The sequence below is a fragment of the Notothenia rossii genome (assembly GCF_949606895.1).
Source record: "Notothenia rossii genome assembly, chromosome: 7".
Classification (NCBI taxonomy): Eukaryota; Metazoa; Chordata; class Actinopteri; order Perciformes; family Nototheniidae; genus Notothenia; species Notothenia rossii.
Window position 1 is genome coordinate 27,732,102 of NC_136905.1, and position 67,411 is coordinate 27,799,512.

Below are 67,411 nucleotides of genomic sequence, written 5' to 3' on the forward strand. Positions count from 1 at the left end.
CATACAAAATACATGAGACTCAATACTCGCTAGTTGTACTTTTGCGGACATCCAATTCGCTAGGGGGCGATGTTGCAAAACAACTAGAAGTCTGTATCTACTTGTCTGTATCTACTAGTCTGTATCTGCCGCTGCAGCTTCATACTATAGACAAGTTTACGCGCCAAACCACGGGTAGCGCCATAACCCTACACAAATGCACTTCATTTCCGCCGGAAGTCTTTTGCACAGCGTCTGTCGGTGTAAACCGGTGTAAACAGTCAGACGGGCACTGGTGTAAACACAGCGATTTCGATGCTAACAGTGATGCTAGCTTGGGAACACGATTCTACTTCTTTGACTGGAGATGGCGTTACTCTCCCCCACCCGAATTCAGTGCAAAACTGGGAGGATAACATGACGACGTGGCCCAGCATAACGTACAGCAAAATTTGCTCCTACTTCGTTCAATCCATGGCAATAGATGGAAAAGCAATGGACAGTCTGAAGGCATATCATAAGGCTGCGCACATTCTACTTTGCCCACATGCTCCCGAAAATTGTTGACGATTTTGTTGAGGGAAGGTTACAGTTCTGCAGTAAATATCTCAGCATTTTAAAACCAAAATAAACTGCCTTATTTAGGTCATGCCCACAGGAGCCAACAGTTGTCTGTTGTTTACATAATGCACAATTTACATGATCTCTTTATGCTGTGCAATATATCATATGTGCCTGTACTGTTTGAGTGAAAATAAAGTTTGATGTAATTTAATTTCATTATTGCACTGTTATTGCATTATTGCATTTCATATGTTCCTTAGAGTGCTACAATTTCTTTTAACACAGTTCATCATTCATATTAAGCTCATACTGTACATAAATAACACTGAATGAATTAATTGTTGAGAGGAAACTAAAGAAATGGCTTCAACAAGAAAGATCACATGTTTAATCCTAACAGGTATTACAAATTAAAATATAAAAGCAGCCCACACAATTACATCACTATGAAAATATTCATATATAATATTAAAAAATACAATGCATGCAGTATTTGTTGTGTTTATCTGTATTTAATGAACAACATGGCTGGGTGCTGGGTGCTGGTTTGTGGTCGTAGCACTCTCTATCTAACCACTCGTTCAGGTGCTTTCTCGAGTGATTGCAACCAACTACCGCACACGTAGTTCCCGAACCACTTTTCTTCATGTTGTAATTGTTATATCCTCTTTGTCTCTGCGATATCAGTGCTTTGTCGGCACAACGGAGCTAGCTAGCGAAACAAACCCAGTCCGCCAAAACGGAAGTGCATTGCATCGAAGGGAGGAGTTCAGGATGTAGAGCGGAAACGGCTCAATAACTTGTGTATAGAGAGGCGAAGTCCCGCCCATCTACTTCCGACCCATGGGACCCCGGAAGCGGAAAATTATACATTGACGTCAATGGAGAGAGAAAAGTCATCTTTCGATCCCGTTTGAATTGTGCCACGAATGACACATATGATGTTTGTCAAATTAAAAGAACATTTTGCAAGTCAAAAAAATAAAAATGTGTCGTAAAACTGTGAAGTTACAATTTTTTTTGTGTGAAACCGCTCAGTGAACTACAGGTCTCTGGTCTCGCACAATACGCGTCACCATCACAAAGATGGCTGTCACGTTAGTAAATTCCACCTGTTTCTTTCAGAATGAGGCGAAAAAGTATAAAAAGAGGTGAAAATCACTACAAGTCTGGGCATGTTGAGAGCTGTACATACACGAAAGGGAGCGGTTCTGTAAGAGCCAGCATGCGGGACCGGCTTTACAAGGTTTCAGTGAGTAATATGAGTGCAATGTCTAAGGTTAATGTCAGCTAGCTAACAAGGTACACTAACGTGTTTTGTTTTAGCAACTAGTTTTCTCCTTAAGAACTTTGTGGTGTCTGTGTATGCTTTGGATAACATTAGTGTTCACAAGAACAAGATACACTCCCGTGTTTTGTTTTAGTTGCTCTTCAGATTGAAGCGGCCAGTTCTATATCGACTATATGTGTGATCTCCTTTTTACATCTCGTTGTGTCATTTGAGTTTATTTGCTGTGTGTAGATTCAAGGATTTTGGTTATCTTGTCCAGGGATGCAAACTTGTCACCTTTCGGCGAAATTCTCCGTTTTGAATCCAAAATAGGTCGTTTTTATGATTCCTGTAGATCTGCAATAAAAATATTTTTGGGGTATGGGAGGGGGTCTGGGACCCGGATTAATGTGCGGCCGCGAGCTTTTTTTTATATATTATAATGAAGCGCGAGCTGTGTGCTCGAGTCTTCCTGCCTGTCGGCTCTGCTCATGATGTATAATAAGCCTCTGCTGCTCGGCGATGATGGTCTAGCTTCAGCAGCTACATTACCTACGGTGCGTTCGTTAATATTAACTGTGCGTCCGGAGTCACTGTGGCACAGACTGGACCGCTGGTGAACAGCTGTTAGAACGGGCCGTTCAGGTGTTCAGAGTAGAGCTCCCTGTCGGAGCGGCAGAGCGTGATATGCACTGAAAAGTTTTTTTTCCCCGTCGCAATATTATCGTTGAGCTAGCTAACTAGCATACATTGTCACTATCTGCTAACGTTAGCTTTAGCCTTCGTTTTCTAATCGTTTTTTTCATAGGCTATAAACAGAGGTGGTATAAGTATATATCTTGAAATTGATTAAAAGTAGAAGTACTCAGTTCTTGTACTTGAGTAAAAGTAGAAGTACCAGAGTGTAGGAATACTCTGTTACAGTAAAAGTCCTGCATTCCAAATGTTCCTCAAGTAAAAGTAGAAAATTATTATTATCAAAATATAGTGAAAGTAGCGACAGTAAAAGTAGTCATTTTGCAGATTGGTCCATTTCAGAATAATATGATATGTTTTATAATGACTGATCATTAAAGTGTTATCAAAGCTGGTAAAGGTGCAGCTAGTTTGAATGACTTTGTATACTGCAGGCAGGGTAGCTTTTGGATTTACTCCAGGTGGAACTAAAGTCTGATTTAACACTTGATTATATTTCACATCATTCATCCACATCTGTAAAGTAACTAAAGGTATTACATACATGTAGTGGAGTAAAAGTACACCATTTACCTCTGAACTGTAGTAGAGTAGAAGTACAAAGTAGCAAAACATTGAAATACTTAAGTAAAGTACAAGTATCTCAAAATTGTGCCCAAGTATAGTACTTGTTGAGTTTATGAACTTGGTTACTTTACACCAGTGGCTATAAAGATAGAAAGACTAAGCCTTGCACAGAGGCATGAAAATACATTTTCAAAATGCTCAACAGTGCTGCCAAAATTATAAACTGACTGCTACACAATTAAAATAAATGCTTTTTATATATTTCTATTAGATGTGACTCTATGGCGTTTCTGTTAATATTAACACTGCTGCTTTAGTTGTTCTGACTGCTAAAATCCTGTTATTCCTAATTTTAAAGCCGATATTCTGTGGGGTCAGGGGGCTCGGATCCTTGTCACCTTTTTCATACCTGATGAGTTTGCATCCCTGTTGTCAATTTGTTTGGTTATCTAGGCACAGCTGTGTGTGACTCCCTCTGGTACACTGGTATGTGTTTTCCTAATGTAGAGCGCATTGATTAATTAATAAACTACACACTGACTCTAGATCCTGACCAAATCTTTATTTTTTGATCAAATGTTTTTCAAAAAAATGTATTGTATATTATATAACAGCTGCACATCACAGACCGGAGTCTCTGCTGCTGTGGACCACGATGGAGGCGATCATCCTCCCCATCCCCAAAGACCCTGCATGGCATGGAAATCTCCTCCTCCTGGAACAATTCTACACCCAGCATATGCTCCCTGTGTTGGCCAGTAGAGAGGAGGACATTTAAATAAACATACTCTTAACACCCTCGGACTCTGCGTTGTGTTTCGTATGTGTGATGGGGTGTTATGCAGAGGGGAGGAAAACAGGACACAGCAGATTGGGATTGTGGTGGAGATGCTGAGCAGTTATTTAATTGTTGCGTGTAATTATTATTATACTGCGTGCTTCTTAGTTATTCCATCTTTTGCTGTAACATGGATCTGTATGTAACTCTATATTTACTTGTTATCTACCACACTTCCTTCTACATCATACACCATCATTATACATGGTGTATATAGGATATATATTTATTTGTATACATATCTGTAAATTGTATAATTTTATTTTTCGTATTTGAGATTTCTCTTTTGTCCACTCAAATACACTTGGCCCTTTCTCTTTTCCATGTGGAAAATGGCAGCTGCATATTCTGCTTTTCTCATCTGCTCCCTGTCTGCTCATCTACGATGAGAAAATTATATAATTAATTACTAATAATCATTTAAACCTGTTATTACCAATATTTCACAAATTCTTCATGTAAACTTAAGAGTACAGCTGTATGTTGAGTATGTCAACTTTGCTTGGTTCATCTTACTGGGGGGCAGCTACATGGATGTCAGTGCAGTCCACAATAATTTTGCAGCTGAAGGCAGAATGAATTTATTATTGACTCAGAATGAAGCACAACTTCATGTCATACAATACATTGACTTTATTTGTAATTGTGTAAAAAAATATGAATATTGATTAGCAAGCAGGACCTGCAGGAACAGAGAATGGTGATGGATGGAGCTGGGAAGAGAGAAGAATAAAGAAAACAGATCAACTTTATTATCGGATATTAAAAATTCAATTTCAAAACAAGTTGCCGCTCCTACAGTTTTCTAGTATGTAAAGATGATTTCACATGACCAATGCAAAATATCACACTCAATACATGTGTGTCTCTGGGGGGTGCATTGTGCCTTTGATGTATATAAATAATATACCATAACCAAATACTATTACGTACAGTGGAAATCAGGTTGCCAGAGCAGGTCAGTCCAGTGTGCTTGTTCCTCAGGGTCTCAGCAGTTACAGGTGAGGTAAAGAAAATAAGAGAAAAAGGTCAGTAACAACACTTTAAAGTAACAACACTGAATAATTATCTCTTTTAATAATTTTCTCTCAGTAATCACTCAACTACTGTCTTTCCAACAAACAGATTGACTCACTCTCACTATCATCACAATGAAACACGTCCAGAAGAATGTCATGCAAAGCTGCCTGCCTTCCTTCCTTCGACTCTCCCTGAACTGCCTGATCTTTTAATGGTCAATGTTAACCATTTGTGCAGATAGCATTAAGTAGAAAAGATCGCTGATACTAATGTGGGGTTAGCCTACCTCCCGCCCCCTTAGCACCTGGTGGAGGGGGCGATAGGCTACTCTTCAAATGTTTCACAAAATACTTACCATCATGAATACTCTTACTGTTTAACATTTCGGTTTACTTCGTGTTAAGGCTAATACAAATGACAAGGCTAAGTAATGTAATATAATGCTAACTAACATGCTCGCTACTAGCTAGGTAGCTAACTTGACTATGTTCCATGCAAAACATGTATATTACCTGATATGTTTGGTCCAACAACTCCTGGTCCTTTCATCAGACGGGAAGCGATAGAACGAGCAAGTGGTATGATCTCTTTTGTGATTACAACCTCGTACAAAGCACACAGGCATCTTGTAAAAGTGAATTTATTGGAGCAATCTCTTATATTTATTGGAGGGAATAAATCAGTCTTCTTCCTCTTTGCTTTGCGAGTCACAACCAGTCTTGGAGCATTATCGCCTATGACATCACTTACGCGACCCAGAATGCATTTGGGATTTGTAGTCTTTCTAGTTGCGTATTATTCATAGTCTTATATTTCAGCAGTTTTACGACAAACTGTGACTTTTTTTGCATGGAAATGATTGTTTAAGATTGACAAACATCATATGTGTCATTCGTGGCACAATTCAAACGGGATCAAAAGATAACTTTTCTCTCTCCATTGACTTCTATGTATAATTTTCCGCTTCCGGGGTCCCATGGAGGCTCCCGGAAGGGGAGGGACTTCGCCTCTCTATTGCTGGAAAGAGCAAATGGAGCGAAATGAGGCATGGCTAAAATACAGGATCTACTGCTACTACTACTCAAAATAGTAGCAGTGAATTCCCATCACTAGTGTGTGTGTGTCGGGAGGGGAGCCCAGCACTTCAGAAACGGAGCTAGAACGTGCAAAGCAATGCAGTGGACACTGAAACATGCACATAAATTGGATAAATAACAAAAGCCTTTAGTTTATTTAATAAAAGAGCACATGTTCAATGCAAAAAGTGACCGTAGATAGATTACTTCAGTTGCAATTTGGCATATATAACAAATTAATTTAAAAAAAGACGTTCTCTCCTCAGCTCTGTTTCTGAAGGACGGGGATCCCCTCTCGACACACACACAAGAGCACACACTGTCAACCCAAGACAATGGTAGGGGAAAAACTGAGTTATAATTCGGAAAAATACCGTCATATTCAATTTGTTCATACCGCACAGCCCTACCGTGTCCTAAAACACTAAAAACTGATATTTTACATGCAATATTTTAATAGAAGCTGCCTTATAAATGAATTAATTTAATTACAATTCAAAAACGTCCCATTTAACTACATACTGATATATATGGGCGGATTGTATATTTTCAAACATTGTAAAATAACACGAAAAAAAAACTTACAAAACATTTCCAATAAATGCTGAGTAAATTATTTCTAACATAGTTGCAGGCCTTATTTGCATTATTAGTTTGGTAAATTGTTATTCTATATTTTGTCATGGTCTGGAAATGCATGAAAATGGATTTCAGAATTTGTGTAAGAATAGTTTGAATGCAGTTTAACTTATTGTGTTTTTCTATTTTTTGAAATATTATTTGTTTATCTATTTTTTGTCTCTTCAGAGACAGAAAACATGCATTGGCAATGTAAGTACTGCCTATTTTCTTCTGAAAAGAGGGCTCAGCTATTGAAGCACTATCGCTTAAAACATGGAAGTTATGCCAGAACCACTCCAATTCCATCCCTCCACAAAGATTGTCTGTGTTCATTCAAGTCATTTAATGCCTTAAAAGTCAATTTAACAAGATATCACTCCCATGATATGCAGATGAGCGAAGCTGGTGATCTCCCTGTTATATACCATTGTCCTCTTTGCGATTTTGAAGAACCCTGTACAAAAGCCCGCCTTAACCTGCCATCAGGCCCTGGGGATGATAGTTTTTGTAGGCCCCCTATTTAAACAACAAATCAAAGTCATTTATAGCCTCGGCAGGCTCTGTGATCGCACTTCTCCACTCTGCTCTACACGCGCCTGGTCCTCTCCTCCATATGAGTGACGTATCGGGCCTCCCTCATGTATTTGTCCGGTTGCCGTTGGCTCCCCTCCACGTAGCAAGTCCTCGTCGTCCTCTCCATCTCCTCCAACAGATAATGTCCCTCCTGTCTGTTTTTCCTCTCCCGCTACTCCATCGCTATCAGAACCAGACGGCCTACTTGTCTCCGAGGCCCCGCGGCCGGCACCGCTACCGCTCGGTACAGAACTCATCTGTCCTTCCTCCTCATCCTGGCCTACAGGTTTAAAATAACCTGTAAGCGTCGGCATTTTTTGTAATAGCTGCTTGTCTCGAAACTCCTTTTCCCTCAACAATTTCCTTTTCCGAGCGCCACTCTCAAACTTTTTCTTCACTCCATCACTCGCAATTTGAATAAGTCACATGTGAAACATATTCTCATTCTGACGTGTGTGTGTGTTTGTGTATATTTGTGTTTGTGTGTATTGTGTTTGTTTCCCGGGGAAAACCCTCACGAGAAACATCGGCTGTTGTTATGCCTGCTGTGACGTCAAGTTACTCTGTTCTCCGCTTGTAATTATGCCGTTACAAGCTTCAAAGTTGTATTTATCATCTGAATTTGCCGAAACAAGTTTAATATTCTGAAAGCCAAGACTTTGTTTTTTTAAAATCAGATGAAAACAAACTGTAACGGACCTTGCTGTGTTATCTATCATTACTCTACGTCTTACAATAATAATTTCAGTGGATGGAGGGGGGCGGCGCTGTGGAACAGCAGAGTGGCGAGGGAGAGCTGTCGTCTTCCCTTTACAAGATTCAAAAATGTATTTATCGTGTGATTTTGGAAATGAAAGTTTCCTATTCTGAAAGCCAAGAATGTGTTTATTTAAAAAAAAAAAAAAACACCCGAAATAAAAAAAAAAGAATTTTTATTTTTATTTTTTAATTGGCTCATGATAGGCCCCCGATCTCCGTAGGCCCCTGGGCTTCAGCCCAGGTCAGCCCGTGCATTAAGGCGGCCCTGCCTGTACATAAGTAATTTTCTTCACCCATTTGCGCCAACATCTTAAAAAACAGGAAATCGTGAAATGTCCATTTGAAAACTGCACTTTTGAGAGCAATGTGTACTCAACATTTAATGCTCATAAATGTAAAGAACATAGTCATCCAAGACAGAAGAAGTTGAAGCCTGACATTGCTGTGACCAGTGCAGCTTACAATTCAGATCTGAATCTGTCTATCGTTTTTTTCAAGAGGAAAATGAGGAAGAGGCTCAAATTGTAAATCTGGATGATTTACAGCATCAACTGGAACACAATTTAGCCTCGGTTTTTCTAAAACTGCAGGCAATCTTGCATATATCTGACATTGCAGTACAGGAGGTAATCCAACATCTGAATCAGATTGTTCTTTTATCAGAGCCTCTTTTGCACAATGCCATTAAAAACATTCTTGGTGAACATGGTGTCACTGACAGTGATTCTGTTTTGAGGGAGATTACAAATGCTGTCAAAGAGAATAACCAGTTCCTGAAAATGAATGATGCTGGCCAGTCACTCTCCACAGCTGGTAAAAGAGCATCATATTTTGAAAAGGAATTCCCTCTAGTGATGCCAGTTCAATAGCTGCTTGGACAAGAACCAAAATGTTAAAAAAATTGTTAAACAGAGCTGATGTTTTAGAAAAACTTCTCAGTCAAGATGAATCTGTTGATGGATACAACACTTATAGAGATGGCACACACTATCGTGAGAAGGCTTTCTTTAAGACTGAGACCCTCCGGATTGTCCTTGGGCTTTACATTGATGACTTTGAGATAGCCAATCCTCTGGGCACTTCAAGAAACAAACAAACAGTTTTTTGTTTTCTATTAACAAATTATTCTTGACCACTTATGAGTAATGTGTAGGGATGGGTACCGAGAAACGGTACTAAGTCAATACCGGTACCTGATTGGACGGTATCGGTATACCGTTAAGCCGCTGGACAAACGGTGCTGCTATCGGTATATCTGTTACGTCTACTTCCTTAGTTTAACTTTAAACCATTATGGTTGGTTGGGAACCCTCATCCCGTGTGATGTATCCGGTTTGAGACCCCTCTGATTGGCCACTGTAAATACCACTCCTCATCTCTCTCGGCCCGTCTACACTACAGGCATGAAAAAATCTTGGAGCTGGGCGTGTCTGAAGCTTGGCGATTTTTTGCGAGCAACCAATCACATGAATCTCCCGCCCCCGACATACAAAGCAATAGCAATGTTAAAACGAAGTAAACTGGATATAAACTCTCCAAACAGGCGAAAAAACGACCAGTTTCACCCACTGTTTCTGCCACCTCCCTCCATGCCTGGTTCCTCCGGTTTGTATCCCGGTAAATAGTTCCGGTCGTAAAGAACCGGGTGATTTGCTACCGTCATATCTCGTTTGGAATATGAGGAAATGAACTGCGGTCTGGCTCTCCCAGCTTGCACGCGGTTTGATTGGCTGCGCTTGCACTGGCGGGATTTGCATAAACGGGATTTCATTGGCTGATGCCAAGCATCGAGCCTCAAAAGTTGAACAAAGATGCCGATAGATGCTCGTGATGCTTGCAAAGCCATGCCATGCTCCCCACAATGCAGTTCGGCGAAGATTCAAAATCTTCTACGTCACCCCATTCAAGTGAATGGGCGAAGCGTTGAAAGCATTTTTTGATGCCTGTAGTGTAGACGTGACTCCCGCAGGCATGGCGGACAGAACGAAGCGATCGAAGGTCTGGATGCACTTTAAAAAAATGTATTGGCGATAGTGCAAGGTGCAATCTATGTACTCAATTAGTTGCTTGTAAAGGGGGTAACACAAGCAACTTAATGAAGCATTTGCAAACGAGACACTCATTTAATCTTAAACGGTGCTAGCGATACTGCTAGTGCTAATAGTGCTAGCGGGCTTAAGCCGCGCCGTGTGTAAATGTGACCTGAGCGAAGGCTCGCAGGCAGGTTAGCTGCTGCGCACGGGTAATATGTTTTGTTTACCTGGGTGCAGTCTGGCAGGCACATCGTCTTGTCTTTTTTTAGTTTATTAACACCAAATTATTGAAAAGTATCGATAAGAGTATCGAAAAATACCGATACCGATAAGCAGTACCGGTACCGGTATCGATTAAAATCCTAACGATACCCATCCCTAGTAATATGTGTTTCAATATATTTCAGGGTACAGATGTTAATGACAAGCGAACAGCAGTCCTCCGAGGCCTTCCCATCATCCTGGGGGATGAAAACAATGACTTCTTCAAGACTTGCTTTGTAAGTAGTCTTTTTTCATCATTATTTAAATTCTACTCCACAGGACGCCCAATCTATTTTATCCTGTCCCTTGTGTTACATAAATATATTTTAGCTTTTGTTATGATACTGGCCAAAAGTGGGCCTTCAGCAGGCCAAGGTAAACTCTGCATTGAAAATGTTATTGTGGTTGTAATTTTACTGTTGCCTATGTTATAGGATGTTGTTGAACCAGACATCTCCAGCAGCTCCATCGGGATCCTTACAGTCATCCCTGAAGACAGCCTGGCTTCACCTGCTCACTCCACCTTGCACCGTCAGCAATCGCCATCATATTGGAAGGGAAAATGGTGATGGACGGCATCAATTCTCTCCCAGATGCCATGTGCCTACTTTTTGGACTCATCTACGCCCTCAATTTGCAATACCCTCAACAACTTAAGAACACTTTTGAATTTATTCAAAGGGTGATGCTCTCACTTGGCTATAAGTCCCTTAAACCAAAACTACAATCACTCAAAAATGCCCTGATGCAGTGAGTCAGAGCACCTCCCAATGGGACCTTTTTCTCTTTTGGAAAAGTGATTTTTCTTTGTTATTATTATCATTTGTCAAAGGCCTCGTTGCAAGAATGAGATTGTTTTTGTATAAATATGTACTTTTTTCTGATGAAAGCACAGAAGTCAGCCTAAAAAATGCAGTGAGTCAGAGCCCCTCCCACTGCATGGCAAGCCGATTTAGCTTTTATTCATTTCTGAAGGATATCAAAAAATCAATTCTTACTAGTAATTTTTATTTCTGATATCAAAAATTGAATTTTAACTCGTTAGAAAGAGAATTCTTGATATCAGAAATTAAATTGTAACTAGTTGTAATGTGTATTCTTGATATCAGAAATGCGATTTTAACTAGTGAGATTTGCTTCGTTTTTCTCATTCATTTCAATGGCAGTCGGAATTTGAACTAGTTCAAAATCCTTTTTGATATCAGGAATTCAATTGTTAATAGTTATAATTCAATTTCTATTTATAACTAGTTACAATTGAATTCCTGATATTAAAAAAACGATTTTGAACTAGTTCAAATTGTATTTTTTATATTAATAATTGGCATTTCGACTAGTTCAAATTGAATTCTTGATATCAGAAATTGGTATTTTTACTAGTTCAAATGTAATTGTAACTAGTAACAATTGAATTCCTGATATCAGAAATTGGGATTTGAACTATAGTTCAAATCCCAACTCCCCTTGAAATGAATGAGAAAAAGGAAGCAAATCTCACTAGTTAAAATCGCATTTCTGATATCAAGAATACACATTACAACTAATTACAATTTAATTTCTGATATCAAGAATTCGCTTTCTAACTAGTGAAAATTCAATTTTTGATATCAGAAATAAACATTATTACTAGTAAGAATTGCATTTTTGATATCAAGAATTATCATTCTTACTAGTATCCTTCAGAAATGAATATAAAGCTAAATCGGCTTGCCATGCAGTGGGACCGTTTCTCTTTGGAAAAGAGGATTTTTTTTTTTGTAATTATTATTCTTTTTCAAAGGGGCCGCGTTGTTAGTACACACAGAGGCACTCCGTTTGTATACCATTTTTGTATAAATGTGTAAATTTTTCTGATGAAAGCACAGAAACCAGCCTCTCAAAATATGTTTGTTAACAAGACAAATAAAATGTGAATATCATTACCATTGAAATGTCTTGTTTGTTACAACAGCTTAACATTTTTAAGTTCAGATTACTTGAAAATGTTGAGGCAATCGGTTTCCTGATATTACCCTAGTAAAGTGAATTGCTTTGACAAGTAATGTTCACTTTTTATTATGAGTTGTGCTAATTCAACATAACTCAGATATTTAAGTTGTCGAAACCAACTTTTTATAGTCATCGTAATGAATGATCTTGAGTTGGGTCTACTCAAGTTTACTGTAATGATATAAGTTGCCTGAACTCAGTACTTTTAAGTTGAACAACTTAAAAATGAATGATTAACTTTACTTGGAAATGTTGAGGCAATCGGTTTCCTGAAGTTTTCTAAGTAAAGTCAATTTATTACGATTTACAGTGTACCTAGCAGTCCTTCTTGTTATCACCAAAATTGTGCTACTTCAAGAGGATTTTACACTGTTGCTGTTTTAACAATTTAGCATGGGCACATGTTTAGTAGACTATAACTGTAATGTGAAACACCATGTGGCAGAGAAGCCAAACAGAGTGACAGATGAAGCAGTGACGTAATTGTGACCACATGATCATCACTTTAATATGTTTTGCTTCCCTCTGGTGGTGAACAACTTACATGTCAGGAACCAGACCCTAACACTCTTGTGGTGTTGCTGCCATTAATCCTGTTGCTTTTATGCAGTGATAATACATTGCACAAAGTAACACCAACTATACTCTAACTTTCATTAAAATATGTGGAGTAAATTACCCCCCCCCCCCCCCCCCCCCCCCCCCCCCATTTGTACTTAAAAACATATGCTGATCTTTACAGGGGAAACTTCACCAGGAACTCAAACATGGTTTTGCAAACACCCCAACATACCAAATATAATATCACTTATCAAACGCAGCAGCTCATTAAGACATTCTCTACTTTATATTACAATCTAATTAAATGATCACTGAATAATGTAACATGACAACTGGTATTTTTCTGCTCTTGACTGCAGTCTTCTGCATGTTGTGACACCTGATTACGAGCTAGAGACAATAGACACACTTACACACTCACACAGACACACACACAGCAGGAGAGCATTCTGCCTGGTCTTTTCGTTGAGGCGGTATGGAGCAACGTGTTGACTCAGCTGCTCAGCTACACCTCGGTTCACTCATGATAGGTTGCCTGTCAGATTCTGCTGTAGGATTCTTCATGTTCTCTATTACTGAATACGAAACCTTCATTTATCAGTTTAAAGTATGATTGGCTTCATTTGGTATTTCCCTGACAAAATGTGAGGCAATAACGAGATAGTTGGGTTAAGTCTCGAGAAAAAGGCCTATAACTTGTAAAACGTCTAGGTAAACAAATCACCCTGAGAAAGTTTCCAAATAGTACTTTTAAAAGAAGTCAATATTAAAAATGCGGTTCCCATAGAATCTTTTCAGACCTAAGCGAAGCTCTCTCTTATCTGCTGACTGACTGATGTCACCTTCTGCTATGTAAGCTAACCTGTTATAAGACCTTTAGTTTTACTGTTTATGGACAAACATTCCAAATACCACCATAACAGAGAGGCATCTGTCACCATTTGTGTGTGTGTGTGTGTGTGTGTGTGTGTGTGTGTGTGTGTGTGTGTGTGTGTGTGTGTGTGTGTGTGTGTGTGTGTGTGTGTGTGTGTGTGTGTGTGTGTGTGTGTTTGTGTGTGTGTGTGTGTCCACTGATAACCTACATTGTTCAGTGTGTGTTCTCAAGATGACCTTTAACTGACAATGAATCACTTTAACTAAGTATGTATCAATAATTGAGGACATTAAGGTTAAACTATTACAATTTAAGTTACATTTTAACAGCTGTTCATACTACGTGGATTTAGCAATAAAACGTTTACAATCTTTTTAATTGACCTACAACTAACCTCTATTCTCCACACATCCATGGAGGACCATTGAGACAGAACCAGATTACCTGATCTTGTTTCTCACTGTTGCATCGATCTGATCCTCCATTTCTGTCAAACACCAATACCAACTGGAGTTCTGTTCTGTCAACACTGCTATATTTATTCCCCTGCAAATCCCCAACAAAAAGCTAATTTGGTCAAAAGTGAACTTTAAGTTTCTTTGTAAAGCTAATATGGTTTTTACTTTTACATTCAAAGTTTTATATACTATGTAATGTTATATAAAGTCGGGGGACTTTCCCTAAAGTTGCGTTGTTCCTGATAAGGTTGCCATATTGGAAGTGATTCGTTGCTGAGGAAAATGAAATTGTACTTTACACCACCAACCTTGAAGTCTTAAATATACTGAAAGAAACACCACACGGAGTATTTCTTATGTATATTCTCTCGCTCCTCTATCAGAGCTATTGACATGGAACACAGAGGCCTTTATTTAACCTCATATTCACAATGCTAGATGCAGACAGAAACCAGAAACAACAAAGCTAAACTGTGTAGAGTTCAGTCTTTCAATTGTGCGGGATATAATAAGAAGATTTGTGCCATGCAAGTTATGCAAGCTAATGTGAAAATGTGTGAATCTTATCTCCATTCCCTCTCTCTGTATTGTCATCACCAGTTGCCACTCTATCTGCTGTCAAATGGTTGTATTATCACTTACAGGCACACACACATTCCACCATACACCATACACTGCGCCTCTGTCCACGCAGTATTGTCATATGTTGAAAGGCCGATGCATGCCTTGGTTTTGTCAGCGTGTGACAGGATAAGGTATAAATAGTCACAGATCACCACTGTGACACATGCATGCGCTCACATATTTCTGCACACATGCTTCGTTTACACTGCAGGGTTAACACCAACAAATCTTAGATGGCGTATTACGGCTTGTATGCTGTGAGGAGGTTTATCTGATCTTGCAGAGTGAAGCCATTGAAAAACACACATCTATATAATTGTTTTCTATTAACAAAACTTTTTTCCTCAGAGCATTTCAGATTTTTTCCTCAAAATGTATTAACTTTATAATTTCAGATTTTATCATATTTTGTCGTGAATTGTGTTTTTTTTCTTTTAAGATGTACCACTTTAATCTGAGAATGTATACTTTTTATTTATAACTTCCATAAGAGATATTCTGAGGGTTATTATGAATAATTAATAACCCTATCCCCTGGCTTAGTATAAAGCCAGGGGATAAGCGTGATACTGGCGTGATAGGCTACTAGGTAGTAAACCTAGTATATCACGCTTATACCTTGTACAAATTACAACCAATGTAAAATATGGGATGTGTGGTGCTTGTACATGCTATTAATTATCGTTGTACATTTTAATAATTCCTTGGTTAAGTTAAAGTGGCAATAGAAAAGTATTTAGCACTTCTTGGCTGGGCGGTGTAGTTTTACACACCGTCTTATTTGACTTTTTCAGGACTTAAAACTGTTTTTTGGGGGCAGACCCCCACAAAGAAAAAAATATATTTACACACGTAAGGTCATAATTTTAAAAGTTTTTTATGCTCATCGAGTCATCCGTGAGCAGAGCATCAAGTTGGCATTCCTATAACAGCTGAATGCGGCGATTACCATGTTGTTCAGCAAATTGCCTCACAAACGTATTAAGATCAACAGCTTTAGTGCGTTTTTATTCAAAGCTGAGTACAGCCACACTTGACAGTCTCTTCTCTGTCATTGTAGACCGCAAAGACCTCATTCCTTCCGTGTACTTGGGTTCGAATGCGCCGTCCCGTTCAAATGAAATTGCCGCAAATCACATTTCCTCGCTAGCGCCAGGGCCGGGGGAGGGGTTACAAGGCCCACGTCTTGTGCTGCATTCACTTGCACTCAGACATTAGGGATTTTCTCTCATAAATGTCCGATAAGCCACAACTTTTATTTCAAAACGAAGCTGACGTTTTCTGCCAGACGCTGTCTCCTCTTTCACTTTAAGTAACTTCACTAAAAATTGATCCATGTTGCCGCTAGCATAAAGTTAGCTGAAGTTAACCAGCTAGATTTCACTGTTTTTCGTTATTTTCTTCTCACGCTGCGCCTCCCCTGAAGCTCTCTGGTGCCCCCCAGGGGAGGCGCGCCTCACACTTTGAAAACCGCTGCTCTAACCTATCATAATGAAGTCAGTATGGAAATCCCTACTTCCTGCCAATGGTTATTAAAGAAAGAAAATGTCGGACAACCATGAGACCAACACAGCACGATCTACTCCACAGAGAGAGGAGCAATGAGATAAATAGATATCTACAGAGTCAGGGAACACATAATGCACTGTACATGCACACACACACACACACACACACACACACACACACACACACACACACACACACACACACACACACACACACACACACACACACACACACACACACACACACACACACACACTCACTCGCCTTGTTTCTGCCCCAACTCAAATGTAAGATTACACTTGAATAGGAATAAATGTATCTTTAATCTGTGCAGTTGTGATGATTTGTTCTTATTATATCATAGTTGTTGTTGTTCCTCTCTTCATATTTCCCATTAATGATATTCACTTTTAATTTCTGCTACATTTGCTATGTTGTTTAAACAAGTTGTAGTCAAGAGTTTGTGATTCATGTGATGTGTGAAGGCAATATTGCTGGTGGAACCCTGGCTACGTGGATTGGATTTAATGTTTACAGTCCCAGCTTCAGAATCAAAGTGGTGAAGCTGATTTCAGTTATCACAGGGTCCACTGTTGGAACATAATGTCAAAAATAATTCAGATTTGAATTCAGCCCATTTTTTTAAGGCATAAGACTTTTTGTTAATGTCTAACTTCTCCTTCTTCTTTATGTACAACATTAATATACATATATTTGACTTCATTAATCTCAGGCACCACAAGCTGCCTCTGTGTATGAAATATACAATGTTAATAAACTTGCCTTGTCTTGTAGAGTGTATTAAAGTAAAATGTACACTGAAACAAGTTAATAATGGCTTTCACTCCATCATGCACACGCTGATGTTTATGGAATAACATTACCGCTGGCATTTGTACAGAAACGCACCATCACACTGGACGTGCTGCACACACTAACGTTTATATCCCAAACAAAGAGGAGGAGCAGCCGCTTCATATTCAGGTAAATTAGAAAGTACACATTTTTGACCGGCCAGTGTCTTGGAACCTTCACACGCACTCCTCTGCTCCTGAACCGTCAGCTCAGGTAAGCCAAGGGATGATGGAGCAAGGCAGCATGGGAGTCAGGGTTAGGGGTGAAGGTCACCTTTTGGCATAAAAGTGTATATTAAGGGGTTCTCAAGTAATTATCAATTATCAATTTCAGTAGTTTACTGAAATTATTTGTTCAATTGCTTTAGAGATTTGAATAGAATATATTACACATTTTGTAGCGAATACTGTATGCTTGAGATTAACATGAATTGTTTATGGCTAATTGTAAATGTCATGTGGGGCTGCTGTGTGTCATATATGACATTATGCATTGCCTGTGTATAAAATGCCCTACAATGATGTATGGGTGGATTTTTTTCCAGCCTTTTTGCCATCTTTAAAGAAACAACATTTTTTTTCAAATACAATTATGATGTCTGAAAAGCTCAGAACTGCAGTGACTCTGTTAGCAAAATAGTAATGAATGCAGGGGATGTTGGCTGAACATCAATAAGAAGGCAAGGAAAAATCTTTTAAAATAACTTTAAACCAAGGTGGATAGTTTGTTACGTCGGTTGCTGCTGTGTCTTCTGAAAGTTGGACGCATTTTAAAACATGGGATCTTGAAGACAGAGGTCTGTGCATAGTTTGACCTCGGCTAATGTCATGCTAAACTGATAGCTGCAATAACATTAATAGATGGAGGCCCAAGGGCATGATAAGGAGTTTTGTGTATTGACTTCATTTTCATTTCCTGAAAATCTGGTGCAAACTTTATATATCTGCAAGAACCACATGCAAGCGTGTAAAAAGCATGAAGCATGTTTGATCTGTTGCTGAGTTTACTGTGATATAACAAACCAGGATGTTTAAAAACACATAATTTATTCAGAGAGAAAGAAAATAAGCAAACAGAGAGGAAAAGTACTGATTTCCAAAATGTGGTAAATCCAACCTCATGGGTGTCCAAGATCAGTCAAGGTTATAGTAAGGTCAATGAAAAGTCCTGTTGCACTTACAATTCAATTATTTAAATAAGGTGTCTGAACAACTTTTCCGAATAAGGAACTGACATAAAAAGGATAATACAGTAGCTCAACCTAATTCTATCTAAATATGTTTTTAATAAATAAAAAAATAAAAAAGAACAGAATGCCGGCTTTTGTTAACCTTTATGATTTGTTTAAAATATATGTCTATCAACTCTATAAAGTCATAGCTGCTCATGTGAGGTTGAAAAGTGAGAGACAGAAAAACCACAGGTTCAAATCTCCTCTGTAAAGCACATGACAGTGTTTGGCCTGATTGGATTAGCTTTTTCTGGAGTTTGATGGAAAATTGTCAGGAAACCTGCTGGGTTTCACCACACGACAAAAAATGATCCTCTGTTTACTCTCAAAACACCCAGAATGCATCCCTGCTGACGAGACACTGACCTCTCACACAACAAGGACATTCTCTTCCCGGGGAGAGGGGGAAGTGTGTGTGCGTGTGTGTGTGTGTGTGTGTGTGTGTGTGTGTGTGTGTGTGTGTGTGTGTGTGTGTGTGTGTGTGTGTGTGTGTGTGTGTGTGTGTGTGTGTGTGTGTGTGTGTGTGTGTGTGTGTGTGTGTGTGTGTGTGTGTGTGTGTGTGTGTGTGTGTGTGTGTGTGTGTGTGTGTGTGTGTGTGTTAGTCTGTGTGAGAAACAAAAGGAAAGTGTCGGGGAACATTTTTTCTTTTATTGTCTCTCACGATCATGTCCTTTTTTCTTCTCTGTGTCTTTATCTTTTTCTATCTGATTCTTAGTTGTGTTAAAGATGGGACACCTCACTATTGTGGCTGTTATAGCAGGTAAATACAATGCCAAAGTCTACGTCTCTATTCAAGGAAAAATATAAGCATTGAAAAGTTAGCTTGTTTGAAAAGCTTACCAAGGCAGTAACACCATTTATTTCTGAAAAACTTTGGAACAAGACAGGGGAACTCGCCATCGTCCAAATTAACATTTATTTTTTCCGATTTTCTTTCAGTTCTCTTCACCCTGTTTGCGGAAATCGAAGCAAGTAAGGACCAAACTCCACTTTCACCTGAGACTGGTTTGTTGAGAAACTGGTATTGGGAATAAATAAAAGACACATTCACTTGTATCTCCATAACAATGGCCACATTCAAAGCAAATGAACTGTTACCATAGCAAAATGGATGCTTAAAAACAACAACATTTAACCCTGACACATAGGCCTATGAGTTGTTGCTGCCAACTGTTACTCACTGGAATTAGGGGTGAAAATCTTGTACATCTTTTGAAGCGAGTTGAAGTATGTCCTATCACTAATGTTCCTTTCACCTTTCTTGTTTCTCCTCCTCCTCGTGTGTTTCGTCTGCAGATCCATTTGCTTACAGTAAGTACCAACATTCTTATCTCCTGCTTCTTACAATCTGCCCAATATAACCTAGACTAGTGCAGAGTATCACTTACATTATGCATACAAAACATTCTTTGGAATTGAATGCTTACCCTGTCTAACAATATTGTTTAACAGACTATCAAAGGCTACGAATTGGAGGGCTAGTCTGTGCCAGCTTGTTGTTTGCTGGAGGACTCATGGTTTTACTTTGTAAGTAACTGACACCTCACAGATAAATAAGTCTACATGTTAAACCTATCAAAGCAAAGCTATTCCAACATGAGAATCAGAGAAGTAGTGAAAGTATTGACTGTGCGTTGTGGGTGTAACCTCAGTAACACGTCTTACTTTGCCTTCACAGATACCAGGTGCACCAGGAAGAACAAGTATGTTTTTTTTCTAAATCTCTGTCTGAACTTTAACATGTGACTTGCCCCCTCTCTCATTGTCTCCCTCCCTCCCTCTCTTTTTTTCTTTCTTCCAAAACCGCCATGCTAACTGCCACTCCTGCCATCCTCTCTTACGTTGTAGAAAAGTGGAAGATGACAACAGTGAAATCTGATCGGGGGCATGACTGACAAACTGGTTCCGGCCAGGAAGAAGAGTTGAAAGGCAAGGGGCGGAGAGATGTGGCTGCATGGTGGGGGGTGTTTTTGTAAGAAAACACACAGGTTCATATGATTACACCTGTACAGACCTGTGCAATACTGTTTAAGCAAGATGTAAAAACAGTCTGTAAATGTCCCTGTTATGAGTATGATGAAATAAATGTGTTCTTGTTTTTCAAATGTATCCACTTTGCCCAAATCTGATATGTAAACTGGTATGTTTATCCCCTAAAAGCCCATAGACCTTCACAATTAACACATGCTGCTTAGTTTGGTCAATGCCATAATGATGCACACGGATATGCTGCATTATTATAAACATAAGGTGGTGTTTAGTCATTTTGGCCTGCTGTCGTTTGCATGTCTTGCTCTATAATAAAATAGTTAGATAAATCATGTTGTAAACCATTTTAACCTTGACAAAATTTGAAAAAGATTTCAGAAACATTTGGCTTGCATATCAAAATTGAAAATAAATTACTCCATGCTAAACTAAATTGTAGTATGTCAGTGATTGTCTAAGGGTAGCTATGTAGCCTAGCTTGTTTTACTCTTTGACCTTTAGTGACTTTAACTTCAGTTATTATGACTTCCCATTGAGTTACTATAACTGTTGTATGTATTATATATTACATTATATTACCATATTATTACTATCACTTGTCTTTGCTACAAATGTGTTGTTGTTTTGTTAGGCCTCTCAATATTTATAGCCCAAACATCCCATTGATAAATCAGCATAACTCGACAAACTTCGGCGCCCTCGTTCTCGACAAGCAAACATTAAAGGTTCCTCCTTCTCCCGGCGCTCGGTCTGACTGACTCTGGGTCAGCCTCCACGCCCCGCTCCTCATTAGCTTTCTGCTCTCCTGCTGCCAGCCAAAAAACTGAAACTGACCCAGGACCAGGACTCAAGGACAAAGCTCTAACGTTTCAAACTCAGCCCCCTTTTCTAAAACCCAGCCAACCTGTAGAGTGTCACCGTGTTAAGGAAGGCAGGGTGTTGGCGTGCTGTGTGGAGGAAAGTCGCTGTTTCTGACTCACATATCCGCCTTCTTGAGAGAAAATTCCTCGTTTTATCCGCTGCTAAACTCAACTCGTGGGAGGTAAGTGTTGAACAAAGAAATGTGCTAATGTTTGACAGAAGTTCCTTTATTTAAGAAAAAACATGTTTATACAGTTACAATTACCCAGATAGGCTAGTGCGCAAGCATCTTTTAGGGCAAAATAAGCAGTGTAGCTAATGTTAGGCTAAGTTTTATGAAACATTTTATGCAACTTCACATGTTTTTCTACGGTAAAAAACTTAAATTGCTTTATTTTCTTATTTACGGTTCTTTTGAGTTACTTAAAAGGGTCCAAACTAAATATATAACGCATTTTTCCAGACTAAAGTCTATTGTTGTATGGAAAGTTCTTAAATTGGCTATGTCATAACTCGTCCTAAGCTTAGGATGTTATTCGGCTGACATTTTTAGTCAATGCAGGACAATGGAACGATACGCGCCCATGGAGCAATGTGCGTATCACGGCCAGCGTGCCCTTCATACGCTATGATGCCATCGTTCATGTAAACGATTTCGAAAGTTTTGAAGTATATATGATGCCATTTGTGTACTGTGTCTTTTTTACGTTTAGTGCTTGTTTAAACCCATTAGATAAGAGAAAACTGCCGAAGTAAATCCGGTCTTAACGTTCTTATATTTTATGCTTAGCCTTATCCTCTTATACCATTTTCAAAATTATCATTAGGCTGCTAACATTATATATCGGAGTGGACCTGTAACACACGCATTATTTATTGAACACATACTAGAAGGTGTGTGTGTGTGTGTGTGTGTGTGTGTGTGTGTGTGTGTGTGTGTGTGTGTGTGTATGTGTGTGTGTGTGTGTGTGTGTGTGTGTGTGTGCGTGCGTGCGTGTGTAAAAAGGCCAGTTGATAAGAGCAGTGGTGATAAGAGCAGTGGTGATAACAGTTTGCTACTATGGGGCACAAGGACACATTGGGACATGAACAGTGAGGAATATCTGTGTTGTATAATCAAAAATACTTTTGTTGTTTTAAGTCAAAAGCCTCCACATATATATTGGTAGGAAACAAGCATATTCACACATTTTAGGAGCTTTAACCTTCAAACATTAAGTGTATTCGTTGAAGATATGATGAGTTAATTGGTTACCATCTTGTTGTCATCAATGCATTTTTTAAGCACTATTATGGTGCAGGTCTCTTCATTTTGTTTATAGGGGATGTGGGTGTGGGACAAAATACCTCAAGCAATTGTCTGAATATAAAGGGGTAGATATGTTTACGTCTGCCACAGGGTTGTTTAGTTTTACAGAATCCATGTTGGATTTTTTTACCCATGTTTACAGATACAGATTGTGTTGTTGTGGTTAAACAAGAAACCATAGATAGACGTCAGTTCTAGTGTCCATTGACCACAATGCGTTCATTTTTACAGTAAACATTGGTCCTTAATAAATCAATTGAGCAAGAGACACAAAATGACAATAGGGAAGAATGCAGGTTTTTTTGCATTGGAGGTTGCCATGACGTGCTGCGAATGTAACATACTCTTTGCAAGAGATCTACACTGTCCTGCAACAAGTAACTGAAGAACACGAATAACTAAGGTAGAACTGAACCGAAAGTGGTGGCAACAATGTACAGAAACCCAAAATACATTAACATTCTTAATCACATTCTAAATATATCATGAGTGATATTTAGCAGTGCAAGAGAAGATCCATTTAAGTTTCCTTTGCTCCATGCATTATACATTATGTGTTAATATTTTATTAAATTGTGAGTCACTTATGTGCACAAATGCCCCCATGTAGATAACTAACATTTCCAGCTAAACAAATCAATATTTCCCATGCAATCCATTAATATGCTTGCATAGTAAAGAAGACTCAATGTCAGTTACAAAAGTATTTGTGGATATGTTAGTGACACACTGAGAATTGTTTCCCTGCAATGTGATCTGTATCTGTATAGCAAACTTTAGGGATAATTTCAAACAAATGAGGGCAGACTTTTTGACAGACTTGAATGCACCGTAGTCTCCTTTGATATTAATACAGTTTTTCAGCCTAAGAGAAGTGAAGCAGCGAGAGTTACAGGGTGAGAGACAGAGATGGATGGAGGGAGGGTGAGGGACGGTGGTGACAGACTTTCTTTCTCAGGTGAAACAAACTTAGCTCACTGTGCTCACCTCTCCTCACATGACAACAATTCCTAAAAAAGAAATGAGGAATGTGAACAGTTGGAGAAGAAAAAGTGAGAGCGTTCTCAGACGAGACACTCTCCCTCCTCACCTTTCCTCACAACACTTTGGTGTCTCGCGAACACAGATTTAGAAACCTCAACAAGAAGACATTGATTTAACTGTGACCTTCCCTGTGTAACCACAGCACTTTATTCTACAGTTCAGTAACACAGCTAATCGTTTCCAATTTGTTAACCATAATTATATTATAATACAACTACATCAGACAATGACCTAAATATAACGCTTTCATACATTGAATACAAACCTGCAAGTTTCTCAATTTAGAATTGGTTTGTGTTACTTTATTGCAAAAGTAACTCTTCAATATGTGCTATATTAATATTATATGTATGTAAAATGAGAGGAAGTGTACTCCATCTTTGAATCCGCTGTATCACTGCAGTCTGTTGTTGCTATCTGCTCACTCGGAACCTTGTGGTTACCATGTGTGACTCATGGCTGCAGTATGACCCCCTCCCTCTTACCTTCTATTTGTCTGTTCCTGCTCCTCCTCTTCCTCCTCTTCCCCAACTGCACTTTCCCTCGTCCTGCTGCCTCCCTCTCTCATTCCCCCAGCCTTTGATCCCTCTTCCTCCCTGTCTCCCTCTCTTGCTCACTCTCTTTTACCAACTTCATTTTTTGTTTGTGTTATTTCTCTCTCTCTCTCTCTCTCCATCAGTAAACTGCTTCCACTGAATCCCCAACACCATCTGTCCCTTCCTTTCTATCTCTCTTGCATACTTTCCTATTACATATTATAACTATAATGACACCGGTAGAGTGCAGACCTTTGCTGGTGCATTCAATTGCATCTCGGATGTTCCCATTTCCCAAGTGAGGAAGTCGTTCTTCACCATGAGCTTTATGTTGTAATGTGGAATAATGATGGCAGGAAGCTTTGTATTTCCAGATTATGTTGACAGCACATTAATGCAGCAGAAATGCCCTTATCTCGCAATGTTAACACATGCAAAAACAAAATTGCTTACCAACTGGTAAGTTGTAACCCATCCAAAATGTTAAGGCTTTTTCCTTGCCACGTGCTACACCTTTTGGTCAAGTTTACTCAAAATCAGGCCAGTAATAGATTAACTGACAAAACAAACCAAAATCCAAACAACTAAACCTCTAAAAACATCTGTAATCATCTAGAAGAGAGAAAACATACGTTTAAATACGAAAAGTAACATTTTATTCATAAAAAAAAAAAAAAAAACCTCTGAAGTCATTGGCTTTATCAACCATATTTCCAGACATTCAATTACAGAGAAACATTATTAACTTAAGTCCAAAGTAGATTAATTGTATAGTGTATTGGTAAAGTGAAGGGCCGAACAAGTTGAAGTCAAACAGTGTCTAAATAAAAGCTGGTTCTTTCTCACAGATGGCAAAGTAGGTTCACATTGTGTTTAGTTCACAACATGTGCGTGTGTGATGCACTCTGGAATTTAGTGCTGCTAATTTAGGAATAAAAAATACCACTGAGAATAGGCAGCTGTCTTTGTAGTGCAGCACAGGCACACACGCTCACACACACACACCAGTGTTCAGTATTCAAATTGTTGGATGGGGGGAGTTTTGAAGAAAGAGGACAGTAACGCATTGATGCTATGCATACAACATTTCGTACTTTTGATTACAGAATAGAAAAAGGAATATATGTTTGTAAAAAGGGTTAATCTTTTGTAGACATGACGAATAGTGTATGTTCACGTGTTACATAGTCCTAATACATTTGCCCCGTGACCCTGATTAGGATAAGTCGTTTTAAGAATGGATGCTGTAGTAGAACGCTTCGCTACATATTTATTTTGATATGACTATAATTGTTAGTTAACCAAAGACTTGACTGTGTGTGTGTTTTTGTGTATGTCCACATAGTGGTTTCTATGTGTGTTGTCACATAACTAAGTCACAAGGAGTGAACACATGTCACAAACACAAAGCCAACTGGTAGCCTTTCTCTGTGTGTGTGCACTGGGTCCCTTTGTGTGTGTTTTTGTTGCTTTTGTCTATTGGACTTTTTTATGTCAAACCTACATATTTCATTGTAGTGAGCACTCTCAATTGTGTTGCCCTGCTGCTGGACCTAAGAAATTAGGATAGTCTACCCCGGCAGATAGTATTCATCTTATTTGATCAGATTTTGAACTAGAATGTGTCTCAAATATTTAGGCCTCCACTTCACTACAATGAAGTTGAAAAGATTAACACTGGAGATCACAACAAGTAAAAGTAGTGCGTGGGATACTGACTGAGTGGAGGATGCTGGCCACATTCCGGAGTTTGGACTATTTTGGCGACCTTGCAGCTTATTGTGTAACGTCACTGTGGGATAAGAGAGAAAGAGAAGAGTGGGATGGAAAAGAGAAGACGATAGTGTTGGAGACGGGCATAGAGTCTGGAAAGCTTGTACTCCGGGGACTTAGTTAGCAAGGAAAACATTAGTGGGGAAAAAATAACAAAGAGGAGAGGGGTAAAGGAGCAATGACACACAGAGGTGAGTCGGGAGAGGTTTAAAGAGGAATGGAGACGAGACAGCAGCTCAACAGGCAGCAGAGCAGTGTGAAACAGTGATTTGATCAAAACAGGCAATGCTTCAAGCTTTTCACACAAGTGAAAGGAGTGTCCCGCAGTATAATGGATGAAAGGAGCAGGCTAGTGATAGTAAACAATGAGACATTCCTAAAGACAGGGGGAAAAAGAGATGCAGCTGAAAACAAAACAGGCAGAGTAGCATGACCAGAACAGAAAACTCTTTATTAGCTGGAACCAGGCAGAGAGATGTGGCTCCGCAGGGCATTAGTAGGCAGGGGGAAAGAAAATACTTTACACATGATGTCTTCATCTTCAAGGTATTGAGCTGTGTTTGCCTTTTTTGGTATCAAACATTTGCTGAATATGATTGTTGTTAGTTTTTTTAAGTTGTATGTAGTGTGAAACTATAACTAAATCAAATCTGAAACAATTTACAGGTTATTGGAAAAATGTTTCTACAACTGTTTTGATCCATAGCAGCTTTCTACACCCTTAGAAAGGGGCCCCAATCTGCTGGTCCGCGCCTCTCCAGAGTGGGGGTTTACTGCATGTCTTTGTCTTATATGTTAGAATACTGAACATCTTCAGGTTTTAGGCTTTTTGTTGGACAAAACAAGCAATGTGAATGGTTGACCATGTGCTCTGGGGAATTGTGATCTCCATATTTGCTTTTGTTTTCAAATGTTTACAGTTAAAGCAAGTTGTCTGCTAATCATAAAAACAAACTGCAGATACATCAACAGTGACTGCAGGCCTTAACCAATGACATTTGATATTGTAATGTTGTGTTGTAGAAGCACTCAGCTTCCAAGGGATGTTAAATGTCCAATGTACCTATCCACCAGCAGGTTGCTCTTTTCTTTGAACCAGCCATACAAGGATTTGAATCCCCAGCCTCCCCACCTGGCTCCGCCTTACACTAACATTTACTTTAGAATATAATCTTCAAACAGGGCCAGGGAGGCGCCAACTATTCTTCACTCCCCTGCTTTATGTTCCTCACCTTATTCCGTCTCTTTAATTTTGTTCTTTTTTTCTCCCCCCTTTATAATTGTCTGAAACTCTTATCCCTACGTTGCCGCCCGTGTCTTCCCTCTCTGCTCCCTGTGTGGCTTTCTCCTGAGGTCAACCATTCTCTGGTGGCTCTTGGCCTGTTTCCCATCCTCTACATTCCCCTGACCTGGCCTTGGGTTGCTCTGGAGAGGTGCACTCATGATCCTGCTCTTTTATTTCTCTCTTCCTAACAAACTCCACGTACCAACAGTAGGCAGACACATTGTCTTCTCAAAGGTCACTTTTAATCAATGTTCGTACAGATCTTAACACAGATCTTAAAGGAGAACAATCTTTACTATAACATCTTTCAGGTTTTTTCATCCCAAAACGATTTCAGTTAGGATTAATTCAGTTTTTAAAACACTATGTTCTCTTGTGCTTTCTCTCCAATTAATAACAACCTTTGTCAAATAGAAAGCTTAAGATTAAAACTAACTGTTTACTCTGAAGGTATTTGAGCGAACTGAGAGGACAGCTGTAAAGGATAAGCTGTAGCTTTAGCAGGAATTCAGAGCAGCGCATGAGGCAAACTCATTTGACTAGATGCTCCCATAAAGCCTCAGGGCAGATCAGATAAACAGCCAGTTTGACCCCGAATGTTAACCAAATGATGATTATTTATGCTTGCATTTTTGGGCTTCACTCACCTGAATGCCAGTTTGAAATGGGCATGTGTGTTTGTTCTTCCCTGAGTGCTCTGAAAAGAAAAGTGCAGTAAGTGGAAAGTCACAGTTGTGTTACTTAAGGTGTGTCCGCTCCCAGTGCACATGTTTCCTGTGCTGATTGAACATGGCAGCTAATGCAGTGTTGACCCATCAGAGACACTCAGACAGTGCTCGGGATGTAACTGCAGCTCTCAGTAAATGTGCTTATGTGTTAATGATAATGTAGGTGGCATGATTGTAAATTCCGCCTCACTGTCAGGACAATACTCAAAATGAGAGAGTATTAAGTCAGATTTGATAAATTATTTGGGATTCCAAAAAATAAGAACATCTTTATTGACTGATGGTACTTCAAAAAGCATCTCAAAGCTAACCATCTATGGACCAATATACACTTGTAATGACATTAAAACGCCATTACAGGCAGGAATAGCTTTAGAAGGATGAGTGCACACTAACATTGTTTCCATGGATTTTCTTGTCAGCAAGTGAAAGCTATTTTAAAAAACTGGACAGTTGCCGCAGCAAGGGACCAAATGCAACTATAGTACTGTACATTATATGTGCTATATACAATGAATTGAAAAACAACAAAACAAATATGATCGAAGTTCTAGAGCTTTCACATGGCATTAGTGTAATGCATTATGCAGAGGGGTTCCAGTTTCTGTGTGAGTGTGAAAGAGTCAGAGACCACTTTGTATCTGAATGGATCTGATTCCTTTGTGTGCTTCCGAGGGAGGGGATGCATGTTCTGCAAGAGTGTCTGCGTGTTTAAGTCCTGTTGGAGCCCCTCAGAAAACACAGATATGTTGCATCAGCTCTCTGTTGACTCTGTGGGCTGGTGCTATCCAGTTTGGAGGACAGCTTACCAACATGCACACACATTTAAAATGTGACATCATGTCTGTAAACCAAAACATATCTCTGGCATCAATGTGGTACTGCCCAAAACCACCACCCTCAATGGATAATACCATCATCCGCTTTTCATGCTCTATTGTAAAGCAACTGCACAGGAGACTCAACATAGAGGGGCTCTCTTTACCATCTTGCCCCATTTGGAGTAACCCCTGTATTTCTGCAGGAGGAGGCACTTTAAGTAATAATATCTGGCAGAAGGCTGGTATTACTACAATTGGACAGATATATAGAGACCAAACCCTTCCATTTCAACAATTCAAAAATCAGTATGGTCTCTCAGGCTCATCTTTTCTATCATATGCACAACTAGCATCTATTATTAGTACAAAATGTAAGGAGGGAGCCATGCCTGCTTCATGTATGGAAGAGGACCAGCGCCTCAAGAAAGCAATCATATCATCAGGTGTGGTCTCTAACATTTATAAATTATTATCTAGGGCTGCCCCGAATACCTATTCTCCTGTCCAACTGTCCTGGGAGCATGCCTTGAATATCTCTCTGTCTGCTTTGCAATGGAACTCCATTTGGCAGTCAGCTATGTTCTCTTCTAAATGTGTAAGATTCAGGATCATACAGTTCAAAATTCTAAATAGAGCTTACATCACCCCTGTTAAAAAATCCAAGATGGACAATAAACACAGAGATTTATGCTGTCATGAATGTGGCAAGCGAGGTACATTGTTGCACCTACTCTGGGAATGCCCAGCGGTGAAAAAACTTTGGTCAGAAGTAATATCGTTATTGTCTGAATCTTTAAAAGTGAATTTCCCTACATGTCCCATTGCATGTCTACTGGGTCTCAAGCCAGATGGCAATCCTGCAAGGACTACCGATCGGCTCTGGACATTGGGCTGTTTAGCCACAAAAAGACTCATCCTATTAAACTGGAAGGAACGCAAACCAGCCTGCTTTACTAGGGACTCATGGCTGAGGGAGTATCTGGACCTACTGAACATGGAGCGTGCAGCTTCTCTGCTGGGGGATTTTGAGGGGAGACAGGAGGATTGCGGTTCACTGTCCGCAGCTCCTATCTAACCCTGTCAATATGGCATCTCCTGTGTAATGTATAATGTATTGTGTATGTAATGTCCTGTGTATGTCACAATCAGCTGTCTTAGGAAGTCATCCTTGCATCCACCACCTCCCCAGTTACGTTTTGTTTAGTTGTTTGTTGTTACATGTTTTGATGTACGGTTTGTTATCTGGAGCAATGTCTGTTAAAAAAAAAAAAAAATTAAAAACTAAAAAAAAGAAAACTAAATTTTTTTTTTGATTATCTCTGCCATTGGGACTGGAGCTAATGATAGAGCTCAGCCTTGTTCTAATGGGCCATCAATGCACCACAGTGACTGTAGTGGTGAAGGCTTTACATGGGTGTGCAAAAATAGGACTAAAGTAAAGGCACGTACTTTGTTAGTACAAGTTTTAATATCTTCATCACTGAGGGGTTACACATAAACTAACATACTGGTTATTATTTGTGTTGATATCAGTGTGTATTTATTCCTGCAGGTAAACAGACTCAAGCGTGAAGATGGCAAAGATCTGTGCTTTGGTGTTAATGACACGTGAGTATAATTTAATCACAGTATTTTTAAGAAATCTTTCTTCATTATATGATGTCCTTTATACAGCAACATCCACTTCTTAAAAAGTCAGTAAGTAAATCCATTTCAAAATCAGTGCATGAATCAGTTTTAGTCAATAAGAGAACCCGTGATTTGTTTTCCCCACTTCCTCTTTGGAGAGGAAATTCTACCCGCAGGTCTGTCTTCCATCAGCACGCTACTTTTGCGACAATATGAGACAAAAGGCAGTCTAAACGTCTGATCTGATTATGTATCCTTTAGAAATATACTGTCAGAAAGTTAATCCCAAACTTAGTGAGGGCTGAAATAAAGACTCCTGCATTAACAGTCCTGAAAAGGTGAGGGGGATAACATCAACAGATCCTAAAGGGGTTGGAAAAGATAAAACATGGGATGGATAAGCAACGAGAGATTAAACAGGCAGGGTTTTATCTATCATATTTAAACAGATCTGGATTTCCAATAAACGCAGCAGGATTTTAAAGGTGTTTCACTTATTAGATAATAAATTATTCCAGATAACATCCATGTGCCTGTCCTTCTTCACAATACTGAAATGTTTATATTAACATTAAGTGTGTGAAACCAACATGACTGAAACAATTCTGAGTATAATTACATTGTTAACGACACATTTTAATTAAAAAATGTATCCACAGCAATGGGATTGAGTTTTTTTTGTCTTTTTCAAAAACCAAATGAGATGCTAAAGGTGTGCTTCACTTTATAAACCTTGTCTCTTTCTGAACTCTTACAGTTGTGTCACTGGGGTTCGCGGAAGAACAAAAAAGTAAGTAATAATCCCTCAACAGTTAATATTCGAGTAATACCAAAAATTGGTTCCATTAAAAAAGGGATGTCTATTGTTATTTGTAAAAGTAATAATATAAGAGGACAATAAGTCTTTTTTATTTAGTTACATTTTTACATGCTTGGAACGGCACTTTTCGGTTGTAATGTATTGATTTGTCAAACTAAGCCACTGTGTTTGGTAATCTCTCCGTTTCTGTTTACTCTATCTGTAACTGTTGGGCTGCACTTGTGAAAGCTTGTTTTTCTGCTGGTCAAACTAACTGAACATATTCATTTCTGTTTCTGCAGTGGAAGAAGACCCATTTAACTTTGGTAAGTTATTATTTTCCAACGTATTATTTTCACTCTCGTTTAGAATGTGTTGAGGGTTAAGGGTTTTTTCAAATGTTTACCATGTCTCCTCTGTGTGTGCAGACTACCACCAACTGCGAGTCGGAGGTCTGATTCTTGCTGCTGTCCTCTGTCTCATTGGCATCACTATCCTGTTCAGTAAGATCCAAATTATGCACACACCACATTTCACCCTTACAGTCATTAATCAACACACACACTGCACAGATACACAGATCTGAAGAAAGTCCACTCTTCTTGTCTCTTGTTTCAGGTGGCCACTGCAGGTGCAAGTTCAACCAGGACAAGAGGTGATCCTTCAAAACATTAAATACTTGTTTAATTATTGTGGAAAATAGGGATATCAACCTTACTTTACAATCCCATAGGAATGTATTTCTTCAACCATTTTTTTTTTATAGACATGCCTGTAGTTATAGTTGTGTCCACTAGAGGGCATTACAAACTCACCAATGAATATTTAGAATGACAAAAGGCAATAGTTAGCTCCTTGTATAGGGATGTTTTATTTGGACCAGTATATTCTGAAGATTACTACATCTTTGTTTGCTGTATTTCTTTTTGTTGACAAAAATCCAGAAACATTCCACACATTTCTTTTTTTTAATGGAAGTGGCTGGTTTCTGCCAGCAAGATTTAGAAAACTTGATTGTTCATCAAATGTGTAAAAAAACAACTTTGTTTGCACTTGTCGGTAGGCCTTCATCATGTCCGTTGACATCAACCAACACATATTTAAAAAAATACACATTTGAATAGGCATTTTAGCATTAGATTGATATAATATTGTTTACTCATCTGTTTATGTTAAATTCCATGAAATGTGTTCCTCTAGCCAGAGTGGAAACTCTAAACAAAGAACCATTTAAATGTATTATAATATTGTAAAAAACAGATCATATAACAAAGTTTCAAAGAGGATTGAAGTATCTTGTTCTTCGTCTCTTACGCTCTCCTTTTTTCTCTTTGCAGAGCGAGGACAGGAAGCAATGCTCAGCAGATGCTTTCCGACCAAGGTATTGTTTGTTCAGCTGCCAGAAAAATATATATTAACCTACAAAGGAAATGTTATTTGTAGTTATAGTTGACTGTAAATGTCAACAGAGAAGATCCCCTGTGATCACAGTCACTTGACAGAAGAACATTTTTTTGATGTTACCTTCAGGTAAATGTATAAATACCTGTTTATAATAAAGAGATATAGATATAATAATAGTAATATTAAATATTAAGTTTCATGAAAATATTTAGTTTAAAATAAATAATACTCGAAATAAAGAAAAATAAGTGAAGACAATTTCAAAAAAGAAATACTGCATTTAAGGTAGGTAATTATATGCCGCATAATAAACAGGTTATTCTCCCCCCGAAGACTTCATTACCCAGTTGTCCTGTTAATTTTCTAAGGTTATATTTACTCTGTCCATCTGTTTTTCACACGCAGACTGACACAGTATGGAAGTCTCCCATGGTGATGGCCTCAGATGACATGTAGCTCGCTGTCTAACAGGTGGTGCTACTCTGGGAGTCTAGCATTCAGAAAGGGAGTGGGGGAAGTAGCGAGAGGACAGTGGATGGAGGCAGCATATCTTTTTTTTATGTAGTGGGGTAGTCATGGAAGATGCCCTCTTGAGATGCTAATTTAGAGTTTGTACATTGCTAAGCTAAAGCCAGTTTAATGCTGATAATGTCAGTTTGACTTTAACAGCTGTGATGTATATGATATGCACAGGTGGCCGGTACGGAAAAACACTGTTTGAGTGAGGGTGCGTGTTTGTCTATGCAAGCTGAAATTGCCATGGCAGTATGTCCTGGAGGCCTTTGCTGACACAAAACACACACACACACACACACACACACACACACACACACACACACACACACACACACACACACACACACACACACACACACACACACACACACACACACACACACACACACACACACACACACACACACACACACACACACACACACACACACACACACACACACACACACACACACACACACACACACACACACACACATGGACTTTTCATCCATTATTGCAATAATTTAAGCAGAGGAAGAATTGTAGTACTTGATATCTGAGAAACTAGCTGAGAAATTGTTATTGCTAACAGTACAGAGTTGGTGAAACACAACATTTGAACATGTACTGTAACTGCTTTGATTCAGTGTTTTTCTGAGTAATTCTGCTTCGAGGTAAAAGCCTTCTGAACGTCTGGATCTTACAGCTCTGGAAGAAATATATAGACCACTCCAAATATTTCTTGGCAGCAAATATGTATGGCCGCCATTCCATTCCAGTGTCTGTTGACTTCCAACACGGAGAAATGTAAATTTTAATCAAACACATATCTATAAATAATAAAACCAGAGATATTAATTATTTTGCACTGGTCTCTTAATTTTTTCCAGATCTGTATATTATCAGAAAAACAAACTGAGAAAATGTAAGTGGCCCAACGGAACATCTGTTGTCTGCCAAGAGAAAACTAAACGTAATGATATTCCTGAAGTTGAAATTAGGCTTAAATAGTAATTGAACCACAGTGTGATTCACATCGTCAGAAGTCTGTGTAACCGAGTCTTTGGGGTTAATGATCACATTTTCAAGCATTAACGTAATCATCTGAATTTGGAAACCTAACGTTCTGTCTGTAGGTCGTTCCTGCGAATGCTAGATGTCGGCCAGAACACAGCCGACTTCCCGAACCTGCAACCATCAGATAACACGGAGGAGGAGCAGCGGGATTTTACACATCCAACGAGAGGCTTTTGTTTTACTGTTAGAGAGCAACAGAGAGTAGTCTGTGTAAGGCTGTGAGGTGTGATGCTTTCTGCCTTGTAACTGAGCTACTGATCTGCAGCCTGCATCTTCACACACACACACAAACTTTACACACAATGTGTCACTTTCATTTCAATTGACAGAACACGTGATTTAGAAATAAAAAGGCTATGACACAAATAAACTGTCATTTGAATCTGTTTGCTTAAGCTGAAAGTGACCTCATACAACAGTTAACAGAAACTATTTACCAAAAAATTCCTTAAGTGTCCACATGCTGAAGTTCTCTGCCGTCTGCTCTGTGTGTAAGGTCAAACATTGATGTAGATATTAGTCGCTTATTGTGCCAAACCTAACGTTCTGTCAATGCTTTCATGTCACATATATGAAATCCACCTATCATGAGTGTTTAAAATGTTGTTGATTAATCATAATTAGAAGTGAATTCCCATGTTTAGCTTTATGGAGGAAAGTAGTGGATTGTACTGTTCAGAAATACAGAAAAACTCTGTCATGTTTCTATAAAAGAACCTTGAAACAAACAAATATGAACTATGGAGTTTTTTTGGTTTGTGTGTCCAAGATCCAATGAAATCATGATTCGATGTTTAAGGCCTGAGAATATGAGATATGAAAGTATGCAGTCGAGGCAGTGTTCAAAATACATAATTGATCATTTTTTGTTTTTAAAAGTTTAAAATGTTTTACTTATATTATTATTACGACTATAGAGAACCGCAGTGACGCGTCGTAAAACCCGGAAGTAAACTTCTTCCGGTTCCTTCGCGAAAAACCAATACAAATTCTCCATAGGATTTTGGAAAATAGCTCGAAATAAGGTCTGTGGTTGACACACATTTAAGAGAGGGATCACGTTTTGTTCAGCCGGATAATCTCCACATGTCAACCCTACTTTTATAATTTTTTAATCATAAATCTAGTCGCCAAAAGCGAAATGCTAACGTTATGCTATAAACGAACTACAAGCCAGTACAGCAGCAGGGTCGCACGACTTCAACGTCACGCCAATTTAAGATGGTTTCAACTGACTTGCACTGAAACTGCACTTTGAACACTTTAAATATATTAACATTTTAAACTGTATACCCTGGTTATCTAGGCCCGTTTTGTTTAATGTGTACCACGTTTATCTAGGCCCTTTTTGTTTTATGTATAGGCCTACATGTCACACTGTGGGAAACGATATTTCGATATTTCTGGATGTATAACACGTGTAGGATTTTTGACAATAAAGCTGAATTTGACTTTCGCGTGCTTGCATATTTTAACAAAGCTTTTCATTTTAGCCACACTGAGTTTAACTAGAAGTCATGGCTGTGTCAATTACCAGTCTGATATCGTTTTACAAAGATGACAAGAAGAATGTAGATAGAGGAGAGAACCACTACAAGTCAGGACACGTTACAGTGCAGCCTAGATGAAGGTGTGCTTACCGGTGTTGTCAGGGCTAGCATGAGGGACAAGGTTTATAGTGTCGGTGAGTAGTCGTGATAGCAAGAGTACCGTTAACCTCGAGTTAATTTATTCACCTTAATTCCCATCAACAAATCAATTGTATGTGTCACATGAAATCTTTATTAGGCAAGGCAAGGCAAGGCAAGGCAAGGCAAGTTTATTTATATAGCACTTTTCAACACAAGGCAATTCAAAGTGCTTTACAAAAAATGAAAGACATTAAGAAAATGGCATTTAAAATCAGTCATTAAAAAGAAAAGCTAATAAAATAAACATTAAAAGAAAAAATACATGGATAAAAGTTACAGTGCAGTCTAAGATATGAATAGTTCAATTAAAGGAGCGACAAAAAGAAAAGTCATCAGCCTGGATTTAAAAGTAGTAAGTTGCAGCGGACCTGCAGCTTTCTGGGAGTTTGTTCCAGATATTTGGAGCATAATAACTGAACGCTGCTTTACCATGTTTAGTTCTGACTCTGGGGACAGAAAGCTGACCAGTCCCTGAAGACCTGAGAGATCTGGATGGTTCATAATTTAGCAGGAGGTCAGAAATGCATTTTGGTCCTAAACCATTCAGTGCTTTATAAACAGCAGCAGTATTTTTGAAATCTATTCTTTGACACACAGGAAGCCAGTGTAAAGACTTCAGAACTGGAGCGATGTGATCCACTTTCTTAGTGTTGGTAAGGACTCGAGCAGCGGTGTTCTGAATCAGCTGCAGCTTTCTAATAGATTTTTTAGTGAGACCTGTGAAGACACCATTGCAGTAGTCCAGTCTACTGAAGATAAAAGCATGGACACATTTTTCCAAATCCTGCTGTGACATTAGTCGTTTAATCCTAGATATGTTCTTTAGGTGATAGTAAGCTGATTTAGTAACTGTTTTAATGTGACTGTTGAAACCAATAACTAATTTAACCCGCTGACAAGAGAGCCCACCTCCGAAGATCGTGACTGGCTGAGGGACAGACTCGGGGGCAGGTTCTCAGGAATTTATTGGCTTCTCTCCCCCGAGCCAGAAGAGGAACACTACAGCTTGGAAACACTTACTGTTCCTGAAATTATCAAATCTGTTGGGCATCAGGGACCTGAGGCAATTGTGGCAAGCATGGCATTGTCAGAAGAGCAACAGAGGGCAATTCAGGTGGCTACCACTGGTCAGCAAACCAACCCAAACTGGCATTTGTTCAGGAAAGGAAGGTTGACTGCCAGCCACTTTGGAGCTGTCCTGAGGTCAAAGCGTGTGACTGCTTCCTTTATTGCCAGGGTGCTAGGGCAACAACAGGCCCTTGATGGTGTTTTGTCTGTACAGTGGGGGACTAGGAATGAATGTGAGGGCGTCAGGGCATTCACCACTGCAACTCAGATGCAGGTCCATGAGTCAGATTTGTGGCTCTCCCTATCAGGATTGTTGGGGGCATCTCCGGATGGTCTGGTAGGGTCTTCCGCTGTGCTGGAGGTAAAGTGTCCCTACGGAGCCAGGGAAATGACAATTAGTGAAGCATTGCAAATCGAGGGCTTCTTTGTCAGTAAGCAAGGAGAAACATTCAGCCTGTGTGAGGAACATCCTTACTGGCACCAAGTGCAAGGTCAGCTTCACCTCACTGCAAGGAAGAAGAAATAAAAAAATTATGAATTGTTTTTAATTTACATTTACTCGCCTTTGCAATGTTGTGGTTGTTAGAGTGTTAGGTTTCCTGTCAGCTCGTCTGTTGGGAAGATATAAAATATAGTTTCATGGAAGTCACACCGTCACATATACTGTAAGAGCATTAAGACATACAGTACATAGGCTAAAACAAAACATCTAAAGATATAACCTTGCACTTTGATAAGTCTCGTGAACATTTTCACTATTTTGACATTTTTATAGATGAAAATTGAACTAAAGAAATAAATGGTAGATTAATCCATATTGAAAATAGGTGTCAGCTGCTACACTAATTATAATAGTTATATTTCTTTATTAATTAAGATAAGATATTACTGTATTGATCCCAATTTGGGAAATGTTTGTGTTGCAGCAGCATAACAAGAAAAACAAAATATAAGTTATTATGTATACAAAAGTATGTGAGGGATGGAATATTAAATTGAATATAAATGTAAAATGTACATGTGATTTTACGTCCAAGAGAAGCTATGGAGCAGAGAGTTCTCTGCCAGCCAGAGGTGATTTGTTATTAGTTCAATATGTCAAACTGATTTCCCTGACTACAATCTTTAGTTACATGGTGAAACGTTATGCTGCTTGTACTAATAAGACTTATCATATAAGCCACACAGGTTTTAATAGGATGTATTCATTATCTTTACTTATGTTGCAGTCTTTTCAGCAGCGCCATCTCTATAACGGCGATACAGTCACTACCCATTATTTACATTTCACCGTGACATGGACAAAAATGTAACGTCAGCTTACCTCATGGCACGAATCCAGACTCTCCTTTGGAAAACATTGGCCGGGAAACGATAGAACAAGCACGTTTCATGCGAAGACCTGTGGCTGCAACCCGGAGCAAAGCAACAAACCATTGCGTAGCTAACTAGTAGCGTTAGCTTTAGCTAACGTTAGCCAACGAAACGAACTGCCGAGTAAAATTGGAAAACACTGCTAATTAATTATTCTATAATTTGTAAAACTACGGTGTTAAAAACGACAATTTCAAAAATACAGATTCTAATGGTCAGATATAGATATACAGATACTAAAGATAGGAAGGTACTTGCTTTATAGCCAGGGGTGCACATAACTGGTACGCAGGTACGCATGCGCGGCAACAATCTGAAATGCGTACCGTCACTTGTGTCACAAAGCGCATTTGCGTACCGACGTACTTGTGAAGCTTTTCCAGAGGGCGGTTAGATCACCGGACGACAGAGTCGGTCTCCGTGTGCACAGACAGGGCTGCTGTTAACGTCGGTCTGCACAACGGTATTGTGCCGAAACTACACCAACCGGCTGCGGAGGGAGACTCCCCCCCGCCCCTTCACTGGAGAACTGCGCTAAAACAGCCGTTGACGTTCGCGATACAGAGGGCTTCATCAAATAACTTTGAGTGGAGCCAGAAGTTGGAGTACCAAACACTGACTCCAGGTACTCATCTGAGTACCTCACTGAGAAAGTTATGTGCATCCCTGTTTATAGCAGAACACAGGGGAAAACAAACTTAGCGGGAGTGTTTACGTGTTCGGCGTAATGACGTACAACGGCCTCGACCATTTCTGTAGTCCTATTCAGCCATTCGGTAACAACCATCGTTTTTCAGACACGTAAACTCTTCAAAAATCCCCAGTGGGGTCACTGCTGATGTATTTAATGTCGTAGAACAAAACGTGATTTACCTCTTAAATTTGGGTCAACCACAGACCTTATTTCGAGCTATTTTCCAAAACCCTATGGAAAAAATGCATTGCTTTTTGAGGAAGGAACCGGAAGTGCTAAAAATGCTAACTTACTTCCGGGTTTTACGACGCGTCACTGCGGTTCTCTATTGCCTCTTTTTTTTTAACCTCCTGAATATGCTATCCTTGCATGTCACTGCACATACTAAAAAGGTATAAGCATGTGACAAATAAAATCTAATCTCCTTTTTTATGTTATTGCATTTGAACTGTGTTATGTTATTCATGTTATTTAAAAAAGAGCCATAAGCACATCAGATATTAGTGATACATTTGAACATAGTAAGCTTTTACTTAAACCCGAAGAAATTTCCTTTTTCAGCAGTCATGTTCTACTAAAATATTTAAACTGTAAACAACATTTCAATTGAACTTAATTGGAAAAAAACTCAAAATAAATCACTGAATTTGACCATTAAAGGTAGGGTAGGTAATTCACTTCAGAAACACTTTTTGTTATATTCCATGGAATGCTCTTAACATCCCGATAGCAATGAGTAAATTAAATGCTTTGACAATAGATATATACAAATATTTTATCTGTGGAAGCCGTGGCGCAGTAAAAAGCAAGTCCAATTATCTGACCCGGGCCTACCTGCCTGTCAGCCTTCCTTCTCGTGCACAAACTTACGAGATGTAAGTTGGAGGAGGGGCTTTGTAAGGAGATCCCCCGGAAAGGGAGGAACTTCGCCTCGAAGTCCCTCCCGTATTTTGGAAAAATTATGTATTGAAGTCAATGGCGAGAGAAAAGTTATCTTCCGATCCGGTTTGAATTGTGCCACGAATTACACATGATGTTTGTCAATTGAAAAGATAATTTAAGTAAAAAAAAAATGTTTTTGCCGTAAAACTGTGAAGTAAGACTTTTTTGTGTGAAACCGCTCAATGAACTACATCTCTGGTCTCCCAAAACAACACAAGATGGCCGTCACTACTGTCTTGCCAAACAAGGGATTGACTACCCTCACTATCACCACAATGACACAAGTCCTTTTTTAGCTGTTCTGTTGTCATTTCCTGCGATCTTCTTCCTGCAGTCAGTCAAAAAGAATATTAATGTGGGGCGTTTCTTTGACTATTTATGGCAAATATGGGCGTTACGTGAAGTCCGCAAAAACTGCGCCGCATTTCGAGTTGATTGTGATTTATAAAGGGAAACCGGCGTAGAACGTGCCATACACAAGTCCTACGCCAGTGTTTTATGAATCGGAAAATGTCTGTGCGTATTTATTTGCTTTGTCCTACTTAAGCAACCTTCCCACGTGAATCCTACGAAAGGCTTTATAAATGAGGCCCCTGGTCCTTTCATCAGAAGGGAAGCGAAAGAACGAGCAAGACCCATTGCTGATATGATTACAACCTGGTACAAAGCACACAGGCATCTTGTTAAAGATCCTATCTTAGCTATCTCTTATATTTAGTAGAGGAAAACAATTATGACATCACTTACGCGACTCTGGGATTTGTAGTCTTTCAAGTTGAATCCCGAACCCAATAAAATACCCAATATTAACGGTGTGTGTGTCTGCCCAAGGACAATTTAAGGTAAAACCTACTGTAATAGAGGTCTCATACATAATAACCTAATAAAAGTAAATGTAACAACTACTACAGTGCAACAAAACAGGAAGATTAAATGTGGTCTCTTAAACATAAGATCTCTAGCATCTAAAGCAATATTGGTAAATGATTTAATATCAGATTATAATATTGATATATGCTGTCTCACTGAAACTTGGTTGAGACATGAAGAATATGTCAGCATAAATGAGGCCACTCCACCCAGCCATATCAATACTCATATTGCCCGAGGCACGGGCCGAGGAGGTGGAGTTGCAGCAATATTTGACTCAAGTTTACTTATCAATACTAAACAAAAATAAAATTATACCTCCTTTGAAAGCCTCGTTTTTAGTCTTACGCATCCGACCTGGAAAACTTTGCAGCCAATCTTATTTGTTACAGTTTACCGTGCACCAGGTCCTTATTCAGAATTCTTATCAGAATTCTCTGAGTTTTTATCAACTTTGGTCCTTAAAACAGATAAAGTAATTATGCGGCAGAAACCTATCTGTTAGTGCTATAGCCAAATTTAAGGAAGAGATTCCACCAATACTTAACTCGATAGCATGTCTGCATGTAAGGGAGGAAACTTATACAAAATGTACACCACCCCAAATTGATCATGTTGTTGATAGTGCTACAGATGCGCTGCGAATAAAATTAGACTCTGTTGCTCCTTTGAAAAAGAAGAAAATAAAACAACATAGATTAGCTCCATGGCATAACGCCGAAACCCGCAAAATAAAGCAAAAGTCGAGACAACTTGAAAGGATATGGCGTTCCACCAAACTTGAAGAATCTCGTTTAATTTGGCATATCACTCTCAATGAATATAAGAAAGCACTGCGTAAAGCGAGAGCAGCCTACTATACTCTTCATTAATAGATGAGAATAAGAATAATGCAAGATTTCTTTTCAGCACTGTAGCCAGGCTGACAGAGAGCCACAGCTCGACTGAGCCTTCTATTCCCATAGCACTCAGTAGTAATGATTGTATGTGCTTTTTTAACGATAAAATTGTTACTCTTAGAAACAAAATCAATGACCTCTTGCCTTTGACCAGTATAGTGTTATCAACAGCTCCCGGAAACGTAAGTTCTAATATTACACTAGAATGCTTTTCAGCCATAAACCTTGAACAATTAAATTCAATGATTCTCTCTTCTAAACCATCAACGTGTATCTTAGACCCGATTCCAACTAAGCTGTTAAAATAAGTTTTTCCATTAATTAGCACTTCTTTATTAAATATTATGAATATGTCTTTATTATCAGGCAATGTTCCACAATCATTCAAAGTAGCAGTGATAAAACCGCTTCTTAAAAAGCACAACCTCGATCCAGAGGTTTTAGCCAACTATAGACCTATTTCTAATCTTCTGTTCCTCTCAAAAATTCTTGAGAAAGCAGTCGCAAAACAGCTGTGTGATTACTTAAAAAACTATGATTTATTTGAAGATTTTCAGTCTGGCTTTAGAACACAACATAGCACAGAGACAGCTCTGGTTAAAGTCACAAATGACATTCTAATAGCCTCAGACAAGGGACTTGTCTCTATTCTTGTCTTGCTCGATCTTAGTGCTGCATTTGATACTATCGACCATGATATCCTATTGCAAAGACTAGAGCACTTAGTTGGCATACAGGGAACTGCTTTAGGCTGGTTTAGGTCCTATCTATCTGAACGCTCTCAGTTTGTACGTGTCAACGATGAATCTTCCATGCAAACCAAAGTTAGCCATGGAGTGCCACAGGGCTCAGTACTTGGACCTATTTTGTTCACACTATATATGCTTCCGTTCGGCAATATTATAAGGAATCATTCTGTAAACTTTCATTGTTATGCGGATGATACTCAACTATATTTATCAATCAAGCCTGATGAAATTAATCATCTAAATAAAATTCAAGACTGCCTCAAGGACTTAAAAACGTGGATGACCTTACATTTTTTGATGTTAAACACGACCAAAACTGAAGTTATTGTACTTGGCCCAAAGAATCTACGAAACAAATTATCTAAAGATATACTAACTATGGATGGCATTAATTTGGCCTCCAGTGAGACTGTAAGGAATCTTGGTGTTATATTTGATCAGGATTGATCCTTTAATACCCACATAAAATCTATTTCAAGGACCGCCTACTTCCATCTACGTAACATTGCAAAAATCAGGCATATCTTGCCTCAAAACGATGCAGAGAAACTAGTCCATGCATTTGTTACTTCAAGGCTGGAGTTTTGTAACTCCTTATTAGCAGGGTGTACCAAGAAGTCAGTCAAGTCACTTCAGCTGATTCAAAATGCTGCAGCTCGTGTACTAACCAGAGTTAGGAAAAGGGACCACATTAATCCTGTTCTGGCTGCCTTACACTGGCTCCCTATAGAACACAGGATATGAATTTAAAATTCTTCTTCTCGCCTACAAAGCCCTTAATGGGCAGGCGCCATCTTACCTTAAAGAACTCATTATACACTACTGTCCTACTAGGGCATTGCGTTCCAAGAATGCAGGGTTGTTGGTTGTTTCTAGAGTCTCTAAAAGTACAATGGGAGCCAGAGCCTTTTCTTATCAAGCTCCACTTTTGTGGAATCAGCTTCCAGTTTGTGTTCGGGCGGCAGACACCCTATCCGTTTTTAAGAGTGCGCTTAAGACCTTCCTTTTTGATAAAGCTTATAGTTAGGGCTGATTAGATTCAGCCCCTAGTTTTGCTGATATAGGCTTAGTTTGTCGGGGGACATCTTACTTCGTCCTTCTCTCTGTCTATACCTGTGTACTCTCATGTTCCGATTAACCCAGCTTCCCCAAATTTCTTTCTTTTTGGTGTCTATATACGCCGGGATCCGGAGTCATGGATGATCCTGCGGTCCTGTGTCATGGATCGCGAGTCCTGGATCTTGAGTCGTGGCTGTGGTCCTGGATCATAAGTCCTGGATGGATATCCTCGTGGATTCATCTTCCTATTATACACACATGCATTTCCAAACCTTTGGACTACCTATGTTGCAAATGTATTATCTTTTCAATTTACACACGGCATCTATTGCACGTCTGTCCGTCCTGGGATAGGGATCCCTCGTCTGTTACTCTCCCTGAGGTTTCTCCCATTTTTCCCTTTAAACTGTGGGTTTTCTCTGGAAGTTTCTCCTTGTACGATGTGAGGGTCTAAGGACAGAGGGTGTCGTATTGCCATACTGATATTCTGTACAAACTGTGAAGTCCACTGAGACAAATGTAACATTTGTGATATTGGGCTATATAAATAAACATTGATTGATTGATTGAAAACATTGAGTTGCGTATTTTTCATAGTCTTATATTTCAACAGTTTTACGACAAAACTGTGACTTTTTTGACATGGAAATTATTTTTTAAGATTGACAAACATCATATGTGTAACTCGTGGCACAATTCAAACGGGATCAAAAGATACGTTTTCTCTCAACATTGACTTCAATACATAATTTTTCCGAAATATCCCATGAAGTCCACCGGAAAGAGAGGGACTTCGCCTCTATTAGGCTTGTTTGAGACAAGCGAGACCTGCGCAGACCTGCGCAATTTCGATCAACGTCTTGCTAGTGCGTTGCATGATGGTTAGTCATTAGGCTTGTTTGAGACGCGTTGCAGCTCGCCTCGAAAGTAGACGAGAATAGCCGATCGCAGCCGTGGGAGGTCTCAAAAAGCTCGCCTGAAGTCGGACAGCTCCGAGTCGGCTTCTTCTTCTTCGCCTTCTTCTTCTTCTTCTCTCGGTTTTTTGGCGGATTGCAAACAACTTTGAGGTGCATACCGCCACCTCCGGAGTCGGCTTGACTCGGTTTGCATTTATGAAGAATGCACAAATGTGTTTAATCGTTAATGTCAGATATGTACTAAGTAAATACATTTGTTCCTGCTCAAGATTAGATTCAACTTTATTGTTATTGCACAGATTACAGGCACTGAGACAACGATATGCAGTTAAGCTTCTAACCAGGAGTGCAACAAGCAGTAAAGTGAAAAGTAATGTACACAATCTACAGAATAAAATATAGAATGAATTGAATGATGAATAAACAGTGAGGGGTATGAATACACTAGATATACACACAGGGGCGACTGTGGCTTGGAGGGAGTGTGGTCTTTCAACCAGAAGGTTGTGGGTTCGATCCCAGCCCATGCAGTCAACATCTCGATGTATCCTTGGGCAAGATACTTAACCCTGAGTTGCTCCCGATGGCATGGCCAACGGTGTGTGAATGTGTGTGAATGTTAGGTCCTAGAGTAAGGTACACTGCTCTGCATGAATGGGTGTGAATGGGTGAATGACATGTAGTATGTAAAGCGCTTTGAGGGGTCTTAAAGACTGGATAAAGCGCTATATAAGTACAGTCCATTTACCATTTACACACAGCAGCCTGTGAGCAGTATGAACAGTGTGTATGAATATGCTAAGATACATAGCCGTGGGAACATGTTTCAAATGGGGGGTGCTGTGGGGATGACACCAGGGCCGGTTTTCACCAATTTGCTGCCCTAGGCAAGATTTTAGCTGGCAATGAAAAAACCTCTACAAAAGACCAATACACTACAAACAGAGAAACGTATTGATATGGTGGACAGCTTATATAAAAAGGCTTCAAATGTATTTAGTATTGCCTGAACATGTTTTAATTGGGGGGTGGACTTAACATCCTCTAGGGGGGTCCGGGGGTGGCACCCGGGAAGATTTTTTTTAACATTTTAAAGTAAAATGCTTCAATCTGGTGGCCTTTGAGCACCCAATTACTAGAGACTGATCTAGTGGGTACAACTCTAAACACCCATATGAAAAAGATCGGTTTGCATTTTAATAATCAAATAAGTATGTGAACATATCCAATAACCCATAGCCAATAACAAATAAATGTAGGCTAACTTGTTTTATTTTTGTGGTTCATTTATATCATTTTATCAGTTAACATTAATTAATTTATGCATATTGTTAAATATCTCCAGTTTTAAACAATATTTTTGGTTTACTGTCCTATAGTATACATTGGAATGATTTCAAACCTGTTTTTATTTATCCTAATAATTATAAAGGAGTGCCTTGGAAATATTTGTTTACATAAATTGTGATCAAAACGTTTGAGACTCACTGAGATAACTTAAGACTAAAGTGAACTATCTAAGACCTCAGAGTCCTTTACCTCACTGAGCCTCTCAGTCTGACAGGAGAGCTCTCCCTCCACATTATTGTAGAAACAGCTTCTTATATCCGTTAGCGCAGCAGAAGCTAACAACATTCCCCGCCTGTACCGGTGCACCCCCTCTCTCTATCTCTCTCTCTCACGCTGGCTGTGAGCTGCGGGCGCCTGATAAGCCAACATCCCCCACTTTCATCTCTTACAGCGTCCATCGTACAGGGCAAATGGAAAATGTAACCGGGGTGAAAACGGTGTTATCTTTACTTAATTATGAATGTTGTTACATCAAGGCTGAAAATTCTTTTTTTTTGGATTATATTTGTATTTAATCTTGTGGAAGTGCAGTTTTCCTGTCCTCCACCAGGGGGTGCTGCAGCACCCTCAGCACCCCTACTTCCCACGGCCCTACTAAGATATATAAAGTATGAAAACGCTAAGCAGTGCGTGGCGGTTCTATAGGGTAGCACGGGGTGGCAGCTGCCACCTCAGAAAAATGCCTTGCAACCCCAGCTGCCACCCCAGTTGGCAGCTTTGTTTTGAAAGAAAGGTTGTGGCTCATCAGGCATTTATGAGAGAAAATCTCTAATGTCCGAGTGCAAGTGAATGCAGCACATGACGCGCCTTTTAACCCCTCCCCCGGCCCTGGCGCGAGCCTGGAAATATGATTGGCGGCGATTTCCTTTGAACGGGGGGACAGCGCAAAACGAGAAGCATTTCGGATCCAAGTAGACGGAAGGAATGAGGTATTTGCGGTCTACAAAGACAGACGCGGCCCAGGACGCGGACAGGTGAAAGTAGACGAGAATAGCCGATCGCAGCCGGGGAGGTCTCAAAAAGCTTGCATGAAGTCTGACAGCTCCGAGTCGGCTTCTTCTTCTTCTTCTTCTTCTTCTTCTTCTTCTTCTTCTTCTTCTTCTTCTTCTTCTTCTTCTTCTTCTTCTTCTTCTTCGGTGGTGGATGTGTGTTTGAAGAGGGAAGAGGGAATTTCAACTTTAACTCTTTTGTTTCTGTTTCAATCGTTTCTTTAACTGTATGATCTTTCGTTGGGATTTTAGTACCCTTTGCAAGTACGGTTAATTTGTTAATTTAGTGTTTTTCCGTGCCTCGTGGCGGGGATGGCGTCCTCCGGGGCGCCGCCGGTGTCTCTGAGACACGGAGTGCGGCTGGTGGCTCAGGCCGCAAGCACAGTGGAGCAGGTGCTGCTGGCTGTGGGGGATCAGGTCGGTCATGTAAATATCTCCTATGCTTCCCGCATGAACAAAGCGGTCGTGGTCTTTTTGAAAGACCAGAAATATGTGACGGAACTTATCGAGAGCGAATTAATGCTAAACGAGGAATACATTCAAGTTTCATCGCTGGCGACACCGTCCACGCGGATCACTGTGTCTGGCGTTCCTCCGTTCATCCCGAATGAGGCGCTGGAACGGGAGCTGAAGCGTTTTGGTAAGTTTGCAAGTAGTCTCCGCACTGTTGCTCTGGGGTGTAAGGATGAAAAGTTAAAACATGTCCATTCTCTGCGGAGACAGGTTTTCATGTTTCTGAATTGTCCCACTCAGACACTAGATGTGTCCTTCCGGGTGAGGCACGAAGAGGGTTTTTATATGGTTTATGCGAGCTCAGGGAGCGTAAAGTGTTTTGAGTGCGGGGAGTCGGGTCACAAACGTGTTGCATGTCCACAGAGACGGCACGCCGCTCTGCCGGGTGCGGCTGGGCCCGGGGCCGCCGAGCCGGGGGCGGCCGGGGCCGCTGGGGCGGCCGGGCCGGGAGCCGCTGGGGCAGCCGAGCCGCTGGGGCAGCCGAGCCGGGGGCGGCCGGGGCCGCAGCAGCGGGACCCGGTGTCGCGGGGGCTGCTGCTGCATCCGCCGGGGCCCCGGTGGCTGCGGAGGAAGTAGGGATGAATATCGTGAGAGATGAAACAGGGACTGTAGAGAGTGTGGTGAGTGTGAGAGGAAAAAATGTGGAAACAGGTAAACGGGTGAGAGATGATGTAACAGGACAGGTGAGGACTGGTGCTGTGGGACAGGTAGAGGCTGTTGGCACACAGAAGGAGCTGCCGTCTGGCTCTGGGCGGCAAAAAGAGCTTCAACAGGCTGCAGACAATAATGAGGTGACAGAGATGGACACAGACGGTGAGGGGGATTCTGACTGTGGTTCAGTTGCAGATAGTCTCTCTCAGAACGCAGAGATATATTCTTTGGAAGAGATTAATGTCTTTTTAGACGAGTCTTTTGGCAAGTCAGTGGAAGTGAGAGATTTTTTCCCTGACATTGACAAGTTTCTTCATACAGTGAGAACTCTTCAGAAAGTTGTAGGGTTAGACCTGCTGGATGAAAAGAAACGTTATCGTCTCAGGAGGCATGTAACTGCTATGAAAAAAGATACGACAGGAAGCAAAAGAGGGAAGAAACTGAAAAGGTCTAAATAATTTCAACATGATCATGCAACACTGGGTGTCTCCTTTCTGCTGTGTGTACCTGTCTGTTCTTTCTCTCTGTCTCCTTCCTCTAATGCAGGCTTTAAGGGTTGCTTCCTTGAACATGAACGGGGGTAGAAGTGCACAGAAAAGAGCTTTAGTGTTAGAAGTCTTTAATCAGAAAAAATTAGATTTGATATTTCTGCAGGAAACGCACAGTGATAGCCTGAATGAGACGGACTGGGGGATGTGGTGGGGGGGTCAGTATGTACTCAGTCATGGCTCAAACCTTAGTGCTGGAGTAGCTGTTTTATTCTCCCCCTCTCTAAATGTAAAGATTTTATCCAGATCTGAGATAGTGGCAGGTAGAGCCTTGATGGTGAAAGTGGAACTGTTAGAGTTCAGTTTCACCTTTATTAATGTGTATGCAACCAATCAGGGCCCTGCACGTGTATCTGTGTTTCAGTTATTAAAAGACAAGCTAGACACTAGTGTACAGGGGGAGTGTGTTATACTGGGGGGGGACTGGAACGTTTGCACTAATGTCACTTTAGACAGAATAGGACGGGAGCCTCATCCTCAGTCGTCCCTTTTACTGTCATAGGTGATAAGAGAGGCTGACTTAGTGGATGTGTGGAGGATGAAGCATCCCTCCGTTAAACAATACACCTGGATGAGAATGCTAGATGGGGGCGTCAGTGCAGCCAGGCTAGACAGATTTTACATGTCTTCTTCTTTTATTACTCGTGCAGTGAACTGTCACATCCAACCTGTTGGTTTTACAGATCATCAGCTAGTTTCTTTGGATTTGGTTTTATCCAACACAGAGAAACCTAGATCGTTCTGGCAGTTTAATGTTAACATTTTACAAGATTTGATTTTCTGTGAGAATTTTAAATTGTTTTGGATCAACTGGAAATCAAAGAAAGAGTCTTTTCCCTCCCTGGGTCAGTGGTGGGAGGTAGGAAAGGCTCAGATTAGAGTGTTCTGTCAACAGTATACAGCCTACTCCACTGCAAACACTAGGAGAGCTATAGAGCAGTTAGAGAGAGAGATCAGAGAGTTAGAGAGTGTGTCTGCTCGAAATATAGAACAGTCCCTCCTAAAACAACAACAGCTTAACTGTTTTCTTCAGGAGAAAGCCAAGGGAGCTCTGATTAGAGCCCGTTTTACTTCCATGAGAGACATTGATGCACCAACCACCTTTTTCTTCAACCTGGAGAGGTCTGTGGGCCAAAGGAAGCAGATGGTATGTCTGCGTCTTCCCGATGGACAGGTAACCTCTGAACCTGCTGAGATGAGGAGACATGCAGTGTCCTTCTACACGGACCTGTTCAAAGCCGAAGGTTGTGACGTGGAAGCCGCTGATGAACTTTTTCAGGGTCTTCCACAGCTGAGTCCAGCCGAAAGTGACACCTTGGGCTCTGACATTACGCTGGAGGAACTGACCTCTGCGGTGACACAGATGGCCTCCGGCAAGGCTCCGGGCATAGACGGTTTACCTGCAGACTTTTTAAAACATTTTTGGAGCATTTTAGGACATGATTTGTTGGATGTATTGATGGAGTCCTTTGGGAAAGGGACTCTTCCATCTTCCTGTAGGCGTGCAGTGATTTCACTGTTGCCTAAGAAAGGAGATCTAACCCTGCTGAAGAATTGGAGACCTGTGGCTCTCTTATGTACGGACTATAAGATACTGTCAAAGGTTTTAGCTAACAGACTGAAGTGTTTTATCGAACTTCTTGTTGGTACTGATCAAACATATTGCATCCCTGGCAGATCAATTGTGGACAATTTGTTTTTGGATGAGACACTTTTGATGTTTGCAAACTGTACAATATAAATGTTGGTATTATTTCTATTGACCAAGAGAAGGCCTTTGATCGTGTGGATCACACTTTTCTGGCTGCCACATTGCAGGCTTTTGGTGTTGGGGAGCATTTTTTGTCCTGGGTGAAGTGTTTGTACAGTGATGCATGTTGTGTTGTGAAAGTGGGGGGAGGGCTGAGCAGACCTGTACCAGTTAAAAGGGGGATCAGGCAGGGCTGCCCTATCTCAGGCCTATTATATAGTATTGCCATCGAGCCACTTTTGTGCAGGCTTAGAAACCGGCTGAGGGGCCTGAGTCTGCCAGTGTCAGCTCAGGCCCCCCCGGTGGTTGTATCAGCTTATGCTGATGATGTCAGTGTTTTTATCCAGGGTCAGCGAGATATCCAGGAGCTACAGGACAGTTTAGTTTTGTATAGGAAGGCTGCCTCAGCCAAAGTTAACTGGGAGAAGAGTGAGGCAGTTTTGGTAGGTCAGTGGAGTTTAGAAAATAGGCCCAATCTTCCTGGTAACCTCAGCTGGGGAAACGAGGGTTTAAAGGTCCTGGGAGTTTGGTTGGGGTCTGAGGACATGGTGGCACAGAACTGGGAGGGATTGCTGGGAAAGGTGCGAGCAAAATTAGCCAAATGGAAATGGCTGCTACCCCAGCTGTCCTACAGGGGAAGAGTTCTTGTAGCCAACAATCTGGTTGCCTCATCTTTGTGGCACAGACTCCAGGTGTTAACCCCACCGCCGGGCCTCATGAAACAACTGCAGCGGCTCCTCGTGGATTTCTTCTGGTCGGGTCATCACTGGGTGCCAGCATCGGTCCTGTACCTCCCTGTGGCGGAGGGGGGGCAGGGCCTTGTGGACATTAATGCGAGGACTGCTGCTTTTAGACTGCAGGCAGCTCAGCGGCTGCTGTATGGTGCCTCTCCCTGCTGGCTGGCTATGGCCCGGCTGTTGCTCTGGAGGGCAGGGGGCTTTGGTTTTGATAAACACCTGTTTCTGCTGAAGGCCCCTGCGTACAAGATAACTGGACTTGCACCTTTTTACTGCTCAGTCATCAATGCCTGGAAGATTCTGAGTTTTACCAGACCACCCGACCCCCGGCCTGGGATGTGGCTGTTTGAGGAGCCCCTGTTTGACACTGGTTTTCTTTCCGGAACCATTTTCTCTTCAGCCGCCCGAAAAAATGCGTTCATTGAAGCGGGAGTGGTAAAACTTGGCCATTTGACAGGGATCTCCACAGAAAAACTGGCTGAGGTGACGGGCATTCGATCAACTCGAGTTCTGGAGAACCTGGTAGAAGAGGTGTGGCAGTCGCTGTTGCCATCCCACCGGACTTTTGCTCTGGATGCAGATCTGGCCGACCAGTGGAGAAAGGGACATGATTATGTTTTTCCTGCCTTGAGTGTGGGTCCTGCGGTGGGGGAATGGAGAGAGGAGGATGGTCTCCTGCTATCACTGGGGACTCTAACACCTGGAATGTTCAGCTCCTGCAATGGGAAGAAGCTATATCTTAGCTGCGTAAAGGTGCTAAACCTCAGCTCGCTCGCAGGCGTCAGAGAGTCGAGGTGGACAGATGTGTTTGGTTTGGGCTCTTCCCCTCAGGGCAGCTGGCGGATCCTGTATAAGTCTCCCGTTGAAAAACGGATGGCTGACATCCAATGGAGAATTATACACGGTGCAATAGCCACTAACAAATACAGGGCTCATTTTGACCCAGGCACAAGGGGGGGGGGCTGTCCGTTCTGTTTTATGGCAGAAACATTGGAGCATTTAGTGGTGTCCTGTTCCCGGTTTGCTGGCCTTAAAAAAATGTTACAGGAGTGGGTGGAGGGGTTCGGGGAGGTTTTCTCCATACCACTTTTTGTCCATGGCCCCAAATACATCCTGAAAAATAAGGAAATCCTACTATTGATCAATTTCGTGTTTGCTAATGCAAAATTAGCAATCTGGAAAAGTAGGAAGAACAAACTTGCTGGAGTAGGGTGGACGGATGCAGTGCTCTGTCTGAGGGGGCTGGTGGCAGCGCGTCTGAGGGTGGAGCATGCGTACTATACGCTGATCAATCATCTACAGGGGTTTCTGGATGTGTGGGCTGTTGGGCAGGTTCTGTGCTCACTGGGGGAAAATGACTCTCTAATATTGAAGTTTTAAAGGGTAGGTGAATTTTTTTGTTTTTAAAGTGTGTAAAAGATGATGTTTTGAAATGGGTAAAACGTTTTCAAATGACATTTATTTGGTAGACGTGAAAATCTGTTTCTTTATTTGATTTGTGTAATGTTTTTTGTCTTTTGTTTCAGTGTATAGTTAAAACAAATGGAAATAAAATTTTGTTTTAAAAATCAAAAAATCTTCTTCTTCTTCTTCTTCTGCTGCTTCGCCTTCTTCTTCTTCTTCTTCTTCTTCTTCTTCTTCTTCTTCTTCTTCTTCTCTCGGTTTTTTGGCGGATTGCAAACAACTTTAAGGTGCATACCGCCACCTCCGGAGTCGGCTTGACTCGGTTTGCATTTATAAAGAATGCACACATGTGCTAACCAGGAGTACAACAAGCAGTAAAGAGAAAAGTAATGTACACAATCTACAGAATAAAAGATAGAATGAAGTGAATGATGAATAAACAGTGAGGGTTATGAATACACTAGAAATACACAGCAGCCTGTGAGCAGTATGAACAGTGTGTATGAATATGCTAAGATATATAAAGTATAAAAACGGTAAGCAGTGCAAGTATAGTATAACATATATAGATATTAATTTCATGATGATAAACATTGTGGAACAATTATGAAAAATGTGAATGGAAGTGGCGACGTAAAACTGACACCAAACAACAACTTTTGCCGAGCCAATTGGAGAGTTTCATCAGCAGCACGGGGTAAAAACCACCAATGAGCGCTCAGCTCGAGATACCAGCGAGTCGTTTCCCATCAAGCATTTCGCCTCCGCAGCCCGTGGAGAGGAACTGCGCCGCATCGCCGCGCCTCGCTCTCAAGGCTGCGGGCGTCTTTGTCCCGCGAGATTTCAACGTCTCATGTGAGCGAGCCTCAGTCGGTTATGGCTAGAAAGGATCCGTCTTGTGTAAAACTCTCGCGAGAGTTTGGCTGAATGTTTACGTTTGGCAGGCAGCCTTTCAGTTACGATCGTTAACATCAGTTGGCCACAGCAAATGATGGCGAGAAGCTAAACTATCTATTAATTATGTCAATGACAGGGAGTGTGATTGTTGAAATAGGGTGTTAGCGGTCTTGCTGGTGTTCAAAGAAGAATGACAACAGCACTGTAGATCACCAACACTATGGTTTATTTTTTATTCACAGGCAAGTCAACGTTGTCGCAGTAAAAGTCCCAAGATAGCTCCTGGTGCAATAAGATATTCCCTTGCAGTGTTTTACTATTATCTGATGTTTCTCTATTAATATTGCTGCTGCATTAATGTGTATGTTGCATCATGTTACTGCTGTAGATGTGTTTCCGAGCCGCTCCGATTACAACGAGAGTTACAACGAGAACGTGACGTCATATTTACACTAGACGGATCCTTTCTAGCCATGGCCGAGCAAGTCGGACAAAATGACTAACCATCATGCAACGCACGAGCAAGACGTTGATCGAAATTGCGCAGGTCTGCGCAGATTTCGCTTGTCTCAAACAAGCCTACTGTCAAGTTTGGCTGTAAGGCAAGGCAAGTTTATTTATATAGCACTTTTCTGTACGCGACAATTCAAAGTGCTTTACAAAACAAATTAAAATACTTTTTAGGAATACATACAGTAAAAACATATATAATGGCATTTTACAACAGGCATTACAAAGCAAATATAATAAAAAATAATTAAAATAAACACCACAGGTATACAATACATGTTTAAAGAGCAACTTCCAGGTTAAAGACACCTGTGAATAAATATGTAGGAAAATGATGAATACACTAGATTTTCAAAAACATACCCAGAAATATACACTACAGTGACATCTGGCGTCGTTTTTGTAAGAAATGTTCACTTCCGCATAAAAAAGCCTCGGCACGTGACCTCCCGCGTGTGACGTAACATGGGGGACACAAGGGGGAGAGCGGCCGGTGTAACGTATTAATAAACATGGATCCCAATGCTAGTTTCGACACAGAAGAAGTTGAACATGAATATTCGAATGCATATGACAGACCACAACCTTATAATTATGAGCCTGCTAGGCCTCCAAGAGACCAGGAGCAGCCAAGGATTAGAAGAAATAACGGCTATCGGAGAGAAATTGAGCTGTGGTGTGAGGAGAACCAGTGGAGAACTGGGCAGCTATCTTGGTGAGTGACCGGCGTTAGCTACAGAATGTTAGCTAACATCACATCACAACATTGTAAAGTTAGCTATCATATATCAGGCTATAACTAAAGTAGCATTGATAATATAATAACGTTACTGGCGGGACTGTTGATACTGATCCATAACAGAAACTAATGCGCAAGTATCAGCCGTATCTCGCGTTACCTAATGAAAATCCACACTATGTCTTACGGTGCTGTGTACCGGAAGAGAGCAGCGAAGGGGGGGAGAGAGATGTAATACGGTTTCCTGATAAACGTTTTGTTTTGTAGGTGCTTGTGTGGGGAATGCCAGCCCATGACCTCAGCTGTGGAAAGCATGTGCTGCAGGGAGGTGGATCCCTTCTGGGCCCTGGTGGAGAACCTCACCCCCAGACCAGACATAACATGCCTGACACTGCACCCAGGCTTTGAAGCATGCTGTCTGAATCCCTTTGTGCTACAGATAGCCTACATGAACTTCAGGCAGGAGCATGGCCCGCTTCAGGCCAGCAGACATGAGTATGTTTAGATTACAATTAAAAAGAGAAATACTATTAAAGATAATACAGTTGCTATTGACCCCGAGTGTTTAGCAGGTTTCAAAACCCAGAACCTGTAGATTATATACTATATAACACTTGTTGATGATGTTAACAAGGCTATCAAGTTTACCTGTAGATATTGTGTCCCTATCCCCAGGCAATACCGCTACACAGCTTACAGGCAGTTCATCCGCTGGGCCTATGGAGTTCTAGGCAGGCACATTAGGAAGCCCTTACCCTCATGTGTTGTGTCTGCCATCAGAAGACAGTTCCCAGAAGAAGGAGGAATTTACAAAGGTTTTGAGTGGCCTCATTTTGGTGACGATCAATACAATTAATCACAATCATAGTGTGTTCGCACTATGTGTTCGCATACACATGCATTTCCAAACATTTTGTCTACCTATGCTGTAAATGTGGTATTTTTTCAATTTACACAAATAAGCATTGATTGATTGATAGTGTCTTTTCATTAATGACCACCAAAATACGTTATTTGAACACTCCTCTCGATCGATTTACACAAAAAAAAATAGTATGGCCCGCCCTAATACACCAATGCAGTTTTTAAAGATATACATTTTTCAACACAGAATCATTTAACAAATTACGCCATATCCAATCATTTTACGAGTTAGAAAATGCTATCTGTTCATTGCAGTTATTGTTTATTGAATTAGATTACCATGACCTCAACATAATTATGTAGAGTAAAAGTCCACAGCCAAGAACATTTTATTTGCATATCATTTCATTTATGAATATGGAATTATTTATTTAATATTATTATCGCAGCTCAACGAGGCTCCCTCCTGTCAGATGGAGGGAGTAAATACAGCGGCAAGCTTTGGGTTGATTTTTGCACCATCAAAATCTCTTAACAGGTTTTATCTAACAAATAAACAAATGTCAATTTAGAATAATCTTACTATGAAAACTGTGAACCACAGAATCTTCTGGTTTCACACAAATTTCCTGTGTTAAACCGGGAATGCCGTGCCAGATAAAGGCCAACTGCCTCATCCTTGGCGATTTCCTGGCAGAAAGTGGGGCAGGGGCAGTGGAGGACAAGACTGCACTGCTCTCTCGTAGAGTCTCTGGTGACCTGGAGTAGCCCTCTCTCAGAGACTCCAGCAGGGCTGCAGCGTATGCTGAAGGAAGGAAACAAGTGATCACATTCAGTGATATTATAGATGCATCACACAATAAATAATATTTAGGGACCGAGTAAAACAGCTAACCGTATGATGGCTTCTCCTTGATAGGGCGAACTACCCAGCCACCTTTGCAGGACCTTGGGTAGCGAACTGCATAACGCACCTCACCATCACTGGTTCGAGCAACCTCTCTGCTGCTATTGTGGTTAAAGTGCAGGGCTGCCATGAGAAGCCTGTAGAAAAAGCAGATTATGCAGTTCACAAGTTGTTTGTACATATGTGAATAAACTGTTTAACTGATAGCATTAGTCGGTTAAACTTCGTATTGTTCGTTAACGGTTAAATGGTTAATTATTAACATCCCTAAGCCGTACACATTATTTCACCATCACATCATATTTACCTGCTGTACATCCCAAGGAAGGAGAACCCAGTGTGCTTTGGTGCAAAGTGGAGGATGAGGGAGTGAAATGCCTCCAGGGAATAGGTCTGATGCTGTGGAGACAACTTCCGGACATCCTTCACCAATGCTGTTCTCAAAGTCACCCTCTCCAGTTTAATGGCTGCAGTTGTTCCTGTACAAACACACATTTTGTTCTGATGTTACTAGAATTGTCTACATATGCATGTATTACCTACACTGATAAAGCACGATTGTGTGATACTATCAGGTGTTATTTATATAACGCGTTGTTAATGTGTTAGCACACTTTGGGTTATATATTGATGGAGTGCTGTGGAACCAAAATAAACTAAGCACCAACAAGCACTTGGACGACTAAGATGTTTCAGCAACACAGTGTACAGAGTACGTTACCTGGTTCCAGCCACTCCTTGTCCCTTGCTTCTCCCTCCAGAGGTGGATGTGCACAGCAGGGAAATGCAGGAGTGCCGTGTTTATGGATGTCCTGAACATGATTCACCATACTTTGCCACTTGGCTTCCATCACATCTGGATCTCCATCAGGAGTGGAAGCTGCAGTCCAGTACAGGTGATTGATTATGGCTGGCCTCCACAGCTTCAGGTCCTCACACTCCCTCTCCTTTGCAGCAGCATCCAAAGCTTTCCCTAGACCTGTTTCACAACAGAAACAAAATGTTAAAAAAGAAAATTTAATTATAAACAAATTTCAGCCTAATCAAACCTACCAACATCAAGATACATACTTTTACCAATATGCCAGATATCAAAGAAATGAGTAGTTCCTCCTGGACACAACTCCTCCCGCACCCACTTGGCAACCTAAAGAGTGAAACACAACACCTTAATTACTTACTAACTAGTAAGAAAATGCATTTTTTGCTGTTAATATGGTGCGCCAATAATCTTTGTGTGTACATATGTCTGTTCGTTCTTGTGTGTCTTTACCTGGCGATTTCGGTCCATAATAAGGGCTGAAACTTGCATGTGTTGCTCCTTAAGGAAGTCAATGCTGCGTTTCAGACCCTCTAGTTCGAACCAGGTGCTGCTTGGGACCTCTGAGCTCTGTAAAACAACATTATGCAGTCATATCACTAACCGTGTCACATCAGACGAAAGCACATCTGATTTGTGTGACTGATAACGTTAACTTACCTGGACAAGTTGAAGATCCAAAACCTTGTTTATACTGTCCTCGATCAAGGAGTAGGTGCCATATTTGGCACAATGGCCAGGAGAGTTTGACCTATGAGTGTCAAAAACAGTTTAATTCAGACGTTAAAGCCCAAAAAAACAATGCAATGCAGTTATTGTAAGTTGCTTTGGATAAAGCTAAATGAATGTAATTTAAATATTGTTTTGACCTCTTTTTGATATCAATAATACAAGCTGAAGTGTTCTACCTGCAGTCACCAGAGAGGATTAGCCCACCCCCCATCTCCTTCAGTTCTCGGATGATCCCAGCCTGCTCAGTTTGCCAGGCCTGCACGATAGTAGGGATTGTGTACAGGCGTTGATGGCGGAAGAAGGTGCCGACACTGATGCACTGAAGCCCTAACAGTTTCAACATCCGTATTGTCTGGGTAGCCATGCAACCTGAAAAGTGGATGGCCTCACTCAGTAACAGGTTGCAGGCTGGCATGTTTCTGTACAGCATTGGCTGGTTCTGCCAAAAACGCTCATACCCACATGCTGCACATACCTAAGAGATGTGAAAAGCAGAAGATTGCCAGTACAACTCTAAGTCAGTCAAAAATCAATTATACCATAAAACTAATGAAGTATAGACACAGTGAATTGATAAAACATAAAAATAAAATAAAACAAACATTTACATACAGGTTATGATACAACCTTTATTTTTACATCAGTGGAATTCACACATATCCTCTTACTTGTTTTATCTTTATATATGTTCCCTCTTGCTGCTCCATATTACCCTGGGTTTCCCCACAACAGGAAGGGCAAATGGTGAACAAGGACATCAGTTGGGTTTGGTACACAATGAACTTGTCAGCAGCACTGAAAAAAAACAAAAAACACTTGGTATTACAGTACACATCATCTAAAATTAAAAGAAGCCTTACTTGAGATCAACATTAGTTTGCTGCAGTGACTCTTTTGATGGTTCCTCGTCAGATGACTCGCTCATCATTTCCTCCTCTGGGCTCCATGGCATATCCCCAGGGTGTTCCATTGTTACAGAAGATGACTCATCATCACTGTGTGCAGGACTGGGCAGTGGAGATTCTGTCTGACACCCCACACTGACCATCCTGGGCTGTGCCTGGACAGCTAGGATAAAAATATATATATTATATAATTGTGCCTGCCATAAACAACAGCCCTGCCATACAATCTACCTTTACAAAGCTTATGTTCAGGTTTTGTTGACATTCGGGCTGAGATGTTTTAATTCATTTATATGTTAATTATTGAGGTCATAGCAAGTCTTGGAGTTGTAACAGCCTGCATCATACTGAGATGTTTTTCTAATATGTTTTTAACATGTACAAAAACGATGCAGAGTCTTTACTGCGTTTTGATGTAAAATGGGCACGCTACTTCTGTGTTACATTTACCTGATGAACGATGGAAAGGTCTGAGGTTACACTGTGAGCCGCAGTGAAGCACAGATGTTGGCTGAGGAACCAGTGGAGACGACCTCTTGCTCTGGGTCTATAAGCCCAGCATCACTGGCTGTAGGTGAATCTGCAGTACTGTTGTCTCCCAAAGTCTTGAAAACAAACACATGAAACACATGATTACACATGAAAATAAATAGCAACTGCGCCATTAGATATGTAAATAAAGTCCCCACGCCAGTTCTAGCTAACATTATCCATTATGACTTAGCAAGTGGGTTTAACAAGCTAGCAACATTAACTTACAACAATAAATACTAAACACACGTTGCTTGTCATTATTGAAATCATTATACTGACTAATTTGGAAGTTAGCAAACGTTAGAAAAACAATACTTACGGTGCACAGTTCACGTTTTGCTGAATCTCTGACCGACGCTCCCGCGCTCAGTCCAGCCTGCTGCTGCTGCTGCTGCCGGAGCTGTGTGTATTGACGGAACCGCACTAGCTATCAGCCTCACACGGTCCTGGCTTCGATATCCCATACTGCACTCCATCACATCACTTGACTCATAATCCTCCGGTCGAAAATGAGCGCCACAAACGACCGCGTTTTTCGTCACAGACGCAGTATTGAAGTCCCGTCTCTTTGTCTGCACAAAACGAACCCAGGACCGAAAGCTAGCTAGCTGTCTTTTCCTGTTAGGGAAATAGTGGACTCGACGTCCTGACAGGCTGGTATTTGTGCAACCTGCACAAACACAATACTGCACCATGATTACAAATGGTGAAATACAATGTAAAACTACCGAAAAATACCAGATCCTTAAAACCCAACCGCTCTACTCAACGCAACTCTACTATACCCACGGTCAGAGAGCGGAGACGTGTCCCCTGTGTGATGTAATATGACGCGTTTGACGTATGACCTTAAAAAAAAGCCGTTTTTAAGAGCAGAGCTCAAAATTGCTCCTTTCCCTCTGAATTCCTGCCCTTATGTCTCGTAAAACATATCAGATCCTGCATTTACTTTTTTAATTGTAATTTGCAAGCAAGTTTAAGCATAAATGTAGAAAAAATAAAAACCTGCAAGATGCTCTTTAAAAGTTCATGAAGCAGTTATTGTCAGCAGTGAAGCACAGGTACGTGACACACTTTGATCACTGCACTTTCACCCTTACAGCCAGGGTATTTGCACCGGCCCTTTTTCTCCACCCACACAGGCCAATGGTCAGTGTGGTCTTGATGCACATGTGTTGATGGCACTGATGAGGAAGAACCTCTGTGCTTCTTCTCAGCCAGGTCTCTGTCAACATTATGAGATGGTCTCCCCCTCTTCTTCAAAACTTTCCTCTCGTTGCAAAGGCAACTTGCAACTTCAGCTTTGAATTTAAGCAGGCTGTAAACTTCTTTCTTGGGGATGCCGCAGTCCTTGCAGTCCCTGCGGTACAAGGGCCAAGCATTCACTAGAGTGAAATCCATCATGTGCAGCACAATCTTGTGATGCCACTTCCTTGACCTGATCTTTGTTCTGTAGAGAGCAATCAGCGAGTCTAGAAGATCCACTCCTCCCATACTTTTATTGTATGCATGCACAACACTTGGGCAGGTAACCTGCAATGTTTCTTTCTTTTTCTTATCCCATCTTTGCACAGATCGTTGGGTTGGCTTTAACATCAAATGTATCTTGGTTAAATTGTAGAGATCTATGATGAATGGTATGCTTTTGAACAGTTTATACCTACACACACAATACCACAATATCATGGTGAATCCATAATGGTACGATGTTGCCTCCAGGCAACATTTGCATTTTAACAAGCTTCCATGACCTAATTAGCAAACTAAGTGTATTAAACTATTAGAAATTAAGGTTTACTCACCTATTATTGTGAATACATTTTTTTCCAGACAAGAAATGCTCAGGAAATCACGTATTTAGACACATTTCTTGTAGAGAAATGGCTGAGCTGATTCTTGTGGGAAAGGCAGCAAACAGGGTCTTCAAATTGGCCGCCAGAGAGTCATGGGACAAATTCAAACACTACTATTGGTTCCTTATGGTCCTGCCTCTTTTTTAAAGTATTGCATCATAATTTGAGATGTATTGTGTGAATGCAAAAGGCAAAAAATGGGTATGTTGCCTGGAGGTAACATCATACCATAGAGCAGGGGTGGGCAATTATTTTTTCCATGGGGCCACATGAGAAACAAAAAATATTGTGGAGGGCCGGGCCAAAAGGCTGAACTCAATTCTGCATAATATTAATTGTATTTCTTTATAAAAAGCAGTAAATAGCATTGTTTTGACAAGCTGGTAAGAGTATATGTTATAGTTGAGCAATGAAAAAGTGAGGTTGCCTTACAAAAAATGTAATTTATTCAATCAAATTTCCCAAAACAATGGTAAACAAAATGTGAACGTTTTTCACCATTTCTGACTCATATTAGTGAACATTTTCAGTCGCATTCACTACAAAACACATTTTGAGTTTCATATACTGTTGGAAAGTTGTGTAAAGGTTCTTAGCATTCTTAAGACATCACAACATTGTCTTTGTGCTCCAAACATTCAGCAAGATACATCATATTGAACTGTCACTGAACATCACTGAACTGTGATTTTGAGAAAAGGCTTCCAAAGAAAGTGTCCCAGTTCACTGCTAGTTGGTTCCTTTACATGCCTACATTTGTAGTCTAACCACCTCATTTGGTGTTTTTAAGTTCTTTTTTCTTGTTCAGTGAGAGAAATCTAGTCTCTGCTGGGCTTTAACGAGTGCATCGAAGTCAGGTTGAATGTCTGAGGTGGAGATGCGAAGCACAGCTGACAGATGATCATCAGTGAGAGAGGATCTATACCTGGATTTCATAAACTTCATCTTTGAAAATGTTTGTTCACATATGTAGGTAGAGCCAAAGAGAACCAACATCTTCTGAGCATGTCTCCTCATGTTTGGAAAGTTCTCCTCCTCGAGAGAAGAGTAGAAATCCAGCAGAGATCCTGACTTAAAGCGCTCTGCCAGTACTGCATCAGACTGCAGGTCAATGAGTTCCAGCTGAACATCACTGGGTGCATTATCCATACTGCAGGTAAAGGGAGAGGAAATCATGAGCATTTCATCCTCGATTGTTCGGAGATCTTCAAATCGCCTTGAAAACTCACCATGCAATGCTTCTAACATGGATGAGTACCTGCGGAGGTGATCAGCTGATGGTGTGACTTCTTTCAGGGTTTGCATGTGAGTGAGAGTGTTGCTCTCCAGTTGGCTTGAAAGAAACTGCATCTTTCTCATGAAAGCCTTCACCAGGCTGTGCATTTCATGAACAAAAAGGCCCTTGCCTTGCAGTTTGGTGTTCAGTTCATTCATCAGTGCAGTCACATCAACAGCAAATGCAAAATCTGCCATCCAGTCCTCGTCTGAGAGCTCTGGGATGTCTTTGCCTTTCTTCTCACAAAACTCTTGAATCTCTGCTTTCAGGTCCCAAACTCTTTTTAGCACTTTGCTCAGGCTGAGCCATCTGACAGCTGTGTGGTAGCCGATGTCACTATGCTCAGTCTCATGCTCCTCCAAAAGTGCAACAAACTGTCTGTGATTCAATGCCCGTGCCCTGATGAAGTTTACTATTTTAGTAACAACATCAATAACATGGTGAATTTTTAGCACTGACTTGCACAACACATGTTGGTGTATAATACAATGCAAAAATACCAATTTCTGATCTGCGTCGATTTCAGTCACTTTATCTTGCATACGTTTCAAAAGTCCAACATTTTTACCTGTAAGATTTGGACAACCGTCTGTTGTGACACCTGCCAGTCTGTCCCATTTCAGTCCCAGCGGGTCCATGCACGCATTTACCTCCGTGAACAGATCGCTCCCTGTCGTCGTCCCTTTCATCGGCCGCATTGCTGCCAGCTCCTCCGTAATCTTGAAGTCCGTCGTTATCCCACGGACAAATACGAGTAACTGCGCTGTGTCGCGGACATCACAGCTCTCGTCCAAAGCCAAGGAGATAAAGTCCAAACTTGCCACTTCATGTTGCAGCTGAAGCTCCAGATTCCCCGCAATGTCCTCGATCCTTCTCGTCACGGTTCGCCTGGACAGCGGGACTTGCTCAAAGGCTTCTTTTTTTTCAGGGCATATTAGTGCTGCAGAGTCCACTAAGCACTCTTTGACAAACTCCCCCTCTGAGAATGGCTTACTGTGTTTAGCTATTTTGTGGGATATCACGAAGCTGGTCTTGGTTGCTGCATCCTTGGATGTGTGAAGCTTGGTAAAAAAGCCTTGCTGCTTTTGCAGCTTAGCTAGCAAAGCGTTCGATGTGCGCGCCCTTTCAGCATCAGTCAAGTTTTTGTATTTCTCCGCGTGTTTCGTCTCGTAATGCCGACACAAATTGTAGTCCTTGAACACGGCGATCTGCTCCCCGCAAACTAAACACACGGCTTTACCTCCGACTTCAGTAAATAAATACTTAGCAGTCCAATTTTTGTTGAAAAACCTACATTCGGCATCTACCTTTCTTTTTTTAGCATCAGCTGACATTTTTGAGCGCTAAAGTCGTGTTGTGACAATTATCCAATAACGCGCACGTCTTGATTTGACGTATTGCGTCATTATGTACGTGAATAAAAAACAACTTCAAAATAAAAGCATTGCAGCTTTAGTCCATGCATGAGGTAAAAATAGAAAATATGTTTATTTTGTAATTTCCAATTAACCTTACACGGGCCGGTCAGAGTCAACCAAAGGGCCGTATGTGGCCCGGGGGCCGTACAGTGCCCAGGTCTGCCATAGAGGGTTAAATTAATTCTGCCACCTTATATACAGTATTTATATTTAAGGCTTTACTGATGTGCCCCAACAATGTCACCAAATGTTATTGAGTTAAAATATAAATATTGTGGCTTTCCAAGTTAACATTGATTGATATGACTGCGATTAAATCAGCATATACTTCAGACAGGGGATGCCACCCCTGAAATTCTCCTGCCACCCTCTTGCCACCCCATGAATATTTGTCTAGATCCGCCCCTGAGTGCAAGTATAGTATAACATATATAGATATTAATTTTTCATGATCTTAAACATTGTGGAACAATTATGAAAAATGTTAATGGAGGGGGCGACGTAAAACTGACACAAAACAACAACAAACTTTTGCCGAGCCAATTGGAGATTTTCATCACCAGCACGTGGTAAAAACCACCAATAGGCGCTCAGCTCGAGATACCAGCGAGTCGTTTCCCATCAAGCATTTCGCTTCCGCAGCCCGTGGAGAGGAACTGCGTCGCCGCGCCTCGCTTTCAAGGCTGCGGGCGTCTTTGTCCAGCGAGATTTCAACGTCTCATGTGAGCGAGCCTCCAGAGCAAGTCGGACAAAATGACTAACCATCATGCAACGCACTAGCAAGACGTTGATCGAAATTGCGCAGGTCTGCGCAGGTCTCGCTCGTCTCAAACAAGCCTATTTTTTCCGACTTGCTCTGGAGGCTAGCCTACATGATACGTTGAAATCTCGCGGGATAAAGACGTCCGCAGCCTTGAGAGCGAAGCGCGGCGACGCGGCGCAGTTCCTCTCCACGGGTAGCGGAAGCGAAATGCTTGATGGGAAACGACTCGCTGGTATCTCGAGCTGAGCGCTCATTGGTGGTTTTTACCACGTGATGGTGGTGAAACTCTCCAATTGGCTCGGCAAAAGTTTGTTGTTGTTTTGTGTCAGTTTTACCGCACTTCCATTCACATTTGTTCTTCCATCATCATTGTTCCACAATGTTTATCATTATGAAATTAATATATTTGTATACTATACTTGGACTGCTTGCCGTTTTCATACTTTATATATCTTAGCATATTCATACACTGTTAATACTGCTCACAGGCTGCTGTATAGTGTATTCATACCCCTCCTCACCGTTTATTCATCATTCACTTCATTCTATCTTTTATTTTGTAGATTGTGTAGGCCTATTACTTTTCACTTTACTGCTTTTTGCACTCCTGGTTGGAAGCTAAACTGCATTTCGTTGTCTCACCTGTAATATGTGCAATAACAATAAAGTTGAATCTAATCTTGAGCAGAATCCGTGTATCTACCGTCCAATTGTTTTTCTTTATTAAAAACGTAAACGGAAGAGCGTTCGAGAGGCCTTTTTGCTTTTTACCTTACTAAATGGTCTAATGGTCATTGGAGCGAGGGGCGGGACGAAACTCACGGAAGTGATTTCAAAACAAAAGCGGTGATAATATTATAAACAAAGGGAAACAAGGTGAATTTAGCGACCACAACGAAAACGGCCAAGACACATATTGAGCCCAGAAAATGGATGTTACTAAGGGCTGTAATTGTAAATATAATAAGCCTCTGTCTAAAATTGACAACATTGTTAGGAGATTTAAACTATTCAGCGATTCTGCACTGCGGTCACTCAGCCACCTCTCGAGTTTTCTTTTTTCAAATCAGTTGCCCTTCATTATTCCTGCTATATTTGACGAGTGATACAAATATGTTTGACCACAAGTTCTTAAGAAAACGGACACTGTTGGACTCGGTTATAGTTTGACTTTTACCAGAAATAAAATGAAGTACTTTTGCTGTGTACTTTCTGAGTAATCCTCTGTCAGAGTCCCCTCCATAGTACATAATGCATGTTTTTCTGCTATCTTTGATGAATGATAAAAATATAATTTTACCATTAGTTCTTAATGAAATTGATACTGTTTGACTTTGTATTAGTTAGCCTACTACTTACAATACATTAAAGTACTTTTACTGTGTATTTTTTTAGAAAAACTGTCAAAGTCCCCTGCTGAGAACAATTCTCTTTTGTTGCCATTAGTTCTTCGTGAGATTGATCCTGTTGGACTCAGTACTAGTGAAACTACTCCCACAAGTACTATGAAGTACTTACTGTGTACTTTTCCAACAATCCTCTGTCAATGTCCCCTCCTGAGAACAAGAATGCATGTTTCTCTGCTATTTTGAATAAGCATTAAAAAACCTTTCTTCATGAGACTGATATTGTCAAACTAGAACCGAGTCCAACAGTGTCAGTTTCCTTAACAACATATTTGTATCACTCCTCAAATATAGCAGGAATAATGAAGAGCAGCTGATTTGAAAAAAAAACGCGAGAGACGGCTGAGTGACCGCAATGCAGAACCGCTGTATAGTTTAAATCTCCTAACAATGTTGTCCATTTTAGAAAGAGGCTTATTATATTTACAGCCCTTAATAACATCAATTTTCTGGGCTCAATATGTGTCTTGGCCGTTTTCGTTGTGATCGCTAAATTCCCCTTGTTTATAATAATCACCGGTCCTTCAGCAGGATACTGCAGTGATTCAAAGTGTGATTTTAGCAAACGAGTGCTTTTGTTTTGAAATCACTTCCGTGAGTTTGGCCCCGCCCCTCGCTCCAAGGACCATTAGACCATTTAGTAAGGTAAAAAGCAAAAAGCAAAAAGGCTTCTCAGACGGTCTTCCGTTTACGTGTTTAATAAAGAAAAACAATTGGACGGTAGATACACGGATTGAGCAGGAACAAATGTATTTACTTAGTAGATAATCTGACATTAACGATTAAACCATGGATTAAACACATTTGTTCATTCTTTATAAATGCAAACCGAGTCAAACCAACTCCGGAGGTCGCGGTATGCACCTTAAAGTTGTTTGCAATTTGCCAAAAAACCGAAAGAAGAAGAAGAAGAAGAAGAAGAAGAAGAAGAAGAAGAAGAAGAAGAAGAAGAAGAAGAAGAAGAAGAAGAAGAAGAAGAAGAAGAAGAAGAAGCCGACTCCGAGCTGTCCGACTTCAGGCGAGCATTTTGAGACCTCCCCCGGCTGCGATCAGCTATTCTCGTCTAGTTTCGAGGCGAGCTGCAGCTCGTCTCAAACAAGCCTATTGTCTCGAGTCTAAATAAAGGTTGATTTAATACTTGGGGGCCATTTCTTTAATCTTTGAAAGGCTCTGGCTCCCCCTAGTGGACGCTGTTACATTCTATTTTCTGAACAAACACATTCCGTTTTCGCTTTTCAATCATCTGCATTCCTTGTTTCTTCTTCGCAAATTCACAAAGACACACACTGTATATAGAAATGGAAGAGTGGCAGCATGTTATCCACTGCATGAAGTGTGTTTTATTTTCAAAGACCTGACGAGGGTTTTTGTTTGTAGAGTTGAGTTTATGTTTGCCTGAAATGTTTCCCAACCTCGGCCCCATTGCCCCTCCCTCGTCATTGATTGGCTGCCTGTAATTAGGGACATC

The 67,411-nt window shown here is 40.6% G+C and overlaps 3 protein-coding genes and 4 long non-coding RNA genes across 8 annotated transcripts; 4 read left to right on the top strand and 3 right to left on the bottom strand.

Annotated features, from left to right (window-relative positions):
- The first annotated feature begins 864 nt into the window (after positions 1–864).
- Positions 865–3,877, top strand: LOC307013271. Its single transcript, XR_013800910.1, has 2 exons — positions 865–1,795; positions 3,691–3,877. It is a non-coding gene; the product is annotated as an uncharacterized lncRNA (long non-coding RNA).
- Positions 3,878–4,527: 650 nt separating this feature from the next.
- LOC307013272 lies at positions 4,528–5,937 on the bottom strand. The gene is made up of 2 exons (XR_013800911.1): positions 4,848–5,937; positions 4,528–4,627 (listed from the first exon to the last, which is right to left on the bottom strand). It is a non-coding gene; the product is annotated as an uncharacterized lncRNA (long non-coding RNA).
- Positions 5,938–9,365: 3,428 nt separating this feature from the next.
- Positions 9,366–11,781, top strand: LOC307012917. Its single transcript, XR_013800768.1, has 3 exons — positions 9,366–9,961; positions 10,404–10,496; positions 10,695–11,781. It is a non-coding gene; the product is annotated as an uncharacterized lncRNA (long non-coding RNA).
- A 5,484-nt stretch (positions 11,782–17,265) lies between these two features.
- Positions 17,266–20,783, top strand: fxyd11 (FXYD domain containing ion transport regulator 11). The gene is made up of 7 exons (XM_079640769.1): positions 17,266–17,343; positions 19,077–19,121; positions 19,301–19,366; positions 19,658–19,672; positions 19,814–19,888; positions 20,040–20,064; positions 20,210–20,783. The coding sequence occupies exons 2-7, from the start codon at positions 19,088–19,090 to the stop codon at positions 20,238–20,240; spliced, it is 246 nt and encodes an 81-aa protein (XP_079496895.1). The 5' UTR covers positions 17,266–17,343; positions 19,077–19,087; the 3' UTR covers positions 20,241–20,783.
- Positions 20,784–21,231: 448 nt separating this feature from the next.
- On the top strand, positions 21,232–34,846 carry fxyd3 (FXYD domain containing ion transport regulator 3). 2 transcript variants are annotated; one of them, XM_079692944.1, is made up of 9 exons: positions 21,232–21,392; positions 30,260–30,315; positions 31,094–31,126; positions 31,438–31,461; positions 31,564–31,638; positions 31,754–31,790; positions 32,473–32,516; positions 32,945–33,010; positions 34,174–34,846. In XM_079692944.1, the coding sequence occupies exons 2-8, from the start codon at positions 30,282–30,284 to the stop codon at positions 32,947–32,949; spliced, it is 252 nt and encodes an 83-aa protein (XP_079549070.1). In that variant the 5' UTR covers positions 21,232–21,392; positions 30,260–30,281; the 3' UTR covers positions 32,950–33,010; positions 34,174–34,846. The 2 variants fall into 2 exon arrangements, with proteins under 2 accessions (XP_079549070.1, XP_079549069.1); XM_079692943.1 differs by lacking the exon at positions 32,945–33,010 and having other exon boundaries at positions 21,239–21,392.
- LOC307046549 lies at positions 34,689–43,994 on the bottom strand. The gene is made up of 2 exons (XR_013810148.1): positions 38,198–43,994; positions 34,689–37,484 (listed from the first exon to the last, which is right to left on the bottom strand). It is a non-coding gene; the product is annotated as an uncharacterized lncRNA (long non-coding RNA).
- An 11,640-nt stretch (positions 43,995–55,634) lies between these two features.
- Positions 55,635–60,600, bottom strand: LOC307012986 (uncharacterized protein). Its single transcript, XM_079640200.1, has 11 exons — positions 59,547–60,600; positions 59,144–59,298; positions 58,457–58,856; positions 57,965–58,263; positions 57,717–57,807; positions 57,510–57,626; positions 57,308–57,383; positions 56,958–57,215; positions 56,544–56,715; positions 56,225–56,373; positions 55,635–56,134 (listed from the first exon to the last, which is right to left on the bottom strand). The coding sequence occupies exons 3-11, from the start codon at positions 58,544–58,546 to the stop codon at positions 55,893–55,895; spliced, it is 1,494 nt and encodes a 497-aa protein (XP_079496326.1). The 5' UTR covers positions 58,547–58,856; positions 59,144–59,298; positions 59,547–60,600; the 3' UTR covers positions 55,635–55,892.
- Positions 60,601–67,411: the final 6,811 nt, after the last annotated feature.

What these genes read in the sequence shown, in the direction of transcription:
- fxyd11 (XM_079640769.1), top strand. Translation starts at nt 19,088, where the DNA reads ATGGGACACCTCACTATTGTGGCTGTTATAGCAG. An exon ending in AGGACTCATGGTTTTACTTT is followed by an intron (nt 19,889 to 20,039) that starts GTAAGTAACTGA and finishes TTGCCTTCACAG; the next exon opens with ATACCAGGTGCACCAGGAAG. An exon ending in AGGTGCACCAGGAAGAACAA is followed by an intron (nt 20,065 to 20,209) that starts GTATGTTTTTTT and finishes CTTACGTTGTAG; the next exon opens with AAAAGTGGAAGATGACAACA.
- fxyd3 (XM_079692943.1), top strand. Translation starts at nt 30,282, where the DNA reads ATGGCAAAGATCTGTGCTTTGGTGTTAATGACAC. An exon ending in TGCTTTGGTGTTAATGACAC is followed by an intron (nt 30,316 to 31,093) that starts GTGAGTATAATT and finishes GAACTCTTACAG; the next exon opens with TTGTGTCACTGGGGTTCGCG. An exon ending in GTTCGCGGAAGAACAAAAAA is followed by an intron (nt 31,127 to 31,437) that starts GTAAGTAATAAT and finishes CTGTTTCTGCAG; the next exon opens with TGGAAGAAGACCCATTTAAC.
- LOC307012986 (XM_079640200.1), bottom strand. Translation starts at nt 58,546, where the DNA reads ATGTCCTTGTTCACCATTTGCCCTTCCTGTTGTGGGGAAACCCAGGGT. An exon ending in TGGATCTTCAACTTGTCCAG is followed by an intron (nt 57,627 to 57,716) that starts GTAAGTTAACGT and finishes GTTGTTTTACAG; the next exon opens with AGCTCAGAGGTCCCAAGCAG. An exon ending in TTATGGACCGAAATCGCCAG is followed by an intron (nt 57,384 to 57,509) that starts GTAAAGACACAC and finishes TTCACTCTTTAG; the next exon opens with GTTGCCAAGTGGGTGCGGGA.